General features: G+C 38.8%; 1 pseudogene; it reads left to right on the top strand.

Annotated features, from left to right (window-relative positions):
* The first annotated feature begins 46,911 nt into the window (after window positions 1-46,911).
* Window positions 46,912-59,567, top strand: LOC103959427 (annotated as a pseudogene).
* The last annotated feature ends 12,522 nt before the right edge of the window (window positions 59,568-72,089 follow it).

Genomic DNA, 72,089 nt, shown 5'->3' with positions numbered 1-72,089 from the left:
AATTTGTTTAACTATTTGATTGATAACCTATTTATGTATGTTTATTGAGAGTGCACGCTTAATTTTCATGCATGAATATGACGCTAGAATATAAGTGAGTTTCACCTAATAGTTATGAACTTATATTCACAAGTAGTGGAGGTTGCTTATAAACAATCGCGTTAAATAAATTCTTGGCATAAGTTTCATGCAATCATAGTAACGAATGCCTTGTCAATGCTTATGGTTTTCAAAGAACGTAATGATTCTTACTTGTATCTCTATTATGCAATCATGTAGGGGACTTGTGGGAAATGTTTTGGGTTGTCGTATGCAATCATCCAATTCAATAACGTTAGGAAAATCTGAGGGTTAATTAGTGCAATCACGGTTAACCTGGGGCGTTGAGAATTCATGGTTTATTGAAAAGCAATTGGAAATCGTTTTATATGCAAGTATAACATGTATGGAGATGAACCCCTTAGCTAGCTTCCCATCCATTCATTTCCGTCACATTCATCTTTACAATCTATTTTGTTTCCAAGTATCCATTTTATTTCAATTTTCGTCCAAATCCAATCCCCCTTTATTTTGTTTAAGTTTTAGTCTTAATCTTTCTTACTTTTAGTTTTGCATTCTTCGAGTTTAGTATAGTGTTTTAAACTTGTTTTTACGTTTTTGAAGTCAAATCCAAGTGGTTAACAAGCCCTCCTAATCCCCGGTCCAGAACGATCCCTACTTATACTTATACTACAATTGTCAAAAAGAGGGTTTAATTTGTGTGCGCATAATTCTCGCATCAAATTTTGGCGCCGTTGCCGGGGATTAGCAACTTTGCTAATCTCTTGGATTGTTGTATTTTCTTTTGTTTTTATTTTATTCCAGATTCTTAATCTTGTTTTGTTTCTTGTTTTAGGTACTAGTTTATGACTCGGAGTTCTCATCTGATTCGTGAACCTATCTCGGTCTTTGACGCCGATTTCGAGCGAGAATTGAGACGAAAGAGAAAGAACCCAGAACCTAGCGAATCAAGTGAAAGCTCCGAGTCCGTTTCTGAATCTGAAGAAGAGAAACCTAAGACAACAGAGGGTGAAGTAGACATGGCAGCAGACAACCGAACAATCAAAGAGCTTTCCGCTTCGGGATTGGACAATGCCGCACCCCTATGTATTCAATATCCTAGGGCGGCTCTAGGCAAGACCGATGAGTTTGAATTGAAGTCAAGCTTGCTGCATCATATTCCTAAGTACCATGGGCTGTCCATGGAAGATCCAAACAAGCATTTGAAGGAGTTTGAAGTTGTATGCTCAAGCATGACACCCATTAATGTTGATGGGAATATTTTGAAGATGAAAGCTTTTCCATTCTCTCTTGTGGAAAAGGCTAAGGATTGGCTTTATGAATTGGCACCCGGGACAGTGACTTCTTGGGAAAGCATGAAGAGAGCGTTCTTGGAGAAGTTTTTCCCTACTTCAAGAGTCATTCTCTTGAGGAAGAAAATTAGCGGAATCCAACAAAGTCAAGGAGAATCTTTTCCGGCATACTATGAGCGTTTTAAAGCCCTTGTTGCATCATGTCCTCAACATCAAATGAAGGAGGAGCTTCTCCTTCAATACTTCTATGAGGGCCTTCTTCCCATTGAAAGGCAAATGCTCGATGCTTCGGCGGGAGGTGCATTGGTGGATAAAACTCCTATGGCAGCCAAGACCCTAATTGCAAACCGTGCTCTAAATGCACAACAATATGAAGGACTTGGACAAAGAGACCCCCCACGGCAACACCAAGTCAATGAGGTAAGTGCCATAACCGAACTTCAAAATCAAATGGCTAACCTTACTACGTTGCTTTCTCAGGTGGTGGAAGGTCCAAAAGTCAAAACCGTAGCTTCTTGTGGAGTATGCTCCATGCAAGGACACCCTACGGACACGTGCCCACAATTGATCGAGAATGGAGGGTGGGAGACACTCAATGCCGTGGGATATAGCAACCAATACCAATCACGTGGTGATCCGTTTTCTAATACTTACAATCCCGGTTGGCGTGATCATCCGAATTTCAAATGGCGAGATCCCCAACAAGGTCAACAACAAAGCGGATTTAGGCAACAACCCCCGGGTTTCTATCAAAAGCCGTTGGCACCACCACAAGCCCAAGCACAACCTGCCCAAAGCAATGTAGGTAATTCAAGTGATAATGATAAGATTTTTCAATTACTTACTACTTTGACGCAGGAAGTCCAAACTCAAAACAAAGAGAGGCAAATCCAAGACAAGAGGGTGGACAACTTGGAGAAGCAAGTGGGACAAATTGCCGAGTTCATGGGGCAAATTAGAGAACAAGGCAGATTACCTAGTTCAACCGTTATGAACCCAAGGGGAGGATTTGAAACCGCTAAAGCCATCATGTTGAGAAGTGGAAAAGAGGTTGGCACCACATCTACACCACCCACAACAAGTCCTAACGAAGAAGAAACGTTGCAACATGAAGAGGAGGTTGAAGGGACACAACCTCCTTTGCCGCAAGCACGCAAGGACCCAAATTCATCCAATGCATCACATTCGGCCACCAAAGGTAAGTTGGGTTCAAATTTGATTAATTCTAACCTTGTTCCACCCAATGTTCCTTTTCCTCACAGATTTTTGCAAACAAAGAAGGAGGAGCATGAGAAGGACATTCTTGAAACGTTTAGGAAAGTTCAAGTCAATATCCCGCTCCTAGATGCCATAAAGCAAGTGCCCAAATACGCTAAGTTCTTGAAGGAATTGTGTACTACGAGGAAGAGGGCGTCACACAAAGAGGTAGTAAGGGTAAGTGAGAATGTTTCCGCTGTTTTACAAAGAAAGTTACCACCAAAGTGCAAAGATCCAGGTAGCTTTACAATCCCTTGTATTATTGGTCAAACTAAGTTCGAACATGCTATGTTAGATTTAGGAGCTTCAATTAACGTCATGCCATACTCTATTTATGCTTCAATGAACCTTGGTGAATTGAAAAATGATGGTGTGGTTATTCAGTTGGCCGATAGATCTAATGCCTATCCCAAGGGCGTATTGGAAGATGTCTTAGTGCAGGTGAATAATTTGATCTTCCCGGCGGATTTCTATGTCCTTGAAATGGAGGAAACCACCCATGCTCCATCCTTGCCGATTCTTCTTGGGAGGCCATTCATGAAGACGGCCCGAACGAAGATAGACGTGTTTAAAGGCACTTTAACAATGGAATTCGATGGGGAAGTGATTGATTTTAATATTTCTGAAACTATGAAATTTCCTAATGATGATCACTCATGTTTCTCTATTGATATTCTTGATTCTTTGGCGCAGGCACACCTTGATCAATTACATGGCGATGCACTTGAAACGGTCATTACAAATGGCATCGAAATGAAGGACCACATAACACCCCTCGGCACACAATTGAATACCCATGCCGTGGCCTTTGATGAAGATGTGATTGAGATCGTGGCAGCCCTAGAGTCATTGCCACGGCTCCAAGGTAAGTCCCCTAGTCCAAATTCAATTCCAATTTCGACTAATAAGTTGCTTCCTTCTATAGAACAACCACCTACACTTGAGCTCAAACCATTGCCAAATCACTTGAAGTATGTGTTTTTGGGCGAGCAAGACACATTGCCCGTCATTATAGCTTCATCACTCACGGCACAAGAGGAGGAGAAATTGGTGAGGGTTCTCAAAGAGCACAAAGCAGCCATTGGGTGGACTTTGGCTGATATCAAGGGTATAAGCCCTACCACGTGCATGCATCGAATTCTCATGGAAGAAGGCGCCAAACCATCAAGGGAAGCCCAACGTCGACTCAACCCACCAATGATGGAAGTAGTGAAGAAGGAAATCATCAAGATGCTAGATTGTGGCGTCATCTATCCCATCTCGGATAGTTGTTGGGTTTCACCGGTCCAAGTGGTTCCCAAGAAGTCTGGAGTCACGGTGGTGAAGAATGAAGAAGATGAACTTGTGCCTACACGCATTCAAACCGGTTGGAGGGTGTGCATTGACTATAGGAAGCTCAATGCCGCAACAAGGAAAGATCACTTCCCTTTGCCATTCATTGATCAAATGCTTGAAAGGTTAGCTGGTCATTCTTTTTATTGCTTTCTTGATGGTTATTCGGGTTATAATCAAATTGTCATAGCGCCGGATGATCAAGAAAAGACCACCTTTACTTGTCCATTTGGTACTTTCGCATATCGTCGTATGCCATTTGGTTTATGCAATGCACCGGCCACTTTCCAACGATGCATGGTAAGTATCTTCTCTGATTATGTTGAAAAGATAATTGAAGTATTTATGGACGATTTTAGTGTGTTTGGAGACTCATTTGATGCTTGTTTGCATAATCTCACTTTAATCTTGAAAAGATGCATGGAAACTAACCTTGTTTTGAATTGGGAAAAATGTCATTTTATGGTTAAACAAGGTATAGTTTTGGGTCATATCATCTCAGAAAAAGGGATTGAAGTTGATAAGTCTAAAATAGATCTTGTACGTCACTTACCCTCTCCTACTTCGGTTAGAGAGGTCCGTTCTTTTCTTGGCCATGCAGGATTCTATAGGCGATTTATCAAAGATTTCTCAAAAGTTGCACAACCTCTTTGCCGCCTCCTACAAAAAGACGTGGCATTTGAATTCACTAAGGAGTGCACGGCATCATTCAACCAACTCAAGGAGTTGTTGACCACGGCACCCATTATTGTTCCCCCGGATTGGAGCCTCCCGTTCGAGCTTATGTGTGATGCGTCCGATTATGCTTTAGGGGCTGTTTTGGGACAAAGAAAGGACAAGAGGCCGCATGTCATCTACTATGCCTCACGGACGTTGAACGATGCCCAGTTGAACTACTCCACTACGGAGAAAGAACTTCTTGCCGTTGTCTTTGCTTTAGATAAATTTCGATCATATCTAATTGGTACTAAAGTAATTGTTTTCACTGATCATGCAGCTCTAAAGTACTTGCTCACCAAAAAGGAGGCCAAGCCCCGGCTAATTCGGTGGATGTTGTTACTTCAAGAGTTCGACATCGAGATTCGTGACAAGAAAGGAAGTGAAAACGTGGTGGCTGACCACCTAAGCCGAATGGTGCATAATGAGGAGTCCCTACCCATTGCAGAGACATTCCCCGATGAACAATTGCTGTCCATAAAGGTTAGTACACCTTGGTATGCCGATATAGTCAATTTTTTGGTGTCAAAACGTATTCCAAGTGAGTTCAATAGGCACCAACGTGACAAACTTAGGCATGATGCACGGTTTTATGTATGGGATGATCCTTACTTATGGAAATTTTGCCCCGATCAGATTACACGTCGTTGTGTGCACGATTCTGAATGTCATTCAATTTTGAGTTTTTGTCACACATATGCATGTGGAGGGCACTTTGGCACACAACGCACAGCCCTCAAAGTGTTACAAAGTGGATTCTATTGGCCTAGTATTTTTAAAGATGCTAAAACTTTTTGCTTAACATGTGATAAATGCCAACGAATGGGTGGAATTAGTGCAAGGGACCAAATGCCGCAGGTTTCTATCCTAAATGTCGAAATTTTTGATGTTTGGGGTATTGATTTTATGGGTCCCTTCCCTTCATCGTATGGTTTCATGTATATTTTGCTTGCGGTTGATTATGTGTCAAAATGGGTGGAAGCCAAGGCCACCCGGACTAATGATTCTAAAGTGGTTACAGATTTTATTAGAACTAACATTTTTGCAAGGTTTGGAATGCCACGAGTAATCATTAGTGATGGAGGGTCACACTTTTGCAATCGGACCATTGAAGCGTTATTGAGGAAATACCATGTCACCCATAAGGTTTCTACACCTTACCATCCTCAAACGAATGGCCAAGCCGAGGTTTCCAACCGAGAGATCAAGCAAATACTTGAGAAGACCGTTGGGCCAACAAGGAAGGATTGGAGCTTACGGTTAGATGATGCACTTTGGGCGTATCGTACGGCGTATAAAACCCCCATTGGGATGTCCCCCTTTCGACTTGTCTATGGCAAGGCGTGCCATCTTCCCGTGGAGTTGGAGCATAAAGCTCTTTGGGCCGTCAAGAAGTTCAACATGCACTTAGATGAAGCGGGAAGCCATAGGAAATTCCAACTGAATGAGCTTGATGAAATACGGCACGAGGCGTACGAGAATGCAAGCATTTACAAGCAAAAGACCAAAGCTTTCCATGACAACATGATCCGTGGGAAATCCTTCTCCATTGGGCAGAAAGTGCTATTGTTCAATTCCCGTTTACGTTTGTTTCCCGGAAAGTTACGTTCCAAGTGGATTGGACCGTTTGTTGTTACTAATGTTTTTGTTCATGGTGCAGTCCAAATCCAAAGCTTGAAAACGGGACATGAATTTAAGGTGAACGGGCATCGTTTGAAGGCCTATTATGAGAACTTTGTGGAGCACACTGTGGATGACACCCCCTTGGGTGCCGTGGGCTCCAATCTAGAGTGATTGGGTTCTTCGTCCGGCTGTACGACGTTAAAGCAAGCGCTACTTGGGAGGCAACCCATGCATTCAACAACGGAAGACCTAGAAAGCACTCCAATTCCAGATTTGCGTTCCTAAACTCTTCTCTTTGTTGCTATTTCGTTTCTGCCATGTTAGGTTGTTTAGTTGTTGTTTTGTTTGTTTACTTGTTAATTGTGTGAGTCTATGCTTGAAACATTGAGGACAATGTTTGATTTAAGTGTGGGGGGGGTAACTAAAGTGTTTTGATGCAAATTCGTAGGGTTTTGTCCACCATAACTTCTAATGTTGTTTCTTGCTGTTTTTAAAATGTTTCTAAACTGTTTTAGCGTGTTTTGACTTAAAAATTCGAAAATCCCATAAAAAATTTGAAAAATTGTTTTGAAAAACCCAAAAAGAGTTGTTTTAAAGTTGTTTTTGTGTGTGTGTTTGTGTCTTAGGGTACCTTCCAACACAATGATAAGGATTTGGTTTGTAAGTGCATGACTATTAAAAAGAGTTATAAACATAGAGAAAAGTTTGATTTACTCTTGGTATATGCTTGGTTATGGTTATAATGTATGACTTCACATGCAATCATAAAAGAAAAATTCGTTTTTGTAACATGCTTGAAGGAAGGAACTCAAACAAACGCTACAACCCTGAGAGACTTGAGCCTATAACGTTCTTTGGAGAGTATAATCTGTGATTTCTTGTTTTCTAAAGTCGTTGCATGATCTCATTATTCTTTGCTTGGTTACTACTTAGAAGGCGTTTCATCATATAGTTCCAAATGCTAGAACTCATGTCCATTTCATTCAAAGCATATTATTGATTTGCATAACACATATTCAAGATGAAGTTGTGTAGTGACCACCATCAAAGCCAAAAAGCCATGTGCCCTTAACTCATTTTGTGTTTAAGTTTAACCCCATTGAGCCATGTTAGCCCATGTTCTTTGTTAACCCACTTTATCCTCACCTAACCTAGAATATGACCGTCCTTACCCTTGTTCTTGAAGCATAGTAAGCAATGAATTCCTTTTGATTAAGGTATTGCAGAAAATAAGTGTGGGGGAAAGAGTGTTTATGTGAGTTGATGTGCCATAGGCACGGCCAAAAAGAAAGAAAGAAAAAAGAAAAAAAAAAAAAAAAAAAAAAAAAAAAAAGAGAGTTGAAAAGTATTGTTGGTTGAAGTAAGGGCCCAAAACAATAAATTAGGCCCTAAGAGTTGTTGAATCTCCCCCTTATGTCTAAAAGTTGATTTCTGCATGCCAAGTGAATTCTAAGCCTTAATTTCATTACTTTGCTTGCTATTGTTTAAAGAACTTTTGTTTATCCCTACCTTTCCTTGTGAGCCAATATCCCAAGCCCCGTTACAACCCTTGACTTCTATCTTGAGTGTTGTGCATTTCAATTGTGGAGTTTGAATTTGGTATGAGCATATGGTGTCACTGGTTCTCGCGTCTAAGTAGTAGCATTCCATTCATGAGATCATATCTAAACATGCTTATTAACTCCAGAAATTGCGTTCTTTGTGATACATATATGTGAGTGTTCGTTTTCATGTTTACATCAATCTTCTCACATATGACTAGATTAGGGTGTGTAGTTAGAAAATCTGAGTGAAAATCGAGTGCATATCTTGTAAGGAATTGAGCAAATTCTCTAAGGCATGTTACTACATTCAAAACATGGTTTTAAATGCTTAATTGTGAAATAGTATGTGGTGACTATGATTAAGAATGTACTTAAGTGTGAAGATGACTAAAATCTGTGGGAATGATGATTTTTAACATGTCATGTGCATTGGAAATCCCTAAGACGGTTGTTGGAAGGTTTAGGTTGTGTTTGACGTGTTTAGTGTCGTTTTGTTTATTTGTTTTTATTCTGTTTTGCTCGAGGACTAGCAAAAGATAAGTGTGGGGGAGTTTGATAGGAGCATATTTAGGCGACTTACTTAGCTTGTTTTCGTGCATCTATGTTGTTAATTCATAGTTGTTTTAGTAGTTTAAGCCATTTTCGTGTGTTTTTAGGTTCATATGGCTAAGGAAGCAAAAAGATGCATTTTGGAGCATTTTGGAGCAAAATTGGGCTTGGAATGGATAGCATATGATTGGAGCCAAAGTGTTGGACGAATTTGAAGGCCTTGTATTCATTTTGGACATAAAACAAAGGGCCTAGCCCATTCTCTCTTAAACCAACCCCAAGGCCATGCATTTCCTTCCAATTCCAAAGCCCACAATCACTTCAAAAGCCATGCAAAGAACCATCCATTCCATCAAAAACAATCCATCAATTCACATGCAAAACCACCATTAACACACATGCACCCAAACAAAGCCAACCTAGCTAACCCTACATGCATTCTTTATGCAACTCTTCATCATTCCACCATTCATTCTTTATTCCACAAACAAGTCACATGCATTTCCACCTTCCTACTTCATCATTTCACCACATTCTCCTTCTTTAACTCATTTCATTATTCATTCACTTTGCATTCATTCAATTCCACCCCACATGCACCCTTTATTCTTCATCATTGCAACCATGGCACATTTACACCAACAAAACAACTCCCATGCCATGGCCTACTCATATTCCCATTTCCTTTCCAACATCTCACATGCATTTCCACCTTCCTACTTCATCATTTCACCACATTTTCCCTTTTATTTCCACATGCAATTCTTCATCATTGCAACCACAAACACCTTAAACAAATAGCCATATACATCTCCACTCCTCCTATAAATACCCTTGCATTCATTCATTCAAGAATCATTCAATTCACTCTCCATTCTCACACCTCATTTCATACACAACACACCACAAACACACCATTTCCCAATCCTTGCCGTGAGTTCTCCCCTTCCATTTCACCACTCCCCATCCTTCCAAAACATTACACAACCATTCCCCAATCCATTCCACATACAAACACATCCCAAAACCCGTGCTTAGACCTTGTGCCGCAACAAAGAGGAGGAGAAGAGTGCTTAAACGTTCATACAATTCAAGTTTGAGTTGTTGGAATTTTTAGGTGCTTTCCTTTCCTCGATTTCAATGTTTAAATTCAATTCTCTTTGTCTTGTACGTATGAGGAACTAAACCCCCCTTAGCTAGGGGGGGATTCGAAATATATGTTTATGCTTGCAATATGATTTGATTACTTCTAATTAAGTTTCATAAGTTGTGGATTCAATTTGTTTAACTATTTGATTGATAACCTATTTATGTATGTTTATTGAGAGTGCACGCTTAATTTTCATGCATGAATATGACGCTAGAATATAAGTGAGTTTCACCTAATAGTTATGAACTTATATTCACAAGTAGTGGAGGTTGCTTATAAACAATCGCGTTAAATAAATTCTTGGCATAAGTTTCATGCAATCATAGTAACGAATGCCTTGTCAATGCTTATGGTTTTCAAAGAACGTAATGATTCTTACTTGTATCTCTATTATGCAATCATGTAGGGGACTTGTGGGAAATGTTTTGGGTTGTCGTATGCAATCATCCAATTCAATAACGTTAGGAAAATCTGAGGGTTAATTAGTGCAATCACGGTTAACCTGGGGCGTTGAGAATTCATGGTTTATTGAAAAGCAATTGGAAATCGTTTTATATGCAAGTATAACATGTATGGAGATGAACCCCTTAGCTAGCTTCCCATCCATTCATTTCCGTCACATTCATCTTTACAATCTATTTTGTTTCCAAGTATCCATTTTATTTCAATTTTCGTCCAAATCCAATCCCCCTTTATTTTGTTTAAGTTTTAGTCTTAATCTTTCTTACTTTTAGTTTTGCATTCTTCGAGTTTAGTATAGTGTTTTAAACTTGTTTTTACGTTTTTGAAGTCAAATCCAAGTGGTTAACAAGCCCTCCTAATCCCCGGTCCAGAACGATCCCTACTTATACTTATACTACAATTGTCAAAAAGAGGGTTTAATTTGTGTGCGCATAATTCTCGCATCATTGTCTCCATAGTGTTGTTTATCCAAACTGAAGGTCCTCCTTGGTCGGCTGATTCTACGGCAACAATGCTGTTTATCCAAACTGAAAGTGTTCGCCAGTTGCCTCTATAGTGCTGTTTATCCAAACTGAAGGTGTGTCAGCGGAAAAAAGAAAAGGAAAAATCTTAAGGTGTTTGAGAGGTTTTGCACAGGGCAATTGTATGTTGAATTGAAGGTCCCTAATTGTTGCATGATTTCTTATATTTATAGCACCAACTCCTTGAGATCGAATTAAACCCCTATCTGGATTGGGAGTCTTTGCCCCGTTTCAGCTTTACTTCAAACAACCCTACTCCTATTAGGACTTTGAACTCACCCCCCTTCGGGGCTTTATTCATTGCTGGTCGAGAATCCTAGTTGCACCAAGACTTCCTCGACCCTCTTTGTTTATCTAGGCTACTCCTTCTTGCGATAGGACTCAACCATCCTTACTAAATGGCCCGGAATCATCAAGCAGCCCATAGTATTTTGACACAGCTTTGGGCCGAGCACAAACCTATACTCGGCCCAACAATATTATTTTGGGCCCAAACATTGCCCCCTCACTTTTGAGGTCATCAACTGCCAACCTTTGGTCGGATCTCAACCTTGAAGAAGCGAAAACATCTTTTGCTTTTTAGACTTAACTGTTCTTGATAACCATTACCATGCACATTTATGGAATATGATTGCACTATCCTCGTTACTCCCGACGTACAGCCACGTGTCGACTCTTTGCCAATCCTAACAACTCTCAATCATGGCCCTAAAAAACGTGCGCCTGTCGAAGCGTCTCTTCCTCATTAATGCATTAAAACTGCCGCCGCACGCAATCGTGTGTCCCAGATCCTTGAAAACCTCGATCCTATCCTTGAAGGTTCCCAAAATATCCGAAATGATTGGCCATTTCCCGGTTAATTCCCCCCCCCCCCCAATTTAAACTCTAGTGCTTTCAAATACTAAACGTTTGATCTTCCTTTTGAAACGCCTATAAATACCCAAATTTCTTTCATTTGCATCCCACGCCTTCAGAAACTTTGAAATCTTCCTTTTGCCATTCCTGCTTGCTCAAAGCACGAACCCTCAAGCTCATCTCTCCTAAACCCCCTTTTTAACCTACGCAAACCTTTTACTCCCTACCAATGGCCTCTTTCATCTCCAAGCTTTCCGACGAGTGCAACAAATGCAAAGATTTCATCGACTAAAGCGCCATCAAAATGCTATGCTTCGAAAACGACCTAGCCACCACTCACCAAATTCTGGGGCCACTATTCAAAGATGCAGTGCCATCATGCATCACCAACCTCCTCAAGGAACAGTGCCTGACACCCTTGCTACAGGGGTTTGACTGGTCGAAATGGTGTTTGGCATGGCCCCAAGGAGCTTGGCCCTCGACCACTGCAACCTGGGCTCCCTAAGTTGACCGAATGGGAACATTCTTCGGCAAAGAATAGAAAGCTCTCGGCATTCATGACGCCATCATGCTCTTGACCATGGAGATCACCATGGATAAAGAGCTGCTCATGGCGGCCCTGAGTTTATGGTGTTCGGCTACCAACACCATGATCCCTCCTTTTGACCTTCTTGGCCCTACCATCCTTGATATCTCAGCTATCCTTGGGACTTCCCCGTCTGGTCTCCTAATCGATGCTGCCCTTTTCGGGTGCCCATCGCATCTCGACCTAAAAGCGCTGTTCGACGAACGGGCCGTCGAGACACTCAGCCGAGGAGATCGAGAGCCTTCGAAAGAAAAGGTTCAGAAGCTACACAAGAACTTCTTCAACTACAACACTCTTATCCTCCACTTCGCCGACCGAGACGAGGAAAGTCTTAGGAAGAAAGAGCATGAAGCCTTCCTATTCTACTGGTACAACAAATTCATCTGTTATACCAGGTCGAACAAGTGTTTGGTCGAGAACATGCCGGTGGCTCGAGCCCTGGCTAGCGGTCACTCCTTGGTGCTCAGTCCGGCAATCCTTGCCAATCTCTTTCGTTGTTTGGCCAAAACGACCATTAACAAAATCGACCCGCACCAGAACGGACCCCTTTGGGTATTCCAACTCTGGCTGCAGGTTTATTTCTCCACACTTCGGCCCGAGGTCCCCATTTTCCAACCTACCGCAGGGCTTGGTCCTCAACTAGCCTCTCAACTGGCGCCTCCTCACCGGGCCAACGAAGTCCTTAAACACTTCTTTGGCCTAGACGTCATTTCTGACGATGAGTTCTTAGTGTGTTGACGTCAGGAATACCCTGCCTCGATCAGGCTTCCGAAGACAGCATGGGATGAGACCGAAGATGCTGATCTTCGTCAACATTGGGGGTCGTTCGTATTGACCCGCGACCTCCCTCTTAGTTGCGACGCTCGTCGAGCTAGTTGAGAGGTCTATCATCCTCATTTCGTCGCCCGATAGCTCAACTACCTCCAAGGTTGCCTAGTACCCCTGCTCGCTTCTTGCTCCCTCTTAAGTCGATGACGCATTTCTGGTTTCTCCGAGAGGGAGTGTAAGACAACGGAACAAGAGTTTCAGGATAAGTGTAAAAAATTTCGGCTCCAACCGACCGTTCCTGAATCTCTGGGTACTGACACTTTTGGGGACTGGTACGAAGAGTACACCCGTGACTTCTTCGGCGTCTCGGCCGAAGATGTGGTGAGTAAAATCTTCGGCGACCACCCCAGACAAGCTCTTGCAGCCCAATCCAAAGAAACGACCCAAGGTACATTATCCTTTCGCCCTTTGTACTTCAATTACTTGCCCCCTGTTACTAACTTTACTTCACTATCTCAGGTGGTCGTGTGTTGAGACGGGCGGATGTGGTTGCTGCGATGGTGGCCAAGAAAAAATTGGTCCCTTGAAGAAGACCATTATTACTGGGCAAACACCGCCGACCAAGCGCCCCCATCAGGCGCCGAGACGAGAGATGACACTCCTCGTCCTTCAAAACGTGTCAAGAAGTTGGTGAAGATAGGGGAATGAGAGATTCACGTTATCTCCAACGAGACCACGGGAGCAACCGTTCCTGTCGTCTCTTCTTCTGTCCCGGCTACCCAGGCTTCGGCGGACCAATTTTCTCCGGCCGTACTGACGACTAGGGTTATGGACGATCCGGCCACTGCACCAGTTGTAGCTTTAGAGCCGGCAATTACGTTTGCCATAGAGGAAACGGCTGCACCCGTTGAGGCATCCCCCATCCAGTGACCGACGGTCATTTTGGAAGAGGTATGATTCCACTGCTAACCTTTGTTTATTCAATTTTCCATTCGTAACAAAATTTTCCTCAAGACGATGAAAGTAGTGAGAGTGCTGAGATCCCGCTGGAGCGTCGCCCTCGATCAACCAACTTTTCTCCCGTTAATCCTCCTCCTATGGTCGAGGCAGCCGTCCAACCAGATCCTCCTACGGTCAATCGTGGGAAGAGACCCTTGGCCGAGCCTGAGGTGACGGCCGAAACGCCGCTCCATCCGCAGGCTGAAGACCTCACCATTCCTCCACAAGAAGTTTCCTCAGCCTTTGTAAGTCTCACTTCTCTTTTTGTTGATTTTATCATGACGCACCTGTACTTAAAAGAAATATTAAATGTCAGGTGCCCGAACGTTCATTTCACCAATAATTTTATGCGCCAACAGGCATTGTCTATATTTCCTGGCCACCGTCGTGGCCATCAAATATAGATAACCTCCATCGGCCGCTTGAATTAAGAAGTAGTTTTAGGCATTGGGCTTGGCCATTAAGTTCTCTAGGTTCGAGCAATGAACCAAAGAGCATGGTCGAAGTCTCCTCCCAACAGGTCTAGAAACACATTCCCTTTGTCATGCACTCCATCTAGAAACACATTCCCTTTGTTATGCATTTCACATCTTTCCTTCTACTGACGTTTTCCTTTCCTGTGCAGCCTTCATGGAAGGTTGAGCTCGACGCCTTGATTGCGACTACTTCGGGGGCAGCTGGCTCTTCCGCGCCCGCAACAAAAACTTCTGCGTCCATGGCTGAACCAAATGCCCTCAACAAGTTGCAGGAATTGTTGTCTCTTTCGACGTCGCAAATCCTTGAGCACCAAGGCCTCAACTTCGTAGGAGCATATCTAAACGATCTTGTGGTTGATGGTCAGTTAAGCACTGAAGCCATCACTCGAGCTTCTTCCACTCTGGAACACACTCGGGAGTATTTCAGTATTTTCGAGAGAGCTTTCCGGGTCGAAGATGACCTGAAAGCTGCGATGGTCACTCAAGAAGCTTTGCGTCCACGGGTCGATATGCTAAAGGCGAAAAAAGATGCGCTGGCTGACCTTGGCCGTCGAATTGCGGAACTCAGAAACAAGTGTCGGTAGTTACTTCTAAGCTAGCAAGAGACTTCGAGTCGAGCGGCAAATCCTGCCTGACTGAATATGTGGCTAGTGTGCGGCACGTCGAGCAGCTGAAGATGGATAAGAGGAATTGGAAGGCCGAGGCTACTATGGGTGAAGTGAGGTGGTTAGAATTGAAGGCTGTTCTCGAAACTTTCCTTCCCTCCTCACCTTAAGGGTGTTTTAGCCGTAAATAGGTCGATCATATGTACTTGTATGCTCGTTTTTACGAGCTTGTTAATGGAACAGACTATTCTTGCATTTCCCATGTGACCGGATAGTACTTTTTTAAAAATTTTCCATTAATTGGCAATTTGTGAATTAAACCGGTCTGATCTCTGAGATGATACGCCCCATTGCCGAGAACTTTGTGAACAATGAATGGTCCTTCCCAATTCGGCGACCATTTGCCAAACCTGGGGTCTTTAATCCCAATATGCAACACCGTTTGCCAAACCAATTCTCCTTCGCCAAACGTTTTTTGTCTGACGCGTTGATTATAAGCTTGCTCGGCGATTTTCTTCTGTGCTATTAATAAATTACCCGCGTCGATCCAATTTTCTTCTAAGTATTCTAATTCTTGTCGCATGGCTTGACTATATTCGGCACTAAACAAACTACTCTACTCGATCACTCGTAATGAGTTTATACTTAGCTCGACTGGTAACATAGCGTCATGTCCGTAAGTTAACGCATAAGGAGTTATTCCGGTGGCCGACCGGGGTGAAGTTTGGTATGCCCGTAATGCTTCGTTTAACTTTAAATGCCACATCCCAGGCCTCTCTCTTATCGTTTTTTCGAGAATGCCGATTAATACTTTATTGCTTGCTTCAGCCTGCCCGTTTGCCTGCGGGTAATACGGCGTAGACTGCTCAAGTCGGATATTCAGACTTGCCGTGTATTCCCTAAACCTATCGACCATGAAGATTATGCCATTGTCGGTTATGATCGTTTCTGGCACGCCAAATCTGGTCACAATGTTTTCCTCTACAAAACTGCAGACTTCTTTGGCTGTTAATTCGGCGTATGATTTTTCCTCGACCCACTTAGTGAAGTAATCGGTAGCTACTATTATCCACGTGTGTTTTGCTGCTCCCGACGATGGTGTGATTTTGCCGATTACAACCATTGCCCATCCCCTGAACGGCCATGGTTTAGTAATTGAGTAGAGTAATTCGGTCGGGGCTCTCTGCACTGGTCCATGAATCTGACACAGTATGCATCCTTGTGCGTATTCGATGCAATCCTTTAATATACTTGGCCAGAAGTAACCGTGTCGTCGGAGCAACCAACGCATTTTGCGTCCTGATTGGTGAGCTCCATAAATTCCTTCATGTACCTCAGCTATCGCTTGGACAGCCTTCTGTGAGCTGAGGCACAATAATAGTAACCCAACCTCACCCTTTCGGTATAATTCATTTTGGTATGACACGTAATTCGTGGCGTGGACCCTCGTTCTCCGGTCGTGTTTCCCATCAGGGTTATCGAGATATCGTAAAATCATCTTTCCCTAATCGTCTGGTAGTGTCTCGATGGCACATACTTCTATAGGGTCTCCCCGTTCCAATAACGATGGTAACGACATCACCCTCGTGCGTATCATGTGATTGCGCTGGAGAATTTGCTAATTGACCAAGGCTGGGTACGATCGCAAGATTGTGGGTGTTACCCGGCTTAGCTTGCCCCTCATGTAACGAATCACATCTGCTTGGACAATGACCAGCGTAACAGATGGGAGCATGTAGTGTCGAAGTTTTGATGTGGCGAAAAACAAAGCTAAGCAAAGTTTTTCGAAGGGTGAATAGTTGAGCTCCGGTGAATTTAGATTACGGCTGAGATAAAAGATAGTTTGTTCACGCCCAACATCGTTATCTTGCGCGAGAAGACAACCAATGGATTCAGCAGCTGCCGAAATGTACAGTTTGAGAGGTTTACCGCGACAAGGTAGAACTAGTACGGGTGGTGTGGAAAGGGACACCTTGAGTTGCGTAAATGCAGTTTGATGTTCTTCGCCCCATTCAAACTTGTCGGAATCCTTAAGTTTGAGGAGCGTAGAGAATGCTTTCATTTTGCCTATCAAATTAGCGATGAAGCGGCGGAGAAAATTTATCTTCTCGCGCAATGACTGGAGCTGCTTCTTGGTTGTCGGGGGTGGAGCGCTAATGATTGCGTGAGCTTTATTTTTGTCGACTTCAATGCCGCGATGGTGCAACAAAAAATCCTAAAAAATTACCAGCCGATACACTGAAGGCGCACTTGCCCGGGTTCATTTTTAGATTATGCTTGCACATGCGAAGGAACGCTTGCCGAAGATCATCTAGGTACGTTTGGCAACTTTTTGATTTCACCACCACATCATCGATATAAACTTCTACGATCGTACCGATCAAGTCGTGGAATATCATATTCATGGCTCGTTGGTATGTGGCGTCGACTTTCTTGAAGCCGAATGGCATGACAACCCATTCGTAGGTACCGAGTGCCCTTGGGCAGCGGAAGGCGGTCTTGTGGATGTCGGCTTCAGCGATAAAGATCTTGTTGTAACTGGCATGGCCGCCCATGAAGGACAGCAGTTCATGATTGGCTGCAGCATCAATTAGCAAGTCCGAGATTGGCATTGTGTATTCATCCTTGGGAGTGGCCAGATTTAAATTACGAAAATTGATGCAAATACGGAGGGTTCCACTTTTCTTTAACACCGGGACGATATTGGCCAACCATTTGACGTACCGAGCGGTCCAAATAAACCCGACTTTTAGAAGCCGAACTATTTCGTCCTTTATGCCAAGTTGTACTTCGATCGAGAACCGACGTGGGGGTTGTCGAAAAGGCTCACACCCGTCCTTGATGTGTAACTCATGTTCGACGAGGTTTCGGTCAAGGCCTGGCATCGCATGATAATTCCACGCAAAACAATCTTTAAACTCATGAAGCAATTTACAAAGCTCGACCTTCATAGAAGGTGGTAGTAACGTGCTGATAAATAATGGTCGAAGATCATTAGCTGTGCCAACATTGATTTCTTCCAATGGGTCCTTAACCTAGGGTCGATTATCTTCGAGTTCGGCTGGTGCGGTCTGAACTTTGTCAAAAGATAGAACGGGGCCGTTATCTGCTTCGGCCAAAAATTCGATTAAGTTTATGCCGGAATGTGGTTGCTTGGCAATGGCGTACCAATGGGCCAGCAGACGTTCCATGGTCAACGAAACCGCGGCCTGACGCCTGTCTTGTTTGGCGGCATCAATCATTGGCATCGGTAGTTAAATCTGCCAAGCCGAGTCTCGCCGAATCCTGTTGGACAGTCTCGGCGCCTACCTCGATAGCTTTCTGTACCGAAATTCTGGTCGGCCGTCCATCCTCGTTAAAACCCTGGAGGGTGATATAGCCGATGTGATCGTCGTAATAGCGAGCCTGAACCATGTTGGTTTCAAATGGCTGATTATCGGCTGGGTGCACTACAACCAATTTGTCATCCCAAAAGATGAGAACTTGGTATAATGATGAAGAAATACAACTGGTTTGGTGGATCCAATCGCGGCCGAACAATGCATTATAGTCAGTCTTGGAGTCAATTATAAAGAATGTCGTCATGTGGTGATGACCGGCAACATTGACTTCCAACGGGAGCACTCTTTTGGTCTGAGACTTGTCGCCGATGAAGCTGCTCATCGTTATCCCTGACGGGAAAAACTCGTCATCAAAACGGCGTAGTGCTTTTATGATGGACATCGGCATGATGTTGACTGTGGCTCCACAGTTGACAAACACCTTAGAAATGGGAAATCCTTCAATATGAGTCATGACGTATAACAGCTTTTATGTTGCAGATTAACCGAGGGGGAACGGGGAAATAGTTCAGCCAGGGCTGCCTTAAGATTGTCGCCTTTTCAGACTTCCCCATTGTCATTGTTACGACGAAATCCACTTGTGTCGCTTCTTCGGCAACTACGTCACATCCAAGAAATTTGACTGATAGGTGCTTGGTTGGAACTCAGCCGGTAGGACATGGACCATACTGATCTTCATATGTTCGAGGACCGAGGGACCTATCGGGGCGTGGTCTTCGTCTTCCAGAGAAGGCAACATAGTATCAGTCGTTGGAGCGTCTTCAATTGGACTTTTTAGTGCCTCAACATGAACCTGCTCCTGAGGCGTATAGACCGAATCTATCTTATTCTGGTTATCTTCCTCGAATATGTTTACTGCCGAAGACTTATTTCGTTCTTGTAGTACTTTACGAGCTCGTTCTTCATAGGCGATGCGGGTGTTCCTTGTGTCCAGATATGCGTCTAAACGCACCACCCGGTTTTCCTCATCGGCCGTAAGGCCGAAAAGAGATACAGCCGAGAAAACTTCGAAATGATATCGCAAATGCTAAAGATCTTCAAGTGAAAAAGGTAATCTGGCGGTGTCGATATCTGTGTAGGGATCGACCTCAAAGCCGAGGACTCGAGCCTCCCGTATATGCTGGAACCTAGCTTTCATTGCTGGGTCGAAAGTTTTTTGGATAATTTGCTTGGCATCAGGGCAAGTTAATGCTAGGTCGAGGGCTTCCTGACATGCCTTGGGTAGTCCGTACAAGTCATTGGCGGAATATTTCTTATAAAACTCCCGCATGTACTCCAAGAATTCACCGAGGAATGGAGGGTGCAGATTGCGCCGTACCTTGACTAACGGTTCTGGCGGTGGTAGCGGAGAAAGTTTCCTTTAGGCCTCTTGTCTAAAATGCTCGAGACGAGCTCTTGTCTCCCCAAGCCGTAGAAGGAGCTTGATGTGTTTCTTGGACTCTTCGATGGTGGTCTCAAAGTCACGAGCAGCTGCCTTTTTCCCTTCGAGTAATTCAGTCATGATAGTCGGGGTCGGGCGATCGTCAACGCTTTCTACGGCCTCTTTGGGCTGCTACCGGGTAGCAAAGTTGGCCTACGCTTCTTGTCGTCGAGCCGTGCAATCTATCTGCTGGCGACAAAGTTTTTGAGATTTAGACAACTGCCGTATATAGGCCGGTTGGAGAATTGTAACTGTACCAACGTTGGTCTCGTGGCCTGGGCAGGTTTGCAAGTTTTTTGATCGACTGACGAGCCCGAACTGCTGGCATTGCATGAGTAATAATCTTCATTATAGAATGGTGCATCAAAGTCAAGACGCCGCCTGATCGGGGCCTGGTCTTTTGTTTGTACCTGTGGGCCGAGTCTCTCAAACACTTGGCGTTGTGGACCGTTGCTAAGTTCCTTTGGCAATTTTGTAAAGGTCGTGGATGGTGAGCCTGAAGTTAGTGCCGAAGATGTCCTATTTTTAGGTTCAACTGGTGTTTTACAATGGTCGCATAAAACCATTGATTCATAAGTTTCTTCGGAACTTGAACCTGACTTAGGTTCATCGATGACCGGCCCTAAGGGCTCCGTAAGTGGTGTATTTGAAAATAAATCAATCTTCAGTCTTGGTTGACCATTCTGCTTACGGACATGCTGCATCAGGACATATTCGGCCTTCCATTTTCCTTTGTTTTTAGGGAGATGAGCATCCACCATACCAATTGTTGTTAAGGGGAAGGGATTGACGTCGACCGCCATCTGTTTCTCCGGGAATTTTAGCTTTCCCTTCTCGATCCAATTTTGAATCGTGTCTCGGAATACAACGCAATTATTGGTGGCATGTTTGTTGGAATTATGATACTTGCAATATGTTTTGCCCTTGAATTTTTCGGCCTTAGGGATGTTGTGTCCTAGCCGAAGTTTGATGATTTTTGCTACCAACAATTGGTCAAAAATTGCATCGGCTTTGGTGATATCGAAAGTGTAAACTTTCGATGTTTTACTCATCTCTTCGGCGGCCGAGTGGCTCTTAGCGTCTTTGGGACTAACTTGAGCTAATGCCTTGCAAACGTAAGGTTTATCTATCACTATCTCGGCCGCATCCACACTGGCATACTGGGTGTCCTTGCTTTCGGCCAATGCATAGCTAACCGTGGGATTCTTATATAATGTTCCCTGGGATGGTGACTTCGATATCCTTCTCTTCTCGAAGCAAATAATCATACTGCTCAACGTGTTGAGCAAGTTCATACATATCTCGAATATTTGCCCCTAGAAACTTCTTTTTGTATCCACGTCCAAGCCGTTTAGGGCAATTCTGACGAATTCAACTTCAGGGAAAGGTACTCGACACCAATTCCTGGCTGACTTGAACCTTGTTAAGTATTCTATTAAGGATTCGTCGGACGCTTGAGCCATCCTAGCCAATGATGAGACGGACATTTCCATCCCTGGTCGATAGAATTCTTCATCGAATTTCTCGACCAATTCCTCCCAACTCTAGATGGAGTTTGGTGGGAGATTAATGTACCAAACGAAAGCTGACTCTGTCAGTGAAAAGTTGAACAGCCGTAGTTTATGGAAGTCACTATTGACGTCTCCACATTGCGCCGTGAATCGAACCACATGTTCTAACGAGGATAAGGACGATTCTCCAGCGAACAGACTGAAATCGGGGATCTTGAAGCCTCGCGAGTATTCAAACCTTTCTACATAAGCTGGGTATGGGTGGATGAATTTTGGGAATTTTGGCCCCTTTTTCAGGGTTGAGTCGATCATTCTTTGGACCTCGGTCACATTGATGGATGCTGCTTCTTTTCCCTGGCTTGGTTCGTCAAATCTATTGCCTGATCCGCCTTTTTTCTCTAAGTCAATTGGCAGTATCCGAGCAGACCCTTTCTCGGCTTGTACTGGAACATTTGTAAAAGAAGGCTGCCGAGGTTGACCGACCTGGCCATCTTCAAAGGCTTTACTAACCGACAGTTCAAGCATCTTGGTCTGTGTGTCGCTGTTGCTTCGTGTTGTGTCTAGTAAATCATTCATTTTTTGGCCAATCGACTGCTTGACCTGTCGATATTGTTCATCGAGTCGTCTCCGAAGTAACGACTTAGTTGGCGGATCAGAACCCTCCCCACCATCTTCGTCACAATCTTCTATTATTCCTTCAACGAAAATGCCTGCTGTTTGGTTAGGAACTTATGGGTTGCGGGCTTATCCGCCAAGACAGATTTCATTATCTCGACGTGTCGCACTTGTAGCCTCGGGCGACGCAACAATGATCGGATTTTTCACCTGATGCAAATCCTGCCCAAGGCCTCGCACTGGTAAGTCAGTTGTTGACTTTGCCATGATTGTTTTCTTTTTTACAGACCGTGTCTCAATGGCTATGAACTCGAAGGTCTAGCAGAAGGTCCCACCGGGCGTGCCAAAATGTTGACTCTAAAAATTACAAAACCTACGTGGCGCGCAGGCTGAGTAACTAATAAGCTAACTACGTCATTCGGTTGAATGCAGGGCGTGCCAACTCGTCGGCCCAGCTCGGTCGAGGAGTAAAATTCGTTGATGTCACGTTGAGCGCATTGCTGACTTTTTTATCTTGAGATTGCGACCGAGGAAGGAACGCTCTCGGTCTTTGGGTTCTAGAACTTGAAGACAAGGCTGCTGGTTCTGCGAAGTTCACAAATCGTCGGCGCCCGATTCGGTCACCGTGATTATATTCGTAAGAGTATAAGCACGTTGAATCAATACCAGACTATACGGACACAAATATTCAAAGGTGATGTATGCCTTGATGGTGAACGTGGTTCGGCCGTCAGAATGCCAAACTCTAAAACTCACTTATGAATATCCAATCATAAAATCACTCGGTGTCCGGTACGCTGAATGTCGTAACTCGTAACACCTTACTTCACCAAGAAGGCTGATAAGATGACCCCTGCCAATAAGGATTCGAAAACCCTTCTCGGCCGAGACTTGGATAGGTAACCAGTCGGCCTCGACGCAGTGCTGTTTATCCAAACTGAAGGTGCTCCTTGGTCGGCTGATTCTATGGCAACAGTGCTGTTTATCCAAACTGAAGGTGTTCGCCGATTGCCTCCATAGTGCTGTTTATCCAAACTGAATGTGTGTCGGCGGAAAAAAGAAAAGGAAAAATCTCAAGGTGTTTGAGAGGTTTTGCGCAGGGCAATTGTATGTTGAATTGAAGGTCCCTAATTGTTGCATGATTTCTTGTATTTATAGCACCAACTCCTTGAGATCGAATTAAACCCCTATCTGGATTGGGAGTCCTTGTCCCGTTCTAGCTTTGCTTCAAGCAACCCTACTCCCATTAGGACTTTGAACTCACCCCCCTTCGGGGTTTTATTCATTGCTGGTCGAGAATCCTAGTTGCACCAGGACTTCCTCGACCCTCTTTGTTTATCTGGACTATTCCTTCTTGCGATAGGCCTCGACCATCCCTGCTAAATGGTTCGGAATCATCAAGCAGCCCATAGTATTTTGGCACAGCTTTGGGCCAAGCACAAACTTACACTCGGCTCAACAATATTATTTTGGGCCCAAACAAAGTTTTACAAAGAAATCTCCAAACCCTCTTCAACAACGTAATCTTGAATTCTTGGTACAATTTTTTTTTCGTAATTATACCGTCAACATATGGATCATGCATATGTAAATTTGTTCAAACTGAAATATATTTGACCGAACAAAAGGAAAAAAGAACTTAGGGATATATGGCCTGAGTACTTATTATCACAAAGCAGAAGCAATATCTTAATGCATGTTAGATAGGTTTTTTTAATTTTTTTTAAACTGCTGATCTTAAAGTATCGATTCGTATTTGATTAGAATCATTTTATTATTTGAAACTAATAAACTACGTTTATGACGTGTCTTTTGTATCCATAATCTATAAATACATAGATACAGTTGCTTGCTAGTTCATAAGTGACGTGATGATCTAATTAGGGTATGTATTTTGCTTGGTTCACAAGAAACAATTAAGTATCTTACAGTTGAAAAAAAAATGTGGATTTTTTTAAAGGAAAACTAACAAAAAAATCCTTAAAAACTTTAGTTTTAATGAAAAATGATAAATAAATGTGTAAGTGAATAGTACCAGAAAAGGTAAAAATGTCATTTTGGTTAAAAGTGAACAGTACCGGGAGTGTTTAGTTGAAACTCCATTTTTTTAATGGGTCCCATTCATAACAAGGAGACAATAGATTTTTTAGTGTGTCCAGAACATGGAACGGGATACCACATGCATTTATACAATTGGAGGGATACTAAAAAAAAAACACTTTCTTCTAATTGTATAATAATATGTGAAGTTCTATCACGTGTTTAGCTAACACGTTGAAAAATCTCTCCAATGAGACATTAAAGTAAAATGACACAAAAAAGCATTGTTCTAAAAATCCTCGCCTAGTGTCGCTTAGGCACTAGGTGGCTGGCCACTGTCCCAATTAATGTCTAGACGTTTGAAAATTAAGAAAGGGCACCTAGACCTGCTGAGGCACCCTCCTAGACCGCCTAGGCACCCGTCTAGCCTGCTCAGACCCGCTTAGGTTGTGACACAGTTAGACAAAAAATAGATAACTTTCATTTTGCATTTTATTTTTTTAATAAATTGTAGTACACATTATATGTTTGTTCCCCATGTTTTCATTATGTTCCAATGCTTCACAATACATATGTCATTCTATTTTGTAGTTTATGATGAAATTATATATATTTTAAGTATAAACATACACTTATTTACATTAAATATAATGGATTTAGTTAAATCCGCCTAGTCCGCCTAGGCGCCCATCTAGACCCTGCCTAGCCGCCTAGGCGTTAGGCCCCAACTTGCTGCCCGACTAGTGCCTAACGTCTTTTAGAACCTTGCAAAAAAGTGATCTAAAGTCTATATTGGGTTTTTACTCAGTTAACGACAACTACCCTTATTACTTGCACGCATATGTTCTAATCACAACTTACCCATAAAAGATTGGAAATAAATGTTAAGGAGACTCTCTCAAGTGTACTCTTTATGAATTTTCTATCACCTCACAATTTAACATGAATTCTCATGTCAATATTATACATATTGTGTTGAAAACATGAAGTGACAGAGAGTTCATAAAAACTCTCACTTTTTAGAGAGTCCTTAATATTTCTCAAGATTGGAATGTAGATGTCGAGTCGACCAAAACTGGCTACGTATTTTACAGTTTTACCTATTCATCACAATTGGATGTATTACTAAGTTGAAATGGTAAAAAAGATATGAACAAGTTCGAAAAGATCGAATGGAATAAAAAAGCATAAAAAGGAAAAAGAATTAAAGTTAGCGGGTAAGCGGGAACACAAACTTGAATGTTGTTGGACCCAAGAAAATGGGCGAAAGTTTATATTTTCCTTTTCACACCAAATAAAAGGTTTAATGGAAGCTTAAGTTAGAATTTTGGAGCTGTACGTAAGTGGTAGATTGTTTTTATAATTTTTAAAATTTAACTTTTCAATTAATGCACTGTGTTTTGAGCTCAATTTCTCCTTCGTAGTGTCGATAAATGTAAACCATCGCTTATATTAATTACCTTTTGGGGGCAGGATAATGTTGCCATGCAACAAGCAATGGTGGTTCCCATCATGGCAAACTTGGCACGCCCTTCCATTTTACTGGAGAGGGTTTATGCTGTTACTCTCAGCATGCAGTGCAAAAAGGTGGACATGCATAGAAACAGCATCATCAACATATGGACCAATCTTGCTACCTCATGGGTTCGTTGATTATGACTTATGAGCTTTGACTTTTTGAGTTTACAAGCTTAACTCTATCATTAGCCTGTAAAATAAAAAACTCACAAAGGTCAAGCTAAAATGCTATTTGTGCGCATATATATATATATATATATATATATATATATATATATATTGCATGTCACACATATCACAAGATGTCTCAACTTAATTTTATGTTTGAATTTACAGCTGCATCATCATTTGATCATCAAGTAAGATTCATGTTTTTTATTTTTAACTTGACCAGAACGGAACATATTTCATGTCGCGCACACACACATATATATATAAAAAAAAGAAAAATGTGCTGCATTTTTGTTGTTCTTAGTTTCCAAACCCTTTTAATTTCTTGCATAGCCCTCAAACATTTGTAATATACTAACTATTGCATCTAATCAGATGGTCCATGTTGGTTGGGAATTATTTTGAAAGTCTCTTAAGGTTCGTTTGGAAGTACTTTTAAAATGACTGAAGATGGTTTTATAATAAATGTTTTTTGGTTACAAAAGTACTTGAAGTGTCAGGATTTTTGCTAGGATTAGTTTTAAAAGCATTTTTATGAAAAGCTCTTTTAGTAACTTTTAAAACAATTTCAAATGAGCCATTAATGTTTAGTTAATCATAATGGTTATTTTTTTTTTAAACAAACTATATTATCTATATTAAGAGGGAGGGAGTAGATTTAGCTTCACAATGGATTAGCAATAATGCGGTTCAAACTCGCATTTGGCAATAGTCAAATCTAAAACCTCTTACTTACAAATGAAGAAAAATACTACTAGATCGTAATACTAAGTGACTAATCATAATGTGGTTATTAATTTCTCTCCTTTTCTTTTAACATTAACCACTGTTGATCAATTTGGTTCCTTGACGAGTGAGATTATTGACGGAGGCCCACAAATCCATCAAGCATAAACAATCTTTCATACTTGGCATACACGCAACAGAGAGAGAGGGTTTAATTAGTTGGGTTGCTTTTGACACTTCTAATTTTCACTCAATTGCACCTTTTACATAATGGAAAGTAAAAGAGAGATTCCGTAGGCCAATGTTTGCTACCAAAAAAATCTGGCGAGTCTAACTTCATTAGCTTTGTGCTTTTTCCTACTTTACCCAAAGCGAGCGAGTTGCAGCCAGGACTTGCACAGTCTCGACCAACCCTTGATTTGTGCTACACAATCTTCTCTAATGGATAGACCATTTTTAGTCGCCGAGTAATTCGGCAATTTAAACCAATTAAATTAGCAAGTTAGGTATTCTTCTTTTTTTTATATTCAAATTAGAATCTCTTTAATCTAAGTGATGGATACCGTGTTGATTAGGGTTTTCCTTTTTAACTCATAGCGTTCTGGTTTCACACTTTTTTCCTTTCTTTTAGTGTAGAATATCACTTGTATTAGAATCTCTGTACATATTCTTATGTTAAATAAGAAAACTAAAAAGTCATCAAAGGTCATAAGTTTTTATCTTTGTTTGAAAGGAACACTAACCTCGGGAGTTAGAACACACTAAAGATGGCTGTGCATCTTCAAGAGACAAGTAAAATATATTTGAGGAAAATATGTCCTTTTGATGGCCTATTTATCACTTACCTTCTAAAACATCACTTTATTAATTATTTGCATGCATTCAGTTTGATCGCAACTCAAGTTCTTGCTAGTTAGTTTTTCTCTCGAAGTGATCTTCTTCTAGTTGCGGGACGAGATTCAACATCTCAATTGGGTTTCTATGACTGAGCAGTATGTTCAACTTCTTCACATGTTGACGAGTGTGATTTCTTTCCTTTTTCCTTTTTTTTTTTTTTTTTTTTTTTGGCCCGTACAGAGTTATTTCACCCCTTTTTACTTGTCATGTTAGATTAGCTAAACAAAAAAATAGAAAAGAAATTCAATATCTAAATGAGATGTCAAATTTTAGGTGGAGATATGACTACAAATTTGACATAAAAAATCCTTTCAACTGAAGTGTTATTTGCTGGCTGGATTTGAAGCCTTTGTGTTTAGGAGTCAAATTTGACATCAACGTAAAATTTTTTTTTTTATTAATTTAATGGTAGGTCCCTTATTTCATTAACATTTGAACCAATAAAATTCTGTTTCAACAAATTAATGTTAGAGTATGAGTATGATTCTTGCATGTCTTGGGATAATTAACATTATCATAAAGAAGTCATAGTCATGTCGGCTAGAGTAAATCTGATTGTGATTGGGAATTGAGAACTCTTGTATTTGCACAAGTATAGAACTCATTCTGGTACAAGGAATAGTATCTTATACATTCCTTATTAGATTGTAATAGGGCAATCTGTGGATTAGTATATAAACATAAGCCACTGTTCTCACAAACAATGCTCTCACTTTCAAAGCAATAACCTATTCTTGGGAGAGCATTGAGGTTTGCAGAGAAGAGAAGGTTGTGTGCAAGGAGAGTCATGGCTTCTACATCAATGAATATGTATGCAGGTTAGTTCTCTGTCATATGTGGTTTATCCTTTGTTCTTCATATGCAAATCAATACTGTAATTTAATTGCTTGATCTTTTGGTTCTTGGGTTGAGACTTATATTGTTTTAGTTGTCTCGATTTCACTCTAATATGTGGTATCAGAGCCTACCAAATCTTGTGATTAAGTTCAATTGATAAAACATTTTAGTTATGAAGTTTTTTTCGAACTGGAATGGAAGAACAAATATGTGATAAAACAATCATTAAATAAACGACATCGTTTTTTTCGACCTTTTTTAAGAAATTTTTGACCGTTGGGATATAAAGGGTCAAAACTAGGGTTTTCTTAAAAACATTTAAAATTTCGATCGTGACTGGTCTAAGGGAAAGGTGAACCTTTCCAGAATGTTGCTTCTGTGTTTTTTTATCGGGTTCTAAGTTAAGTTTCACGCAAATACTTTAGGAAACACATTATTCATAGATTCATGTTTCAATAATTAAAATTCCGTTGCGTGCCCTCAAAGATAATGATCCTTGAGGTAATTCTTGTTAATTTCGTTTTCTTTATTCATGATGGAATGATGTTCTTTGATTCAATTGTTAGAATCCACAAAAAAAAAAAAAAAAACAAAACAAAACAAAAAAATTCGATTTAGTATGAACATCCTGATACTTCTGCAAAAGTTAACTATTTTGTTTATTGTTGCTCCGATCTGCTTCAAAACGAAAACCATGAGTTATCTCTGGAGTTTCTATGCCTGCAAGTCCCCTTAAAACCCTCAATCTGGCAACTATTCTGATTCTCACTGGTGGAAGCAATTATAAGAGATGGAAGCATGAAATTGGTCTGTTGCTAACTCTAAATGAGTTTGATATTGCATTAGACACGCCCAGGCCATCACCATTGACAGATAAAAGTACCAAATCAGAAAAAGCTGATTTTGAAAGGTGGGCAAGGGCCAACAAAATTGCTTTATCCATTCTTGAAAGTGGGATGACAGACATGGTGAGAGGAGGAATTAAGAAACATGATCTCATGGTTGATTATCTCAAGGCCATTGAAAGCAAGTTCAAGGAATCTGAGAAGGTTGAAATTAGTCAGTATATGTCTATGTTGACAACTTACAAGATTGAAGGGAATGCATCAATAAGAGATCATATAATGAAGATGATGGATGCTACAAAAAAAACTCAATTCCATGGAAGTGAATATTGGTGAGAAGCAATTGGTCCTTATGATACTTTAAGCTCTTCTAGCCAAATATAGTCAACTGAAAGTGTCATACAACACTCAAGACAAGACTTGGACTGTGGATGAATTAATTGCTCAATGTGTGCAAGAGGAAACTCGGCAAAGGCAAGAGAAGGGTAAGGAGTCCAGAATCTGTGAACTTCATGCAAACTGGCCATAAAGAGACCATTGCGACTTTTGGTAAGGCATCTAAACCTTCGAATTATGTTGATAAGTCTAGTAAGTCTGCTACATATTCCAAACCCTCTAAATCTAACAATTTTAGTGTCAAAATAAAAGATGTGACTAAAATTAGATGTCATCATTGTAAGCTTAAAGGTCACTATAGAAAGGATTGTGAGCAATTCAAGGATTGGCTGAAGAGTAAAGGTAGAACTAATGTCTATGTTTGTGTGGATTCAAACTTGGTTGAAATTCCTGCTAATTCATTGTAGTTTGATTCTGGATGTTCAGTGCATATAACAAACACATTGCATGGTTTTGAAAGACAAAAACAAGCTGATAAGTTTTCTTATAATGTTTACGTTGGAGAAGGGCCAAAAGTAGCAGTTGAAGCCATTGGAATTGTAAAATTGAAAATGCAAACTGGTTTTGTTCTTGAATTGAAAGATGTTTTATGCATCCCAGCCATGAGAAGAAACTTGATTTCTTCATCCAAATTAGTGAAACAAGGTTTTGGTTTTCTTTGTGATGATGACATCATTAAGTTTTTTTAAAAGAAGTAAACGTGATTCACTTTTATGGACAACTACTCTATATGATGAACTGTGGAAATTGGATCATGTCATTGAAAACAAATCATCTCACGTTTTGAATATCAACACCAAATGAAAGCATGAACAAGAAAATTCTTTTGATTTATGGCATAAGAGGCTTAGGACACATTTCAAAAGAAAAAGTTAAGCAACTAGCTAAATAGAATTTGATACCTGCAATTGATTTCAAAAATGCAAAAGAATGTGTTGATTGTATGAAAGACAAATTGACTAATATCATGAATTTTGATGCAAAAAGAAGTCAAAATCTTTTAGAAATTGTGCATTCTGACATTTGTGGTCCTTTCCCTGTCAAAACCATTTGTGGAAATAGCTATTTTGTGAATTTCATTGATGACTTCTCTAGATATTGTTATACCTTTCTCATTAGTGAAAAATCAGCAGTACTTGAATGCTTCAATATCTTTAAGATTGAGGACAAGAAACAATTAAATAAAGAGATTAAAATTGTTAGATCAGATAGGGGGGAGTATTTTGGTAGGTATACTGAGGCTGGACAACAGAAGGGTCCCTTTGCACTCTATCTTCAACAACAAGAATTGTGGCACAGTATACAACTGTTGGCACACCACAACAAAATGGTGTATCAGAAAGAAGAATATAGGAAACTGATTGGGATGGTCAGAAGCATGATCTCGAGGTCTAAATTGCCTTGTTTCTTGTGGGGGGAAGTACTTAAGACTGCAACCTATATTTTGAACAAAGTTGCAACCAAATTTGTTAATGGGACATCATTTGAAGTTTGGACAGGTAGAAAACCAAGTTTTGGGCATTTCCATGTTTGGGGATGCAAATGTGAGGCTCGATTCTACAATCCCAGTGAAAGAAAGTTAGATGCTAGAACCACTACATGCTATTTTGTTGGATACTCTGAGAAATCCAAAGGTTTCAAGTTCTATTGCCCATAAGCTTATTCAAGAAATCAAGAGACTCACAATGCAGTATTCTTAGAAGAACAAGATATTGCAAATTTAGTAGATGAAGACTTTATTTTTGAAGAAATCAATCCTGCAGAAGTTGATCTTGCAGAGAATCAGTATGTGCAAATTCCCATTTTCTCACATGTGTCATCTGTAATTGACAATGAAGATTTAGAAATGGCTGAGACTAGTGCACAACCATATGTTGATGAGCATTTAGCAATAGTTAATGAAAATATTCAACATCAGGATCATTAAATGGTGCAACAACCTCTGAGGCAATCAACTAGAGTGAAGAAACCTACAATCCTCAAATGACTATGTGTACCTACAAGAAACTGAATTTGATTTGGGAGATGTAGATGACCCTCTGTCATACTCTCAAGCAATGTCAAGTGCTCAAGCAAGTCTATGGAAGAAAGCAATGGAAGAAGAACTTCAGTCCATGTTAAAAAACAATGTTTGGACTTTGGTGAATTCTGAAGGTGGATCAAAACCTATAGGCTGCAAATGGGTTTATAAAACCAAACGAGATGCTCAAGGAAGGATTGAAAGGTACAAAGCTCGATTGGTGGTAAAGGGTTATACACAGAGAGAGGGTATAGACTTCAATGATATTTTTTCTCTAGTTTCTTCAAAAGACTCCATGAGGGTAATCATGGCTTTAACAGCCTATTATGACTTAGAGTTGCACTAGATGGATGTAAAAACTGCTTTCCTTAATGGAGACTTGGAGGAAGACATTTGCATGGTTCAACCACCTGGATTTAATGAAAGGGGGAAGGAAAATATGGTTTGTAAGTTGAATAAATCAATCTATGGACTTAAACAATCTTCCAGACAATGGTATATTAAATTCGACAAAGAGGTTGTAGCACATGGTTTTTCTTAAAACAAACTGGATGATTGCATATATTCCAAGTTTATTTTCTTGGTACTGTATGTAGATGATTTTCTGATAGCAGGTTCAAACTTGCAATTATTGCAAGAAACCAAGGCTATGTCCGCAGGTTAGATCTCTATCATATGTGGTCTATCCTTTGTTCTTCATATGCAAATCAATACTATAATTTAATTGCTTGCTCTTTTGGTTCTTGGGTTGAGGCTTATATTGTTTTAGTTGTCTCGATTTCACTCTAACAATTAATAAATATAGCCATTTAAAGCTCTACATTAATAATATATATATATTTGACAACTCGGTTGGAGAAACTCAAAATTTAGCATAAGACTTCAAATTGTCACATCAACCATCAATTGAAATTCGACTCTAATAATTTGACATGTCCATTGGAGATGATCTAATGTGTTACTTTGTAGCTCATAATAGAGATTAGTGGATAAAAAATAAGTGAACAACATTAATATATCTCAATCCTTAAATAAACTACTGTCATTAGCAAGATAAACAATATTATAAAAAATAATTGTGTTGAATACTGTCGGTTAGATATATAATGATCGCAACTCCTTAATTTTTGTGGAACGATTGCTTAGTTTTTGTACGTAGAAAGATAAACATGCAGTGATAAGCTAAGGCGTCATAAGTGGTACCCTACCCATGCATGGTGTTCCACCATGCACATGGCAACTCATATGCAATGTGATGTATCTTGTAGCTCGATGGTCACCTCCCAACCAATTTACAGGTACCCTTCCCTCTTCTCTTGCGATGGGGTTGGAACGATGGCTAAAGTTAAATTAATTAGGCCATGGAAATTGGAATACGCACACACATTATCCGAACTAATGGAAATTTTTTGTTTGAACAAAAGAATATTATCTACACTAAAACAGAGGGAGTATAAGCTTATTCTCATAATAGGCTAGTAATAATATAACTCAAATGCGTTTTGGGGATAATCAAGTCTAAGATCTTTCATTTACAAATAAAGAGGAATACTACTGAATCGTAGTACTAAATGGTAAATGGCCAAATAAAAGGGATTATTTGCGAGACAATATTAAAGTTTTGCAGCTATCAACGCATGAATATAGCAGCATTATGAGTGGTTGTGCACGAATGATGATAGAGATCATTACATGATATAATGTTTCCCATGTGCTGATGTGCACCATTTTCTGTATTTGCTGGGGTCATCAAATATGTGGTCAACTTATCAGATGCGTTAACCCTAACACTAATCTGGTTTTTATTAAAAAAAAAAAAAAAAAAAAAAACAGTTGATCAGGATTTTTTTTTTTTTCTCACTATTTTCTCTCCTCTGGGGCTCTGATACCATGTAAGAATACAAATAAATTTTTGTTCATCATATGTGTTCTTGATAGAGAGAGATTTGAGAGAATAGCAGTTTTACAGAGAGAAAGGAATTATATCTTGTATGTATTGAATGAATAATCTGAGTTACAATAGCTGCACATATATACAGACAAGGCTATCTTAGTCACCAAGTAAGCTAGTTACTACTAACAAACTTAACTACTTAGCAACCTAATCTACATACACTTGTCAATATCTGAAACATCTAATACATCTTTACACTCTAGGGGAGGATAGGTGTCTCGCACGTGGCCATTGCTAAAGAGCTAATTTAATCTAATCTTTCTCTAATTGGAAAGTAAATAGAGAATTTAATTTCTAAAGTCAACTTGTTATGTGAAAGGTAAGCCGGAATGTATGTCATTCAACTTATTATTAAATCCTTTACTTTTTGTTTTTTGGTAAATTATTAAATCCTTTACCGGACATGCATTAGAGGGGATTGTTCCATTTGTTCCAGGCTGTAAGAAAATAAGTTTAATGGAGAGTGATTGATATTCTTCTATGATTAATCCTTTGATTAAGGCGTGGGATCAGAAGGTTAGAACTATTCTGTTCGAACTTTATATATCGATGATGAGTATTCACGACGTATTTCGCCAGGTTCTCGCAGGAATGTATGTGAAACTCATTTTACATGCATGATAGGTCATCTCACAAGAAAGATAACGTGCAAGACTCAATCGACGCTTTAGCGCTACACCGTTCAGCCGTAGTTATACTTCAATGTTAAGTGTTTGAAATCCCTAAATTTTTTAATATTTTTTTTTAACAAAATGTGAAACTTCCATTGATTAATTATGTTTCTCAAAGCTAAAATCAGTAGCACTTTAGGACGAGGTGGTACACCACGTGATTGGAACACGGAGTGATATACCACATGTCATTATATAAATGGTGAGATATGTGTTAAAAAGTTGATAACTTAAAATATAAAATTTCTCACCACATACATAAAAACAAGTGGTGTAGCACCCGTGTTCCCGTCACAATGAAAATTTTCTCTTTTAGGACAAACCCAAAACGAAGCAAGCATGTATAGGGATGTTTAGGTATTTGAATGTCTGGTGTGTTTTCGTATAATCCCCATCCTTATCTATGAAGTTAGTTTGCTTCCCTACATGCTTCAATGCAGTGTAATATCATTACGTGCCTAATCCAACAACATGTCATTCTCGTTGGACGTGAAATTGGCTTTCGTTTTCCTTGTAACCATTTTGTGGGTTCGATGGGGCACAGCCACATATGCATGCAACTAGAGCACATGTGATCTAAGGACCCACAAATTTTCCAAATTGATCTGGCTATAGTACTTCAGAGCTGGTGAGATAATTAAAAAGGGCTCAAGAAGTAAGGAATTAATATATATCTTCTGCTCTAACCGATTTACAACACCTAATTATTGCTTGTGGAGTTAGTAATATTAAATGGTACCGATTTACAACAACTAATTGCATTTTTGAAAAAAAAAAAGGAAAAAAAAAAGAAGAAGCGATAGAGCTCTCTCAAACCAGCACACTCGCTAGCAAACCGGTCATGTTCCTTCATTCACCATTTACTAATAACTTTTTGTGAAATGATGATAAACTTTTAGACTGAACATGTTCCACTACCGTCACTGATATTGTTCCTAATTTAATTATTTATTACTATGTATGTGATTTTATCAAAAATTGTTTCGGCAATATTGGCAATTAACCTCTCACATATAAACTATAAGAGGAGACTCCTCAAACCATTGCTCAACATGAAAACATGAGATCTAATATAGTGTAAACTTGTTCAGACAGGTGAAAAGATTAGAAAAGGGGTTGAAGTGATGATTGAGAGTCATTTTTAACCTAAGTGAAGTCTAGGCTGACAATTTCAGACATGACACAAATATGAATAGTATGAGTTCTTGTATTATTATTTTTAGGATAATGTATGAGTTCTTGTATTATTATTATTTTATATCGACTTGCATATTAATTAATTAATTAATTTGTAAGTTGAGGTGAACACAATACCAATTTAAATAGATAACCCGAACACAATCCATTGCCACCACTGTCTGAGTCTGCAGGTGGTGGCAACAAGATGCTGATTGTTTTCTCTTCTGTCACCTTTCATATATGTTGCACTCTGTTTTTATTGTAAAAGAGCAAGTTTCTTCATGTTGCAACTTGCAACAAAAATAGTTTTGCATTAAAATGGAAACGAATGGCCCCAAATTGTTCCTAGCAAACTAGTATCTAGCCTTCTTTTTGTTCCCCTTTGCTTCTTTAACATAGAATTGTATCTAGCCAACGAATGGTCATCTCACGTATATACTGGCAACTTGAAGAACACAGAAATATATGAGCACCTATGGAAGTAATAAATCCTAAACGAATGCTCAATCATTTATTAGAAGAATGTCTATAGTACTGGTGCACTGCATCAAACTTTAACAAATAAAATGTTGATCGTTAATTATAAATGATCAATTTTTACGTGTTAAAGTACAATATTATATGACATACGTACTTTAAAAATAAAAATATTTCTTCTCACTACTCTTTAAAGATGGTGATGATTTCATTATCAATTGATTGTTGTTATATGAGTTTAAATTTTAAGATTTCTATAATCTCATTTATCGAATGACAACCAATGTGGTGATGTTTTATGGTCACCATTATTCTAGGACGGTGAAGAAAGATGAACTCTTAAAAATAAAGATGTGAGATAAATAAGGCTGAGCCTTAATTATATCTCATACCAATTTATTTTTATTTTCATTTCTTCTCATGGACGTAAGTACAATGATATCATCTCGTGCAAACATAGGCTAGCTCTTAGATGATAACGTACATAAACTTCAGTGAAAGTCAGTGAACACTTCACTTCATTTTTAAATAAATGAACGCGAAGTGTCAAATCCTATAAATGCTCATTTTCTTACTAATTTGGCATAATAAGTAATCTAATACAAGTATTTAGATACTTGAAATAAAAAAATTTCAACTACTTATATTATGATACTTCATATGTTAAACTGTATTTTCTGCATATTGAAAAATTTCTTGATTAACTCCGACCTGGGGAGATTGAATGTTTGATCTGAATCCGAATGGGACCCATCCATGAACCACCACCTCCCTCTCAACCCTTTTCAGTGGGTCCGTAAATGTGATCGGAGTGGGACCAACGATGGGAGCCACCCACGAACCAACCGACTACAGCGGCACATGCAATGCACACTCACATGGCCACCACCCTACGTCCCTACCACACCCCACCTGGCCAGCAACGCTCATTAAGGAACCTTCTCAATTCTCAACCTTTTTCATTTTTCTTCTTTTTTTAATTGTCATTCTAATTTTTTTAATTATTTAATTGAATATTGGAAAATTGTTTTGCTTGGGAAGTGATTGGCGGGACAGGAAAGAGATCTTCTCCGAATCTTTTCCTCAAAATCTAAGGATCAAGTGATCCGGACTTTTGAAATTTGATCAAACGATTAAAAAAAGAGAAGTTTGTAAAAACTTTTAAAAGTTGTAATAATTTTAAGCCGTTGAGTTAAATTTCAAAGGCCTATATCACTTGATCTTTAGGTTTTGGAGGGAGATCAGGAGAGAATCTCTTTCCAGCTGGAGAGACTTCCTTTGTGACACGTCAGCAGAAAGTCCACGTGGATTGTACGTACGGTCAAAAGGCAGCAGGTTGGTGGTGCAAATGCAAAAATTATGCAATGCAACAATCCTAACAGAAAGAATCTCGTCTTTCAAAAGCTTCTTATCCACAGAGAGAGAGAGAGAGAGACATTGACAAACAGAAAAAAAGAGGGTTTTGAAATTCTTAATTTAATTTGGCTAGCTGCATTTGCCAAGGGCTTTTTTTTTTATTTTTTTATTTTATTTTTTATATATATATATTTTAATGGTTGACAGAGAATAACAATGATATGTTATGGTATCTTTTTGAAGAAAATCATTCATCAAAACAACATTTTATTTTTATATTGTTCATTGTTTGGTTTTCATGATATGAAAAGTTAGCCCTTGTTTTCTTGATAAAGAAATAATTCATGGGAATGAGAGATCATATTATAAAGTAATGGAGGATTCTATGGAATCTCAAACATCGTAATCGTGTTATAACATGATGTAATTATCCAACATTTAACGAAAGGTTACAGTATCACTGTTCAAATTTACAGTCCAATATTACATAATTATCGTAATGTTATAACTGATAAGCCACGAGTTTTCAAATATCTTAAACAACATTTCTCGTTCAAGTCTGTTGTAACAACTATGTTGAATATACTCCTGGAAAAGTTGGGATTCACAATCACTTGTATTATCTCATGTATATTTTCAGTTTTGTAAACTTGTAATCGGAGATAAGACTCCTTGTAGTTGACTCATGTAAATCATCTAGTTAAAACCTCACTCAGAATTAATTGAGTTAAGCATCAACAACTCTTTAGCCTTCAAACTTTATATGTGAATACTTCTCTTTTATGGTATCAAAACAGGTTGCTCCACGTGTGAAGCTCAACGGTCACACCCAATTCGTGTTGTCCACGTGTTTGACTTGAAAATTCATCACACGTGAGGGGACATGTGCGGATGTGAAGGTAAAAGAGTCCCACATTGGTGAAAGGAGAAACCTTGCAAAGGCTTATAAGAGGTTGGACTACTCTTCATATTGCTAATTGGTTTTATGGTGGAACCTCTCTAGTTTCTGACTCCGACTTAGTAGCCATTATCCTCAATAACATGTCTTGTGTACGAAGGTACAATAGCTTCTGCTTAAGCTAGGGTGGAAGCCATTTCGTATGGCGCTCTAGAGGCACTACTCCTCAGTGCAGAATGCTGTCAAAAGACCCACAATGTCTTTACTGTTGATGGAGCTCCCACTACCCTTGCAGCTGGATGTGGAGGACATGGCTTTTAGGTTGGCGGTGCACGTGGTGGCCGTGGGCCTTTTCCTAGTGGTCGCGACACTTTCAAGCAAGTAAGACCTCGTGCTCCAAATGATGGTGTTGTTGGTGTTGTTCCTCAACATGGTGGTAATGGTTTTCACCCTCTTGTAAGAGTTCAATGCGAATTTGCACACGACATGGTCATTCTGCTACCAACTGTTACAATCGTCTGAACATGGCATATGAAGGTCACGTCCCAGCCCCCAAACTCCAGCCTTTGCTACTGCTACTTAATCTAATGAAGCTCAACCCACGGTAACACCCCAAGTTCAAAATTGGTTATTCGATTCCGGCGCCATATCATACATGACTTGGCTTAGATGGCAAATCCCAGAGAATGCAACGACAATGACCACGTGAATAGTGTGGTTGGAGGTACATGTTTGCACATTTCTAAAATTGGTCGATCCCATATTCAAACTTCAAATCAAACCTTTAGTCTTTCCAAAACTTAATATTGTCCCAGTGCCTCCACCAATATAATTTCAATTAATCGTTTTACCTAGGATAACAATTGCTCACTAACCTTATATCCTCATTCTTATTGTGTTTAGGACTTAACAATAGGGAGGACCCTTTTGCAAGGCCGGAGTAAAAACGGCTTCTATCATTTTTCAAGTTTTTTATCCAAAAACAATAATGGCGTCTTTGCATACTTTGGTGGTCACATGTCGGATGCAGTGTGGCATTCTAGATTAGGACATCCCTCTATTTCAATTTTAAAGTTTTTAGTTGGAAGAAATAACTTGCCAATTCATGGCCATGTGACTTCTTCTTTATGTCATTCATGCCCTCTAGGCAAGAGTCACAAACTTCCATTTCAGCTTTCTAGTTCAATTTCAAAGTTGCCATTAGACTTAATTCATTCAGATGTATGGACTTCTCCATCTTATTCGATTGATGGTTTTAAATATTATGTGGTTTTTATTGATGATTATTCACGATATTCTTGGATTTATCATTTAAAACTCAAATTAGAAGTGTTTAATATATATTGTTGTTTCATTCAAGAAACTGGTTGAAAACATGTTTAGCAGGATCATTAAATCATTTCAAACTGATAGAGAAGGAGAATATAAAAGCCATAATTTTTGAAAGTTTTTAACACTCAATAGGATTCATCATCGCTTTACTCGTCCCCATCATCCCTAACAAAATGGCCTAGCTGAATGTAAGCATCGTCGTTTGGTAGAAACTAGACTTACACTACTTGCTCATGCATCAATACCTGTCACGTTTAGGGTTGAGGCCTTTCATATAGCAAACTGTTTAATCAATCACCCACCCACCAAAGTTTTGAATAATGAATCCCCTTTTCAAAAATTATTCTCCACTCCTCCCCAATATGAATTTATAAGTATTTGGATGTGCCTGCTTCCTGTATCTTTGTCCATATAATCATCATAAGCTACTTCAAAAATTATTCTCCACTCCTCCCCAATATGAATTTATAAGTATTTGGATGTGCCTGCTTCCTGTATCTTTGTCCATATAATCATCATAAGCTACAATTTCGATAAAAATGTGTATTTTTCTTGGTTATTCTTTAAACTAGCAAGGGTATCGTTGTTTGGACCCCTCTACTCGAAAAGTTTTTATGTCTCGCCAAGTTATTTTTGATGAAAATGTTTTCTTATAAAGATTTCGTTGTTACTTTGACCATGCAAACTCCATTTTATCACTTGATAACAATTGATTGCTCATGCCCTTATCCTAAACCATTGCAACCTAGTATTGCACCACAAACCCAACAATCACCATCTCCTCCCAACTTAACCCTAATAGCACCTAGTAGCCTTCCTAACCATCCCTCACCTTCACTACCAATGATCTAACCCCTGGACCAAACTCCACCTATCCTACCATCCAAATCCCACTTTCCCCAAATAATGATTCCGTTGACCCTGACCCTCCAAATCATAGTTCTCCAAACCCTAGCACAACTCGGCATCCACTAAGAACCTCTTCGAATATTGGGATCCCAAGTACAGTGTCTTTATCCTCTTCGATAACATTACCTTCACACTCCATGTTCACACAGGCTAAAGACGAAATCTGCAAACCCAATCAACGATATGCTTATGTTGCTGCCACTAAGAACAATCTTGTTGAAAACTCTTATTTTACTAAGGCAAATAAACTCCTGGAATGGATACAAACCATGGCCGAGGAATTTACAGCGCTCTAACAGACTGGCACTTTGGGTCATTGTTCCATTTTTAACCTCATCTCAACATCATTTCAAATAATCGGGTTTATAGGATTAAAAAGAAGTTTGACGGTTCCATTGAAAGATTTAAAGCGCCCTTGGTTGCTAATAGGTTCCATTAGGAAAAAGTCATCGACTATGAGGAGACGTTCAGTCTTATGGTAACTCATGTCATTCGTCTCATTCTTTTAGTTTCATTACACTACAACTAGTCATTCCGTCAATTGGATGTACAAAACACGTTCTTGCATGGTTCATTATCTTAAGAAGTGTATATATGACAACCGCAGGGGTTCATCGACCCTTCAGTTTCCTAATCACGTTTGCAAACTTCAGTTATCTCTCTACGGCCTCAAACAAGCACCTCGTGCATGGTTCCAGTGTTTCTCTCAACATCTTGAGGACCTAGGGTTGTTGCTTCTCAATCAGGCTTTTCTTTCTTCACTTATTTTGATGGATCCACCATTCTTTATTTGATCATTTATCTTGATGACATTCTGGTTATCGGAAACAATGTATCTCAAATTGAAAAATTCATCACACAACTTGGTTTAATGTTTTCCATGAAGGATCTTAGGCCACTGTATTATTTTTTAAGAATGGAAATGTGTTGGACACTATCAGGTTTTCATCTTTCCGAAACCAAATACATAACCAATCTTCTCAAAAAAAAAAAAAAAAAAAAAAAAAAAAAAAAAGATTGTAAACCTCTTCAAACACTAGCATACACTTGATTGCGATTGTTTCTCCACTAACGCATCCTCCTGATGCCACAAAATTTCGAAGTATCATTGGCACCCTTCTATATATTCTCTTCAAGAGCCCTAATATTGCTTTCACCGTCAACCAAGTTTGTCAGTTTATGCACTCTCCAATGACTATCCATTGGGCTATAGTGAAGAGAATCTTGCGATATCTCAAAGGAACTCATGACCATGGTTTGCTATATAGCCCTAGGTCTCTCAATCATGGCTTATGCCAATGCTAACTATGCAGGTGATCCAAATGACTGTCATCCCACAAGGGGGATATTGAATTTTCCTGGGTTCAAAGAAACAAAAAAGGATCTCCCGTTTAAGCACCGAGGTGGAGTATCTCTAGTTAGCGTATACTGCAACTACCTTGTCTTGGTTTCGAAACCTGTTTCACGATCTTCATCTTTATTTTCCTTAACCTAAGTTATGGTGTGACAATATTAGCGGCCTTGTCATCGCTTCTAATCCGGTTTATCAAGCTCGTATGCGTCATGTTGAGGTTGACTATCACTACATCCGTGAAAAAGTTACACGCAAGGAAATACTTGTCAATTATGTGGCTTCTACATATCAGGTGGCTAATTTTCTCACCAAAAGATTGTCTTCCACTCATTTAGCTTATTGTCCAAGCTTCTCGTACTCAGCCGTTCGCTCAACTTGCGAAGGCGTGATAAGCCATGAGTTTTCAAATATCTCAAGCAGCTTTTCCCGCTCAAGTCTGTTGCAACAACTCTGTCGAACATACTCCTGGAAGAGTTCGGGTTTATCTTTAACTCTTCAACTAATAATTATTTTCATTATCTCATGTATATTTCAATTTTGTATTTTTGTAATCAAAGATAAGACTCCTTGTAACTAACTAATGCAAATCATTATCTATAAATAAATGGTTAAAACCTCAGTCATAATTAACTGAGTTGAGCATCAACAAACTTTTAGCCTTCAAACTTTATACGTGAATCTTATCTTTTAGTAACTAATTACAAAAGAACCCTCAAACCCTAGCCACTTGAGCATGAAGTATTTAGGAAGGGGATGTTAACTATTTACAAAAGAACCCTCAATACAATATCAGTACGGTCAACGCTGCTGGGTATGTGATGTTTGAAGACAAAGAGATTTAAGTGGTCCCCTCCAACAAAAATAAATAAATAAATGAGATCCATCCGTTGAGAATCTATGCTATATATTTGTTTGGTTACATAATATATCAAGAATAATTTCACAACACAATATGGTAAACCTTTTTAGAACCTAACCTCTTCTTTAGGTTCCTCTTCTTCTTTATATAGGCCCATCTCTCTACCCACAAAATATGGGCCTTGATTCTCAGGCCACCTCAATTGGCAAGTGGGCTACAATTGGGGTCCAACCGCAGGCTATCCTCCCTATTGGTGATCCCACGTGGCACATAGTTGATGTTTAAGAAGACCTATGCCTTGGGGCAATGCATCGGAAAGTTGTTAGATCCATCGCTTGGCTCAAGCGGTCAAAGGGTGATCATGCCGAGCGCTTTCCTTAGTTGCTCGCTCGGTCCCATCGCAGGTTGTCTTTTATGTTGGTGATCGACACGTGGCACGAAGTTGATATCTAAATAGACATGCATGTCCCTTACGATTTTGTGTTCGGAAGTGTTTAAATTGAGCGCTCATCTTCTTATTTGCTGCCTAACTTGATTAAAATGTAACCAAACCGGTTTATACAAGACGATGCATTATATCATATATTAATCAACTCCACATCCACAGGCTGAATTCTTGCTTTGTACAATAATCATCTTTGCTCGACCAACCAACCAGAAGACAAAATAAAGTTGTTGATTTGCAGCTGTAATGAGACTTGCAAGACAAAAGGGTTGAATAAAAAAATAGTCAAAACTTTATAAAGTCACCTTTCAATTAAAGATGCTTTCTCACTAGCCACAAGTGACAAGTCAATATATCATCACTTTGTTCAAGGTAGATCGATATATGATTCCAGCTATTTAATTACGCGGCTAGAGCTTCATATGTTTGGAAATCGTTGCTTAGATTTTCCTTCTTTGTTTTTATGCTTTGGTCGACTGTTGAAGTTCAGTAGCAATTATTGCATGCTCTTCCCCAAAGGAACGACTTGTCTAAGCCATGCCCTTTTAGGTTTTTGTTTTTTGGTCAATCATGCCCTTTAGTTATATGTCTCAATATAAGAGATGTTTGAAGTTCGAATTTTTCTCTTTCAAAATTTCATAAAATAATAAAACAACATTTCAATCTAGAATCTTTCATTGATCTAAAGTTTATGGATCCAGTATCATAACTTAGATTGAATGCGTGGTGTCCTTAGGGGCCGGGTGATCAAACTTGCAATTTTTGTTCTCCCTTCCTAAAAAAGATTAAGAACAATCTCTCTTTTGTGGTGTAAGGTACAATACTTCATGGACCCAAATTTATTTAGCTAGAAAATTATTTCATGAAGTTAGGTGTGCATGCTTTGATATAGTATCAGAGCGTTTTATCGTCTACGCATGCTTTGATATAGTATAAACGGATTATTTTTTTCTAAGATGCATAATCTGCAGTGGTTTCAATTACGTTAATGAATCGATCTAATCGAAATCCCTTGGCCTTCTTCTCATCCATGGTATACTCTGCAAGTTTCTCAAGACTTTCAAGCCAAGGAATTGAGTGCAAGTTTTGCATGTAAGGCGGCGTGCACGCATGTGGGCAATGAGGGGCTCACAAAGACCAAGGGTCCAAGCCACATGGTTTCACGTCCACTCTCTCCACTCCACTAAATAAAAGATACCCCCAATTCCATTTTCCTTTAATTGTTTCGGTTGACACTTGGCACATGTAATGCCATAAAAGTGGGATTGGGATCCCATCCGGATCTTCCTGTGAGAATTATAAGGAATCTCATATCTTATCCATTTATCTTACATCATGCGATTATAAATTATTATGAATTTTTTTATTTAAAATTAAATACAAACAGTACTTAACAAAAACTGGTCGTACGATATACGATGAACAAATACGATATGAGTATCCCTAGGATCCTTACAAAGAGAATCGAAAGAGGATTCTCCTCCATAAAAGTGCCCTCACTCCCTCCCTCCCTCTGCAAACTTCCACTTTACTCCCTTAAATTTTCCGAAACTTGTGACCGTACTTGTTCCCATGGAGTAAGGGCATGCACTACAACTTCCAGTTCAAGCTCTCAACATATATAATCATTTAGATTCCTGCCTAGCTCACTTATTCGCGCACTTCGTATTTGTGACCAAACATTTCCTGATCTTCAACATATTCCTTTCCCCAATGTTTTGTTCAGTTTCATAAAGAAAGAGAAGCTTGTTCATTAATTAGGAGAAACATTTTTAAACTGTAATTCAAAAGTTAAATCCTTCCAAATTCCAATATATTTACATTTTCTACTACTATGAATACTTATTAGAATTCGTAATATTTAAAAGATTTCAATACAATTGACGCTTCTATTCGTGATACATGGTGAATCTAAGTTTCTAATTTCGGGGCTATATATAATTTTTTAAGCACAACATTATATATAAATTAAGAGAAAAAAGATTTGGATTAAGCCACACAATGGGCATGCCAATAATAATTTGGTATCGAATTTCTCATCCACAAGATTTGATGTCACACCCTTTGCCTGGGGTTGGTGGAAAACCCAAATCCAAAATGCGAGTAAATAAACTAAAGACTTAATTTTAGCTACACTTTCTGGAACTTGATTTCGACCTCACGTTGCCCCCTAAAACTCAAAAAGTCACCAATTTGGCTTGTTTCTATGTATTCCATTAAATAACTGTTAAGTTTATCTATGTGGCATAATTAGAACCTACTTATGGTTGAAGTGAGTGAAGTGTGAAAATACGAAATTAAAAAATTCAAGGGATCATATTAGATTCAATTTGTACTGGATTTGAAATGAATCCTATCTATTTCTATCCTAAAACCCCTCAACGATGTATGACATTCATTTCTTCTTCCTTCATCTCAAGCAACCTTATCATTAATTCCATTGATTTTTGTCATTCCTTATGTTCTTAATGGAGGAGGCTAGTCCGTAGACCTTGTAAATTTAATTAGAGTGAACTTAAAAAGCTCAGTAGGGACCTTATACCTTCACTTGTATAATTGACAACTATCAATTATCAAAGATGTAATTAAATACACATTGCCACTTAGTACTACAGTCTGGTGGTATTCCTTTTCACTTGGAAGTGAAAGGTCTTAGGTTCGAATCTCAAGGATGGCGAATTCGATACCAAATTAGGCTGCACATTGTGAGGCTTTGCCGAACTCTTCCTCCCCTTAGTGTAAAAATGTCAATGTACTAAAAAAAAATACACATATGAAACGATATGCGTGAATGCAATGCAACATACCTTCTCTATTTCATTAATCAGTTTAATTAAACAACTAAGCCTGAATGCCCATACCATGCATTTTCCCACTATTTGGTGATTTGGAATGCACAATCTAACCCACTTTGAAAACCCCTCTCTTGTTAGTCGTTTTGTCCAACTCTTTGTCGCTAATTCTGAATTACTCGATAAAAACCATGTGCACTTTAGATTGACCTGTACCTACCATGAGTCGGACTCAACTACATACAAGATCCTAGCCACTACCATAAATTCCAGATTCCCCTTCACAATATCCATCACAAGAGTAGTTCAAAAATATTTCGTTTCATTTCCTCACATAACAAGCACAATTAATTAATCATCCAGAAAACATCACTAGGATCCAATTCGCATTCAAAATCGGCAATCATATCCAAATAGTATATCAAACAATACTTAGATGTAATATTAAACGAATAGTGATAAAAAAATAATAAGGTTTCCCAAGACTCCCTACCACGTATTCGATTAGGTTTGTTAAGAAGTGAAAGGTTTTAGGTTCAAATCTTATAGATGACGAATTCGATACTAAATTAGATTGCTTATTTTATGGTTTAGCCGAATTCCTCCTCCTCCTCCTCTTAGTGTAAAAATATATCAATGTACTTGGAAAAAAAAAAAAAAAAAGACAAGTCCTCCCTAACACAACACCCGAATCCATATCAATTTACAAAAGCATGAAAAAATAGTAACAAACACGCGTAACGCATTTAATAAAAAATGAAGTGAGTAATTACAAATAATTATTATGTGTAGCGCAGACATTATTCAGTACAACTTATATTTCAAATAACAACACTAATATGGAAGAAAAGTAATTTAAAATAAAAAAATTGGGAGAAGAATTGAGTATTGTAGAAACAGCACTCTTTCTTCTCCAGAACAGTGCAGAAAAACTGCTTTAATCAACCAAGACTAGGATAACTTATTATTTATATCTTTAAGGCCATATTAAGTGAACCTGATAGCCCAATTATTTCATATTCATTTGGGCCCAATTTATTTGTCATTAGTGCATCTACGAGTTCTAGAACAGAGTAATATATAATTTATTTGTTACGTAGATACCTTTTTATATATATTTTTTTTAATTTGCCGTTTCTGGAGTGTATTCTACTAAATATTTCAAAGGTGACTGACAGCAAACGACAGAGAAACTATATTTGTAAATAAAATTTACAAATTAAATTATGTGTTATTAATAAAAATGAGTACATTACTAATGCGTAAGTAATAATCCAATCATCAACTAAAATATTATTTAATTTACAAAACTTAATCTTCCTAACATTGCTTATTAAAAAAACACATGCAAAAGCTCATCGTGCGTTTGTTTTGCATGATAATTACCAAAAACAACGAAAGAAACAGCTATTCACATCAGAATATGCTAAATCACTCCTCAACTCCCTCAACAAACAAATTAAAACCAATACGATAATGATGAAAACTGACTTCTTCTCTTCGTCCCCAGCTAGAATTTTGAACCTCTAGCAACCACCATTATTTTATTGCCATGCTCAACTGCATGCCATGGAAATGGATCACTCTCGTCATTTTCTTCACCGTAACAGAAATGATGGTGGCTCTGACTCAGTCTCGCATTCCCACCACTCTAGAAGGTCCGTTTGTGCCTGCAACGCGGCGGTTCGATCCATCGCTTCGCACAGGTAGCGAGGACTTGCCAATGGACCATCCCAGGCTCAAGCAGAACGTGACATCAAATTTCCCAGAACAGATTGCCCTCGCTATTTCTTCACCTACTGCAATGTGGGTTTCTTGGGTTACTGGTACAAAATTCAAATTCTCAATCTTTGTGTTGTTTTGGTGATTTTTTTTTTTTTTGTTGGGTTTAAAGTTGAATGGAACTGATAAAACTGGGTTGGTTTTGGTTTGGTCAGGGGATGCCCACATTGGTAAAAATGTGAGACCACTTGATCCTTCAACAGTTGGGAGTGAGGTGTGGTATGGGGAAGAAAGTGACAAGTATGAGACTATGGAGAAGGGGGTTTCAGTTGTTTATAGTCAATTGTACCCTTTTGCTGGTCTCTTGAATTACACGTCTGCCATCATTCATCACGTCAGGATTGATGGTATGGAAACCTTTTTTGTTCCTATAGTCACTTGTATTGCTTTTGTTGTTTTGCTTTCTCCTTCACCTGTTAGATTAAGATCGAACAATAGATGACCACAATTTTCTTGGACCCTAGAGTCTAGGAGAACAGGGCTGTATTGTTTGTTATTATTATGCACATAATATTTCACAACAGAAAATGGAAATCCGTCAGCGGAATTGCTAATGTTATTCTGAATTTAATCAAATTGTTTGCTTGGAGGACAAGTTCTGAACTTAGCTTAATTGTTTGTACAAGTTCCATCCTTCTGTGCTAAAATAGTATTACGAATAGTATACCCCTTCGGTTCGAGCTTGGACCTGAAAGAAAAATAGAACCCTTGATTGAGTAACTTTGATATCAATTGTTGAGCATAGAAAAATTCTGATATTGGGGTGAATCAAAATTTACTGTCAATTGATATGGTGTTGACGGTTGCTCGATGTACTGTGTAATTAACTAATACAGATATGGCCATTATTGAATCGAAAAATCCTATTTTCCATTTTCCAATTTGAGGAAGCTCTCATCCCTTGGGGGGTGGCATATGTCGTATAAGAACAATAACAAGACAAACTGCTATATTTCAAGAGGCTGGCTTGTAAACCTTCTGTCAATTTTCATCCCAAAAGAATTCTGATATATTTGATTAAACTTTTGGACTTGTAGTAAATTAGAAAAAAAACTATCACATTAAAGGCTAAGTTTAAATGGTGAACTTTGATGTCAGTGCCAGAGGATGGTCATTTGCTAACATACTCGAACACCTAGAAAACGATAAGTAAAGAAACTAGGTATATCTGTTCGGCTAAGATCAACAGCTCTTCTTTGTTGTAGGTCTTAAACCGGGTACCAAATATTATTACAAGTGTGGGGATTGTGGAGCCAAAAATAATCACAAGCAACACGTGGATTTTTGGATAGAAGAAGACAAAAATACCCTTAAGGCATACCGGGATTCCTACGCACGAGCAGCGGACAATCATTTCTCAACCAAGTCAAAAGTGCCCAAAATAGGTAACAATTCAAAATCCATCTCATCAACACATTTTTGGAATGAATATTTTGGAGTTAATTGGCCAATTAACACATTTTTGGAATGATAGCTAATTAATGGATCCGTTAATTAGCCAATTAACACATTTTTGGAATGAATATTTTGGAGGTTATGTAATTTATGTGGAATATTTTGTAAGTTATGGAATGATAGCTAATTGATTAGCTAAAAGAGGGAAAAAGAGGTAAAAATATATGGAATGAAATAGGTTTTGGGAGTTACCTTGTAGAAGGGATTTGATGAGATGGATTTTGAATTGTTACCTATTTTGGGCACTTTTGACTTGGTTGAGGGATGATTGTCCGCTGCTCGCGCGTAGGAATCCCGGTATGCCTCAAGGGTATTTTTGTCCTCTTCTATCCAAAAATACACGTGTCGCCTTGTGATTATTTTTGGCTCCACAAATGCCCCCACACCTGTTGGGCTGCTCGCAGAAAATGGCAACAGGTGTAGAGATTTTCTTGCTTTAGGAAACTTTGGACTGCTTCCTATTTTGATGTAGATTCTCTCTTTAATAGGAAATTAGATCCTTCTAGGAAAGGGAAATAAATTTATCTCAAAGCCTATTTAAGTCCACCTTAAGTGGGTTACTAAATCAACTTTGAAGAGCGATTTATTCTACCCTACAAGAGAAAGAGAGCTTAGAGGATATTTGTTCCCCTTCCTCTAGCAATCTTCTACATCTTGCTTGTGCAAAAGATCATCTTTTGTTACTTTCTTCATTTTCTCCGTGCCGCATTGATGCAAGAAAAATTTAATTTTCTTGTCTTCTTTGTGGATAGTGTTGTCGTGGGGCAACCGTCAGGGTGGTGCGACACGTTGGCTGGCAGGGGCCAGGAGTCGGCTTGGTATGGGCCAAGTAGGTGGTTTGGCAGGGGCCATTGCTTGTGCTACTCGGCTTGATTGAAGCCAAGGATTAGCTCGGCATAGGCCAAGTAAATGGCATGGCATGGGCAACAGTTTGGGCTACCATGTCTGGGCTGCTTACCCAAAATGAGGAAACTGCTGGAGTTTGATTTCTCAGTTGCCGTAGATGGAGCAGTTAAGGATGAAGCTGCCAAGATCGGAGTTGCTGAAGATGAAGTGTCGAATGAGCAAACAGTTAAGTGTAAAAGTGGCTGCTGCCCCCTAACCATTTGTTGCCTAGTTGATCTTCAAGCCTTCAATCTTTTGAGCTATGTGGCCTTCTCACACTAGAGGGCTTACCCAGATGGGTGTCGGGGATTTAGTTTATCCTCTCGCACTGGAGAGCAAACCCATATAGGTGTCGGGGAATTGGTTTACCCTTTCTCAGTGTAGAGCAATTAGTTTATCCTCTCGCACTGGAAAGCAGACCCATATGGGTGTCGGGGAATTGGTTTACCCTCTCGCACTGGAGAGCAATTAGTTTATCCTCTCGCATTGGAGAGCAAACCCATATGGGTGTCGAGGAATTGGTTTACCCTATCGTACTAGAGAGCAATTAGTTTATCCTCTCGCACTGGAGACCAAACCCATATGGGTGTCGGGGAATTGGTTTACCCTATCGTACTAGAGAGCAATTAGTTTATCCTCTCGCACTAGAGAGCAGACCCGTATGGGTGTCGGGGAATTGATTTACCCTTTCGCATTGGAAAGCAATTAGTTTATTTAGTTTATCCTCTCGTACTGAAGAGTAAACCCATATAGGTATCGGGGAATTGGTTTACCCTCTCGCACTGGAGAGCAATTAGTTTATCATCTTGCACTAGAGAGCAGACCCATATAGGTGTCGCGGAATTGGTTTACCCTCTCGCACTAGAGAGCAATTAGTTTATCATCTCGCACTGGAGAGCAGACCCAGAAAGAGTTTTGAGTAGTTGTTGTGGACAGCAGTTGAGCCAGGCTTATGAGTAACTTCTTGAATCTTCATTGAGAATAAAGAAATAAATCAACTATGTAGAAACTGTATAACAAACTGGATAGTCTTCGGCTTGCGAGGCCTTATTCGTCGAGCTACTTGAGACTTCAAACTCATTTAGAAAAGCCTAAATGGGGTTTAGGGGGTGATAGAGACTTCCCCTGCTTGTGTTGGACGTTTCATTGACCTATCAAGATACTCGTCGCATCGGCCCTCATTTGTCAGCTTCTCAAGGTATTGCTTCCACTTCAGGCAGCCGTTGGTAGTGTGGCCTAATCCTTGATGGAATGCGCAATAGTTTGTATGATCTAGCCTGGTAAGATCGCCTTTCATGGGTGGCGGCAGTTTGAACCAAGGTTTATTCTTGAGCTTGCGGAGAATTTGGCTGATTGGAACTGTGAACTTGGTGAATGTTTGAGGCGCTGAGTCTTCTTTGGTCAAGGAACATTCCAAGTGCTTCTTTTCTGACTCGTTTGTGTTAGATTGCTTGGCCTCGTCTGATAGTGCATGTTTTTCTGCCAAAGCATATGAAGCTGCTAGGGTCAGTTCTTTTCCCATAATAAGTTTTTCGAATAAAGGATGTTCGGTGGGAAGCCCATTTCTAAATACTGTTGTTGCTATGTCCTTGTTGCAGCCAACAATCTTGGCCTTCTCCACTTTGAACCTCTTGACATAGTCACAAATTGTCTCCCAAGGGTCTTTTACGATGCTGAAGAGATGGTCGGATGTCCTTTTGATTGAGCGGTTAGATGAGTACTCTTTAGTGAAAACAAAGGAAAGTTCGTTGAAACTCCGGATTGACTGCGGCGGTAGAGTGTGAAACCAGTCTTGCGCCTTGCCTTGTAGAGTTGTGGCAAAAATTTTGCACATAAACGCATCGTTATTCCTGTAGAGGATCATGGTACTGCGGTAATGCTTGAAATGTCGATATGGATCTTTATTTCCTTTGTACGGAGTGAAGTGAGGCATGGTGAACCTGCAAGGTGGATCTGTCCGCTCGATCTCATTCATGAATGGTGACATGCTTATGTTGGTCATGTCTCGTCGAAGTGCATCGTCAGCAGGCTTGTTACGTTGGAAATTACGCAATCGTTCAGTTAGGAGCCTTTCAACTTCTTCTTGAATTTGCCTCTGCTGGGGTAGTGGAACTTTCGACTGCCCCCGGTCGTGACCTACGGGTTTGGGCCGCTCTTCCCTATGCTCGACTCGTCTGTATCGCGGTTACGGTGTATGTGGCATGTTCCTGGCAGGTGAACAGGCTGTTCGCAGGCTGCCGGTTGAACTTGAGTCGAATTAAGTTACTGTTTCTCTCCGTCTATCGTGTTGCCTACTCTAATGTAAGGTAGATAATACTCCTTGTGAGCCTAGTTGTGAATGAACATTTCGCCTGGAAAGTTGTCCATGTTGATAATCGGAATGTGACTTCAACCGTGAACGTATATTCGTCCATGGGCTTGATCTGGAATGCACGCTCCTCCGTGCGCTAAGGCGAGAGTATACGCTATCCCAAAGACCCAAGCGGGAGCGTAAATTGCCAAATAACTCACACATTAAATCACAAAAAGCATCCCAAAGGCCGGCCACCTTTTCTCCAAAGGGGACAGGCCATGCCCTATAAATACTACCCATTTTCCTCTAAAAACCTAGTTCCACACTCTTGCCAAACTCCCAAAAAACTCTCCAAACACTTTCTCTCTAAATTCTAACTTTGGCATCGGAGGTTCTTCGCCCATTCATCGTGGGCGCGTGAGGCTCTTGGCCTTGACCTAAGGTGTTAATTGTTTTGTAGGTGCAATTTTGTCCAAGAAGAAGAAAACGGAAATTTGCATCCACAGGGATAGTTTTTTCCCTACTATGAGTGAAGAGCATGTTTTCAAAACTTTACCAGTGCCTAGCCAAAGCACATATCCTCGTCGAATAACTGTTGTTGGAGATTTGGGTCTCACAAGCAATACCAGTACAACAATTGATCATTTAATCCAGAATGATCCTTCAATGATTCTAATTGTTGGGGACTTAACTTATGCAAATCAGTACCTTACAACTGGCGGGAAGAGAGCTTCATGCTATTCACGTGCATTCCTAGATGCACCAATCAGAGAAACATATCAACCCCGTTGGGACGGGTGGGGAAGGTAACCTTTATTTATTTGAATGCCTCTCCTATCTCACCGTATTTGTTTGCATTTATTTCAGTTTGTATTAGAGATTTGTCACAGACATTAAAATGTGTCATTATCAATCTATACTGTTAGTTAGTTAAGCTATTGGAGTTAGGTAGAAACAGTATGCAAGAAACTTGATATTTGAATTCTGACCAATTTGTGATGTTGCATGCTCTTGAATTAGTTGGTTTCGTGTTAACACCGTTGAAGTGGAAACCCAAGTTCATGGAGCCCTTAACCTCGAGAGTTCCTATGATGGCTATTGAAGGCAACCATGAGATTGAGCCTCAAGTTTCTCGAATCACTTTCCAGTCCTATTTGACAAGATTCGCAATGCCATCAGAGGAATCCGGCTCTAAAAGTAACTTCTACTACTCTTTCGATGTTGGAGGAGTACATTTTATCATACTAATTAGATCAGTACTAATAATACCAATAAAAGTAACTTCTACTACTCTTTCGATGTTGGGAGCATATGTTAACTACAATGCTACTGGTAATTGTTTCCATCACATTTCTTACTGATTAGAGCACTACTAATAATACCAAACGATGAATTTAAAACATTCTGGTTTGGTGTTGCGTTGCTGAATTATGAAAGCGTAAGCACTTTCACAACCGGTGTACTCTTTTGGAATCTATTGTTTTTAATTGTTTGTTATGTCCTATTAATGTTCATTCAGGTGCTCAATATGCTTGGCTTAAGGATGATCTGCATCGACTAGAACGCACAGTGACCTCCTGGCTCGTAGCTGCATGGCACTCTCCTTGGTATAACAGCTATTATTCACACCATCAGGAATTTGAATGCATGAGACAAGAAATGGAATCACTTCTTTATCAATATGGTGTTGATATGGTTTTTTTTTCTGGTCATGTAAGTTCAGGCCGATTCTGTATAAAAGTCTTGTTAATATTTATATGCATACTTATTTGGAAAAGTTGCCAATTTGTCAGCTCTACAGGTGCATGCCTATGAATGGATGAATAGACGTTGGATCCATGCAGACTAGTTTACATAACAGTTGGAGATGGTGGAAATATTGAGAAAGTTGATGTTGAGTTTGCCGATGACCCAGGTATTGAAATTTGAAGGTGTATTTTCTATTATTATGAAGAAACAAAGTACAAAGATAGCTCATATATATGAGCGTGGGAAGAAGAGAAAAACAAGGAACAAAAAACAATCTTCCTTCCTTGATTTACGCCTAATCACCTAACAACTAAAGCAATGGCAGCAACTAGACTAACAACTAAAGCAAGGTCAGCAATCCCTTGAATTAGTGAGAATGAAAGCCATACTCAAGTTGTTAGACAACACCCCATGCATACACCCATGCTACCTACCAGCTAGGGTAAATGGCAGATAACTAGACTAGATCTTCTTTTAATACTCCCCCTCAAGATGGATTAAACGGGTCGATTGATCCAAGCTTGAACAAGAGGTGATGGAAAGTAGCAAACGGTAATCCTTTTGTAAAGATATTTGCAAGTTGATCATGACTACAAATGATGTGTGTATCAATCACCTTGGACTGCACTTGATTTCGAACATAGTGACAGTCAACTTCAATGTGTTTAGTTCGCTCATGGAAAACAGGATTTGATGCTATGTGCATCGCAGCTTGATTATCACAGTAGAGAGACATAGGTTGCTGATGAGGAAACCCCAAGTCCAATAACAGATTTTTAAGCCAAATAAGTTCACAAGCAGTCGAAGCCATAGCACGGTATTTTGCTTCTCAACTAGAGCATGCAACCACGCTTTGTTTCTTACTCTTCCAGGTGACTAGGTTACCTCTTACGAAGGTGCAGAAACCAGTGATAGACTTGCGATCGAAAGCGTTCCCCGCCCAGTCTGTATATCCTGAGATAAGAGTGTGATTATTGTTACACATGAGAATCCCTCTACCAATGGAGCCCTTCAGATATCGAAGCACATGATGAACAATCTTCATGTGATCCATTCTTGGAGCATGCATAAACTGGCTAACAAAACTCACGGCATATGCTATATTAGGACGAGTGATAATTAGATAAATGAGTTTGCCGACCAATCTTTGATAGTACTCTATATTGGAATGAGATCACCGCGAGATTGCAGCTTCAAGTTACTATTCAAAGGTGTGCGAGTAGGTTTACAATCTGTCATCTTGGCCTCACAAAGAAGATCAATAACATACTTGTGCTGATTTAGAAAACAACCCTTATGAGAGTGTGTTATCTTGATCCCTAGAAAATATTTAAGAATGCCAAGATCTTTGATAGCAAACTTGTGATTGAGATATTGTTTAAGAGCACTAATCTTTGACATATTATCACCTGTCATAATGAGATCATCAACGTAAATAAGCACCACAAGTTTACCCGATGTGCTTGAACGCACAAATAAGGAATAATCAGCATTGCTCCGACAGAAACCAACTCTTTCTAGAACATGACTGAGCTTGGCATACTATGCACGTGGACTTTGCTTGAGACCATAAATGGATTTATGAAGTTTGCACACCATTTCTGGATTGTTTGATTGAGGATAACCTGGAGGCAGTTTCATGAAAACTTCTTCTTCAAGCTCACTATGCAGAAAAGCATTTTTAACATCCATTTGGAAAAGAGGCCATGCATTGTGAATGGCAACAGATAACAGCACCCTCACAGTGTTCATCTTTGCCACGAGAGCAAATGTCTCCTTGTAATCCACTCTATAAGTTTAAGTAAATCCTCGAGCAACCAAACAGGCCTTGTTCTTTTCAATCGTGCCATCTGAATGGAAGTTGGTCTTGTATACCTAACGACTTCCCACAACCTTCTTTCCTTTGGGAAGTTTCACTATAGTCCAGGTGTTGTTTTCATGAAGAGCTTGAAGCTCTTCTTCCATAGCAGCTCTCCACTCACTGTGTAGATTAGCTTCTTGAAAGCTTTGTGGTTCATAGGTTTCAATAATTGCACTAAGGAATGCAGCAAAGGAGGATGAAACTTTGCTGTAATTAATAGCAAAAGTCAAGGGATACCTAGCATTGTAAGTTACATAATCATGTAACTTGGATGGAAGTTTCCTCTCACGGGGAAGATTTCAACGAACTATGGGAGATTGAGTTGCTGGCAATTGAGCAGTTTCTTGGTTGGAAGAACTACTTAAGGGTTCTGATGAGATAGGTTCTTCAAGGACCACAGGTGGAGAATTCTGCAGGTTGCGAAAATCAACCTCATTCAATACCTGGTCTCTTGAAATATCTGTTGTATCCTTTTCACTTGGATATGGTATTGGGAACAAATCAAGCAAATTCTTCCCCTCTCTAGAATAGTCCAGAGGTTGAGTGAAGTAAGGCATGGTTTCTTCAAATTTCACATCTTTTGAAACAACTATTTTCCTAGTTGTTGGATTGTAGCATTTGTAACCCTTTTGAGTGGATGAATAGCCTAGGAAAACACATTTGGCAGCCCTTAGATCTAGTTTGTCACAATTTGGTGCTTGAATGTGAACAAAGCATGTACATCCAAAAACTCTCAAATAGGATAGATTGATCTGTCTATCTTTCAAGACCTTATAAGGTGGTTTAAAGTTCAATATCTTACTAGGCAATCTATTGATGAGATATGCAGCAGTAAGAACACCTTGGGACCAAAATTTTTTAGGCACATTCGAGTGAAACTTTAGAGCTCTAGTTTTTTCAAGTAGATCTCTATTCTTCCTTTCTGCTACCCCGTTTTGTTGAGGTGTTCCAACACAACTAGTTTGATGTAATATACCATGTGTGCTTAGATAGTGAGACATGTTATGGGACATATATTCAGAGCCATTATCTGATTGAAAGACATGAATGTTTAAAGCAAATTGTGTGTTTACAGGTCTATGAAAATCTTGAAAAAATTCCAGCACTTCGCTTTTAAATTTCAAAAGATACAACCAAGTGATCATTGTGAAATCATCCACGTTACAAAATATTTGTATCCGTCAAAGGACTCTAGTACAGGTCCCCAAACATCGAAATGCATGATTTCAAAAGGATTACTAGTCTTAGACAAGGAGGAAGTGAAAGGTAATCTAGTGGACTTAGAGAAATGACAAACATCACAGGAACTTGTAACTTTGCACAGGTTTGGAAACAAAAAAGACAGAACTTTATAAGAAGGATGTGCAAGTCGTCGGTGCCAAAATTGTTGTTCTTGAACCAGGCTTGAAGTGACTTGGAAAACCTTGGGAATTTGGACATGCTTGGAAAGGTAGTAGAGGCCATTTAAGAAAAAACCTTCACCAATCGTCTTCTTGTTGGTGATATCCTTAAAAACCACAGTTTTTGGGGAGAAAATAGCAAGACAGTTCAATGAGTTTGTGATTTTTCCAACAAATAAGAGCTGAAAAGGGAATGAGGGAACATAAAGAGCCTCAGACTCGACATCACTAGAAATTAAATGTGTTTTCCCTCTCCCTACAACCATAGCACCTTTGCCATTAGCAACTGACACTTGAGATGGACATGAGAGTTTTTCAAAATTATGCGGATTTGTAGACTTGTTAGTCATATGATCAGTAGCTCCTGAATCTATAATCCAATAATCATGCACATTACCTACTTTAAGAGCCATTGAGAAGGATTGTAAGATACCTAGAATATCTTGTTGTGTCACACCTTCATTTTCAGCCAAAAAACCAGCAAACTACCCGAGTAGAGTAGCTTGTTTGTTGTCACCTTGACTAGTTGATCCTTCATTGTCTCCATGACCTTGTTTCTTGTGGAGGAAGGCAGCAAATTCATTGATCAGGGTGGCTGGATTGAAGGTGAACTTCTATGCTCCCTCGGAATGAGTGGTGGTGGTATGATTTGCCTTGTTGGATGAGTTGTGTGAACCCTTAGGGAAACCTTTGTTGTTGTCCCTAGAAAACTTGGGCCTTAATTCAGGGTGAAGAATCCAGCAATGATCTCGTGTATGTCCACCAGTATCACAGTAGCTACATTTCATAATAGGTTTATTTCCTTTGTAGATCATCTCTTCACTAGTTCTGTGGTTAGAGAGATATACCTTAGCTTCTGGTATATTTGCCTTTAATTCCACAGTCATGATTTTTCTGCGAGTTTATTTTCTTTGAATCGTGGCACACATACTTGAGAAGGAGGAAAGATCAGGATTCATGAGGACATGACTCCTGAGATCTTCGTATTCATGACTTAAACTCGCAAGAAGTTGAAATATTTTGTCTTCCTCAGCTCTTTTGGTCAGCACGGCAGCGTCAATGGTGTATGACCAATAGACATTCAACTCGTTCCATATGGTGGTTAACTTCCCAAGGTGCTGCACAAATGAGTTTCCTTCCTGTTGTAAACCAGCAATATCCTTTTTTAACTGGAACACTCGAGCTACATTATTTTGATTCCCATACATTTCTTTGAGATTTTTCCAAAGGATGCAGGAGGATTCAGCATAGCTGAAAATTTCTGCAATCTTTCAATCCATAGAATTGAGTAGCCATGACATGACCAACTGGTCTTTGCACAACCAATCATTGTAATCTGATGAGGACACATCAGGCGCTGGAATAACACCATTAACATAACCAAATTTCGATTGTTCTTCCAAGGCAAGAGTGACTGCTCTCTCCCAAGGAAGATAATTGAACTCATTTAGTAGGACAGAACTGAGACGTTGATTTGGGTTGACATCAACATCTAAATGAAGTGAAAATGGCACAGCATGTGAGCTAACTTCTTCGCCATGCACTGAACTCTCTTCAGCCATGATAGAGAATCAGGAAAAGCTCACAGATCTTTCAAGAAAATACTTAGAAGCAGGTCGATTAGGATCACTGCTCTGATACCATATTGAAATTTGAAGGTGTATTTTCTATTATTATGAAGAAACAAAGTACAAAGATAGCTCATATATATGAGCATGGGAAGAAGAGAAAAACAAGGAACAAAAAACAATCTTCCTTCCTTGATTTACGCCTAATCACCTAACAACTAAAGTAAGGGCAGCAACTAGACTAACAACTAAAGCAAGGTCAGCAATCCCTTGAATTAGTGAGAATGATAGCCATACTCAAGTTGTTAGACAGCACCCCATGCATACACCCATGCTACCTACCAACTAGGGTAAATGACAGATAACTAGACTAGATTTTCTTCTAATACCAGGAAAGTGTCCTTCGGCTGGAGACAACCCACTGGAGTTTGGAGGGGTATGCCATTTGAACTTTTCTTCAAGACCTGCTAAACGGAATTTTTGTTGGAGCAGACAGATGAGGTGGAATGCATTTAGGGAAAGCAGCTTTGGGCATGGAATTCTTGAGGTACAATGTTTGATTAAGAAGTTTAAATTATTAGTTTAGTCATAATTAGCGATTGCAAAATTATGTGTGCTTGAAACTTGCTTTTGAGGTGCAAATCGTGAATGCAGAAAGAGCTAAGTGCAGTCTTTCGTGAAGTAAAAACAAAAAACCAAATAGAAACACAACCTACCTAAAGATACTTTGTGAAGTTTATTCTATAGTTACCAACAAGAAATTTAGATACAAGAATTTAGGCCCAATCTGATCATAGAGCAGCGGAAACACCTTTGAACTGCAAATTTGAAAGAGTGAGCTTAACAAGGATTTCAAAGAGAGAAAAAACACACATGCACGGCCGGAGCGCGAAAAAGACTACAAGGAAGAGGAGAAGAGAGAAAGCATTCCTATGAGTGGCAAGAATAGAGATAGCACCAGAGAATGCAATGCAGTAGAGAGTAAGGGCACGGAAGGAGTAGCTGTGGGCTGGCAGTTGGACAACGATAATAAAAGTGAGTGAGAGAGTTGAAGTAAGAAAATCTATTTTTTGTAGCGCAAATTATTGAATTAAGAAATCACCTTGGCAGACGATGAGCAAAGTTCAGACTGTCGCACAATGTATATTTGATCGCCGTGGTTATCCTCCTTATGCATATCTTGATTCCAGTGCCAAGTCCATAGAGCATATGTAAAATATCGTTTGTTTAAAAAAAAAAGTTAATTAAGAATTGTTTTTAAGAACAAGTTATTCATACTAGTCCCTATGGAGATCGACCTTGCTTGAGATATTTTATACGACAATAATATTGTTCTCTTTTCTATGTGATTTAACCAAAAACCTATCACTTACAAGTGAAGAGAAATACCACTAGACTATAGTACTAAGTGCCTTAATTAATTATTTGATACAAGATTTAGAAAGTTGAAATTTTGAATTTAAAGTAACAAGTGCAAATAAGTAAAACATTAGAATCAACAAAGGCAATAAGATTAAAGTTAGCAATCGGTGTAAAAAGCACTAGAGTTTAATAGTTACCATTAACAATCATATGTAGTATTGCCAATTACTTATGTTTTTCTTATGCATATTGTAAGATCCCACATCGCCCAGAGGTGAGGATCCTCTAAGCTTTATATGTATATTCCCATCTCTACCTAGCACGAGGCCTTTCGGGAGCTCACTGGCTTCAGAGTTCCTATAAACTCCGAAGTTAAGCGAGATTGGGCTAGGTCAATCCCAGGATGGATGACCTACTGGGAAGTTGCTCGTGAGTTCCCATAAACAAAACCGTGAAGACGTGGTTGAGACCTAAAGCGAACAATATCATGTTACAGTGGAGTCGAGCCCAAGATGTGGTGTGGGCCTGCACCGGGATGTGACAATTTGGTATCAGAGCCAATCCCTGGCCGGATGTGTGCCGACGAGGACGTCGGGCCCTTAAGGGGGTGGATTGTAAGATCCCACATCGCCCAGGGGTGAGGATCCTGTAAGCTTTATATGTATATTCCCATCTCTACCTAGCACGAGGCCTTTCGGGAGCTCACTGGCTTCAGAGTTCCTATGAACTCCGAAGTTAAGCGAGATTAGGCTGGAGCAATCCTAGGATGGATGACCCACTGGGAATTGCTCGTGCTTCCTAGAAATAAAACCGTGAGGACGTGGTTGGGACCCAAAGTGGACAATATCGTGCTACGATGGAGTCGAGCCCGTGATGTGGTGGGGACCCGAGCCGGGATGTGACACATATTCTACTTGTGATATTCAAGCTAAAACTTATATCTAACATACAATCTGTTTGTGGCATTCAGATTAAATATAAGCATCAAGATTCATTAAGTTTTGTGAAAACCTTTTGAAAAACTAAACCACCTTAAGAGCGTGATATTCACTTTAAGTGAACTTACAATTATCAATCACAAAAACATTAACCAATTTCATGGTGACATTCTAACATAAATTACATCCAAACTTGTCTAAACATATGTAAATTGAATAGAAACTATATATTCATGTTAATGCTCGTAACCTCGCCCTAGCAAATAGAGAATTAGTTACGCGTGATCATGATTGAATCTCAAAATATTATTAAAAAGAAAATATAAGAAAACACCCTTGTAATATAAAGTTGTGAATTGCTAAAGCTCCTGAGTCAAATTTTTTTAAAGAAAAATTCATTCTGGCCCTTTAGACCAACTTCAATCATTGGAGAAAGTTCTAAAATTTCCCTGCTATTCCCCCCCCTCCCCCCCCCCCCCCCCCCCCCAATTTCATTCCAGCCCCTTTTCTAAAATTGGGTTAAGTGCTAGAATATCTTGATCCACTGCGCACGTAGACACGCTGTGAAAAAAGAGAAAGCGCGCTAGTTAATGCTCTAAAAGCATGGCACCGCGCCAAAAAGCAAGGAAAAGGGGACACTTTGAGGGGAAGTGGGGCCCAACCTGATGCGATTGTCAGCCACCCATATGCAATCCCATCTCCTTTATTTCTATCAGACGGCACAGATTTCCATCTCCTTTAAATCTAACGGGTGAGATTTATTATTTAATAATATGGGGCTAAAATTTTAGGCCAGAATGGTTGGAGTAAAAAAGCTGTTTCTAGGTTAAAAATTTTGAGTTTTACTCCAAAGGTTGAAGATGGTTAGGGCTCCAAACTCATCATATAAATAGAGGAAATAATCTATATCCTGCCTAAAATAGGTCTCCCAAAAAAACTGGTCAACCAGAAAGTCAACCCGTTGGCTGACCAAAACAACACCGAATCAGGCATTTAAGGTAGCGTTGGAAAGATAAAAATGCCCCCTTCAATTTTGCAGAAGGAAAGTTCCTAAAAAAACGTCATCTTCAATTACTAATAGCCTAAATAAGCCCAAAATATGAGTTTTCTAGTACTGTTGAATATGCCTTCATTTAACACATATGAATGACTAAATGATTTTCAAATTGAATGATTCTTTGCATATATAATTTTTACATGATGATAAAAAAAAAATTCAACGATTCCAATTATCTTTGGACGATGGTCTCGTCCTCGTTGGTTTTGTTTCTTATTTTGATTAGTAACGGGGTTTTGAAGGGGAATGGGGTTCTTTCATTTTTTATTTTTTTTTTTAATATTGTTTCTGGATTTGTTTGCAGATGAAAGGCTTTGCCAACAACCTAGTTTTCTATTTAGACAGTTGGGTAAAAATTTAGTATTTGAATTTGTCTGCTTGTATAAATAATTGTGGTGGAAGGTTGGGAACTTAATTTGTATGTGGGGTTTTATGAATGATTATGGTTTATGGAGGGTTGGGGTTATTCGGGAGATCTGGGCAAAGCTCTTTTTTTCCTTCCCTTCCATTGACTTGGTTTGGTTGTTTCTCTTGGATGTGAAAATATTCGTGATGAGCACAGAAGGAACTCATATATATATCTATAGGCCCCTTCTCAAGAGGGATTTCCATTTTTTTTTTTAAATGGAGATACCCTCTTGATCTTTAGATTTGGTTTTAATAAAATTATGTGGTTGAAATTAAATCACAGGTCACAGAATCTTAGCCACAAAATTTTATTAAAGCCAGATTTAACGGTCAAGAGGAATCCCCATTTTTCAAAAAAAATGGGAATCCCTCTTGAGAAGGGATTCCTATATATCTATATATATATATATATGGGATCCACACTACATTGAACTTTAACGATCTGAATCATCTATTTTTCAAGTTGCACCTCATAGATCATCCTTGCAAAATATTAGCCAAATAGGAAATATTTAAGACATATAATTGGGTTCAAAGAAATTAACGAATATTTTGCTATATAAGAAACAATGAATTTTTATCTTGATAATTAAATAGGCAAATGATTTCGGATTGAATTGAATTTTTGTAAAGATGATCTATGAATTGAGACTTACAAAATAGATGGTTTGGATCGTTGAAGTTCGATATGGAGTGGGCCCCGCACCTCCCCATTTTTTGAACTTCAATGAACCATCTATTTTGTAAGTCTCGATTCATACATCATCCTTACAAAAATTTAATTCAATCCAAAACTATTTGCCTATTTAATTATCAAGATAAAATTTCATTATTTCTTATATAACAAAATATTCGTTAATTTCTTTGAACTCAATTAGATGTCTTAAACATTTTCGATTTGGCTAATACTTTGCAAGGATGATCTATGAGGTGCAACTTGAAAAATAGACGGTTCGGATCGTTAAAGTTTGATGTGGTGTGGACTCCACAACTAATCCCCTTTTATAATAAAATGAGGATCTCTTCCCTTAAAGGTTTCCTATATAAAGGGTTTTTATTACAAATAGTCCCTGAAATTGACCTATCCCATCAAGATGGTTCCTAAAATTGAAATTTGATCAATTTAGTCCCTAAAAATGGGTGTTGAAGATCAATGTGGTCCTTCCGTCACAATTTTGTCAAAAATTCTGTTATGTGCTGATGGGGCAGATAACTGAGCCCCACACTCTAATTAAATATTGTCCATGTGGATTTAAATATTTAAAAAAAAAAAATATTTTGTAAAATTAAAAACTTGGGGAAAAAAAAAAGAGAGAAGATGATTGGAACTCATTGATCTGGCTATTGATGTGGGCGAAGGCGATGGGGCTGTTGTTGTTGGTGCAGCTGCTCTCGGCTCGGCTTAGGGTGGCTAATGGGTGGCACTTGGCGAAGCTATGTAGGGAGGAGTACCCAACGTGGGTGAGGATGGTGTTGTGGGTGATGGCGAAGCTGGCGTTGATTGGGGCTGATTTACATGAGGTGATTGGGAGTGCAATTGCTATCAAGTTTTTGAGTAATGGGGCTTTGCCGCTATAGTCTAGAGTCATCATAACACCTTTGGCTTTTGGAATTTACCCTTTGTGTTTTTGGATCGTTTTGATCTTTGAATTGAAATTTTTGGTTGTACACTGGTGTTGAAATCACGACGACAGTGTCGATGAAGGTGGTGGCAGGAAACTCGCCGTTGAGAAAAATGAAGATGGACGGATTGCAAAGCGGTTGGTGTGTTTGGCTGCGGGTGGGAGGGGAAGAACTCCAAAGAAGTTGAACATATGAAGTACATAGTTTTTAATTACTTTTTCTTTTTTAAGTTTTTAATTGTATAGAAATAACAACTATTTTTTTTAATTCCATGAAAAGAAAATTAATTTAATATTTAAATCCACATGGACAATATTTAATTAGATTGGGGGATCCAGTTATGTGCCACATCATCACATAACAAAATTTTTGATAGAATGACTACATTGATTTGCAGTATCCATTTTCAAGGATTATATTGATCGATTTTCAAATTGAGGAACCATGTTGATGGTGTAGATCAATTTCAAAGACTATTTGTTATGAAAACCCTATATTTATATAAGGACCACACTAAAATGGTGAAGTTTTTAAGGCCGCAAGCAAACATGAAAAGTAGAGTCAATTACTAAGATGAAGTAAGTGTTTTCACAACTAATTTTAAATATTTAATTATAGTACATTTAATTTCATAAATTAATTTCCTTTAATTTTTGCAATTATATTTTCTAGGGACGCCAAGCGGAGGAATTGTATATGGAGGACAACTCCAAACCCTTTAGTCATCACAGTTGTTGGAAAATTTGTAAAGGGTGGGTGTTATTTGAAGATCCACCTCAACAAAGAGTTGGTCCTAAGCCGGTGTTTGGAAATGCATCTTCAAATGCAGATGGGGATGAAGATGGATCTTTTACCATTCAAGAAACAAGGGTAGAAAATCCGTCTCTGGGTGAAGGTTCCATACCTAGGGCTATGGGACAAAACAAGGCCCAAAGATTGAAGGAAAAAGGCAAGGCAAAGGATGATTACGCCTTTCAACAGGAAATGACATCCTCATTGCGATTAATGGTGAAGCAAAATGTCTTTGCCATGTAAGCAAGGAACCGTAGGCACGAAGAACGAGCAAAACAAATTCAAGAAGAGATTGATGATAGGAACATGCAAAGGAACATTTCGGATTACACTCCAATGAGTAAGGCATATTTTGAAACGAAAACGAGGGAAATATCGCCCGACGGGAGTTGTTTACATCCAACTATAATCCTACAATGGTGGATGATGATGATAATGATTATAGACTTTAAATTTAAGTTGTTGTAGTTTTTAAATTTCAGTTGTAGCAGTCTTTAAATTGAAATAATAAATTATATTTGGCCTATAACCCTTTGGCCCCTAGGTTGGAGATAGGTTTTTTGTCACAGGGCTATGTTTGGCCTATGACCCTTTGGCCCCTCAGTTGGAAATGGTAAGAAACATGGCTTGGCATTGTTCATTAAAATATTAATTTCTTGGAAGGCTATAGGGCTAAAGGGAGCCATCTGATCCTCATTCGATGGAGATGGCCTAATATCTCTAAAATTGCCCTCTACCGAAAGAACAAAGACAAATAATCAGTTATAAACAGTGAGGGTAAAATTGTGAAAGTGAAAACATGCAAAAGAGAATGAAAGCAATTAAACTTTTCCTAATGTTCTGCTATTTGTATTTTTTTTTCCCACTTGCAAGTTTGTAGTAACCTACATATGCTAATTGGTTTTTATCACAAGCAGTTTTTAAAATTGACCCATACCATCAAGATGGTCTCTCAAAATGAAAATCAATTAATGTAATCTCTGAATATGAGTGTCACAGATCAATGTAGTTATTCCGTTAGAATTCTGTTAAAATTTTGATTAGTATGCTTATGTGGCACATATGTGGACCCACAAGTCTATTGAATATTTGCTACATAGACAAATCATTAAAACCTATACAAAAAAATTAAAGTTGTTCATCAAGAAGACACACTCTCGGTTTCAAAGACTAATTATAATAAAAACCCTATATTTATATAAGGACCACACTAAAATGGTGAAGTTTTTAATATCTCTAAAATTGCCCTCTGCCAAAAGAACAAAGACAAATAATCGGTTATAAACAGTGAGAGTATAATTGTGAAAGCAAAAACATGCAAAAAAGAATGAAAGCAATTAAACTTTTCCTAATTTTCTGCTATTTGTATTTTTTTTCCCACTTGCAAGTTTGCAGTAACCAACATATGCTAATTGGTTTTTATCATAAGTAGTTTTTAAAATTGATCCATACAATCAAGAATGTCCCTGAGAATGAAAATCAATTAATGTAATCTCTGAATGTGGGTCTCACAAATCAATGTAGTCATTCCGTTAGAATTCCATTTAAATTTCGGTTAGTATGCTTATATGGCACATATGTGGACCCACAAGTCTATTGAATATTTACCACATAGATAAATCATTAAAACCTATACAAAAAAAATTAAAGTTGTTCAACAAAAAGAAGACACACTCTCGGTTTTAGAGATTATTTGTGATAAAAACCCTATATTTAATAAGGACCACACTAAAATGGTGAAGTTTTTAATATCTCTAAAATTGCCCTCTGCCGAAAGAACAAAGACAAATAATCGGTTATAAATAATGAGGGTAAAATTGTGAAAGCAAAAACATGCAAAAGAGAATGAAAGCAATTAAACTTTTCCTAATGTTCTGCTTTTTGTATTTTTTTTTCCCACTTGCAAGTTTGCAGTAACCTACATATACTAATTGGTTTTTATCACAAGTAGTTTTTAAAATTGACCTATACCATCAAGATGGTCCCTGAAAATGAAAATCAATTAATGTAATCTCCGAATGTTGGTGTCACAGATCAATGTAGTCATTTCGTTAGAATTCCGTTAAAATTTCGATTAGTGTGATGTGGCACATATGTGGACCCACAAGTCTATTGAATATTTGCGACATAGATAAATCATTAAAACTTATACAAAAAGATTAAAGTTGTTCAACATAAAGAAGACACACTCTCGGTTTCACAAACTATTTGTGATAAAAAAAATATTATATTTATATAAGGACCACACTAAAATGGTGAAGTTTTTAATATCTCTAAAATTTTCCTCTGCTGAAAGAACAAAGACAAATTATCGGTTGTAAACAGTGAGGGTAAAATTGTGAAAGTGAAAACATGCAAAAGAGAATGAAAGCAATTACACTTTTCCTAATTTTCTGCTATTTGTTTTTTTTTTTTTTTCCGCACTTGCAAGTTTGTAGTAACCTACATATGCTAATTGGTTTTTATCACAAGTAATTTTTAAAATTGACCTTTACCATTAAGATGGTCCCTGAAAACGAAAACCAATTAATGTAATATTTGAATATGGATGTCACAGATCAATATAGTCATTCCGTTACAATTCCGTTAAAATTTGGGTTAGTATGCTTATGTTGCACATATGTGGACCCACAAGTCTATTGAATATTTGTCACATAGATAAATCATTGAAACCTATACAAAAAAATTAAATTTGTTCAACCAAAAGAAGACACACTCTCGGTTTCAGAGAATATTTGTGTTAAAAACCCTATATTTATATAAGGACCACACTAAAATGGTGAAGTTTTTAATATCTCTTAAATTTCCCTTTGCCAAAAGAATAAAGACAAATAATCGGTTATAAATAGTGAGGCTAAAATTGTGAAAGTGAAAACATGCAAAAGAGAATGAAGGCAATTAAACTTTTCCTAGTTTTCTGCTATTTGTATTTTTTTTCCCACTTGCAAGTTTGCAGTAACCTACATATACTAATTGGTTTTTATCACAAGTACCCATATCATTAAGATGAACCCCGAAAATAAAATCAATTAATGTAATCTCTGAATATGGGTGTCACAAATCAATGTCACATCCCGGCCCGGGGCGGATCACTTCCCGAGCCCGCTCCACCACCGTAGCACGATATTGTCCGCTTTGGGCTTACCATTCACTCACGGTTTTGTTTTTGGGAACTCACGATCAACTTCCTAGTGGGTCACCCATCATGGGATTGCTCTAGCCCCCTTCTCGCTTAACTTCGGAGTTCCGATGAACTCCGAAGCCAGTGAGCTCCCAAAAGGCCTCGTGCTAGGTAAGAATGAGAATATACATATAAGGATCACTCCCCTGGGCGATGTGGGATGTCACAATCCACCCCCCTTAGGGGCCCAACGTCCTCGTCAGCACACACGCGACCAGGGTTAGGCTCTGATACCAATTTGTCACATCCCCGCCCAGGGCGGATCACTTCCCGGGCCCGCTCCACCACCGTAGCACGATATTGTCCGCTTTGGGCTTACCATTCCCTCACGGTTTTGTTTTTGGGAACTCACGAGCAACTTCCCAGTGGGTCACCCATCATGGGATTGCTCCAGCCCCTTTCTCGCTTAACTTCGGAGTTCCGATGAACTCCGAAGCCAGTGAGCTCCCAAAAGGCCTCGTGCTAGGTAAGGATGAGAATATACATATAAGGATCACTCCCTTGGGCGATGTGGGATGTCACATCAATATGGTTATTCTGTTAGAATTTTGTTAAAATTTCGGTTAGTATGCTTATGTGGTACATATGTGGACCCACAAGTCTATTGAATATTTGCCACATAGAGAAATCATTAAAACCTATACAAAAAAAAGTTAAAGTTGTTCAACAGAATGAAGACAAATTCTTAGTTTCAGAGAATATTTGTGATAAAAACCCTATATTTATACAAGGACCACGCTAAAATGGTGAAGTTTTAAATATCTCTAAAATTGCCCTTTGCCAAAAGAACAAAGACAAAGAATCGGTTATAAACAATGAGGGTAAAATTGTGAAAGTGAAAACATGCAAAAGAGAATGAAAACTTTTCCTAACTTTCTACTATTTGTATTTGTTTCCCATTTGCAAGTTTGCAGTAAACTACCTATGCTAATTGGTTTTTATCACAAGTAGTTTTTAAAATTGACCCATACCATCAAGTTGGTCCCTGAAAATGAAAATCAATTAATGTAATTTATGAATATGGGTGTCACTAATCAACGTAGTCATTCCATTAGAATTCTGTTAAAATTTTGGTTAGTATGCTTATGTGGCACATATGTGGACCCACAAGTCTATTGAATATTTGCCACATAGATAAATCATTAAAACCTATACAAAAGAGTAATGATATTCATACCATATCTTTGTACCACATTTTCATACCATCTTAGGTGACATTTGATGTGGACAACCACATCATTTGAATTATTCATATTTTAAATTTAGTTCGTTATTTAATAAACTAAGAATTAAGAAAAACTAATTAATTAAACGACGATTGTGGTATACGAGGAGTCTTTTTCCATCATTTCCTTGGGCTTTGCAATTTTTTCAAATGATGTGGTTGTCCACATCAAATGCCACCTAAGATGGTATAGAAATGTGGTACAAAAATATGGTATGAATAACATTACTCTATACAAAAAAATTAAAGTTGTTCAACAAAAAGAAGACACATTCTCGGCTTCTTCTTCTTCGAACCAAGCCGCCAAACAACAATTCTCATCTTCTTCTTCAAACACCGCGACTACCCTTTTTAGCTCGCACCACCATCCCAAAGCAACTCCGTTGCCAATTGCACAAGGTATGTGATACCAACAACCAAAACTCCACTTATTAGCCAATAAAAGCATCGAAGCCAAAATAAGAAGAAGCAATGTTAGGGGCTCCGCGGCTCTGCGGCTCGAGAAGCCGAAGCTGGATGATAGTTGCAGCAACAGATGCATCTGGTACACGTGAAATGTGTATTAAGACAATGATGATAATCAGGACCTGAGCGTCTTAGGCCTGGTTTGGTAATGAGGTGATTCTAAAAAATACTGGTATCAAAAAAGTTGGGAGCTATTTTTGTGTTTGGCAAACATTCAGCTTCAGCTTTTTTTCACAATTTTGGGTGAAAAAAAGCCAAAAACAAGAAGCTGCAAAACCTATCTTTGAAAAATCGGTTTTTTTTTCACATCTATTTTACATAAAAGTTTATCAAACACTATAATACTGCTTTTTTTTTTTCTTCAAAAGCACTTTTACAAAAAAGTTTACCAAACACTCTGCTGCTTTATTTTACCGCTGCTTATTTTTACAGCACACCAAAAACAGCTTTTTTTCAAAGCACAGCAACACCAAACCAACCCTTAATTTGTTAATTCTCTTGCCATCCCTCCCACCCCAGCCACCTTCTTCCCACCTGCACCCCACCCCTGACATCATTGTTCTCGGGACATGGGCTTATTTTGTTGAACAGCTTTTGATTTTTCTATTTAATCATTTTGAATTTAGTTTTAAATTATTTTAGATTAGACTTTGATAAAGTTTTCAATAATTTATTTATGTGGCTATATTCAATAGACTCGTAGGTTCACCTATGTGTCAAATAAGCATCGTAACAAAAATTTAACGGAATTCTAATGGAATAATTATATTGATTTGCGACACTCAGAGACTATATTGATTGATTTTCATTTTCAAGAACCATCTTGATGGTATAGGTCAATTTCAAGGACTACTTGTGATAAAAATCCTTCTGCATAGCATCACTGTTTGTCTTTCTTTTCATAGGTGTTGTGTTATTTCTTTGTCCCCATTCTTTTTTTTTAGAAAGCTTAATATACTGTAGCATTATGCCCGATATTGGCTTTTGTATTCTTAATCAATCTTTTCTGTCTCAATATCCTCTGTATGGGGAACATCAATTTGTGATGGGATTTCCTGTGGTTACAAATATATAGTGGTTCTAGATGTTTATCCCTGGAGTTTAATGCTTCTCTAATGTTCTAGCTTCTCATTTGGAGTCTGTTGCGATTATAATTAGAAAAAATTATCGTGATAGTTTATTTACCATTTCTCATATTGTTTAAAATTGATGCTTGCTTTTGATCATGAAGAATTGAGACTTACTATGCTTTTGCATGTTAAGTCATCATAGTAATCGGAATTTCAAGCAATGCCATAAACCTTTTTCCTTTTTCTTTGGTATATAACTCATTATAATTTCTGTTTCACAGAGTTGCCAAGAAAAAAGTAGTTTGCGATCATTTTCTTTTCTTCTTTTGTATTGTAGCGATGTGTGGTTAACACAATTTTGATTTTTCTTCTGTTTAATTTCTCATCCGAAATGCAATACGAAATTATTGAGTCCAATAAACATTCACAATAAAAATCAACAAATGCAATGACATGCTTATAATTCCATCCCCCTTAATTATTGTCTTAGCTACAATCAAAGTATTTGAATGACTTGCTTTTGATCGTGTTGTTTCTATTACAGATCTACAAATGACAATGAAAGATGCAACTCCTTACTTTTGTCAGGCGCAGAATTCAAAAAAGGGCCTTTATGCACTTACAAATCTGACAATTAAAATAGAACCTTCAACATCGCGTGTTGTGCAAATACGTGCAAAAAAGCTAGTATACTAAAAGCGAGAAGCCCTTTTGTAACTGACACTAATTTAATTTTTTAAAACTCCCAAAATGCCCCTGCTTAATAGAAACTTACTCTCTCACCCATATTATTTTTAATTAAAGAATTAATCTCTCTTTAAATCTAAAATTATTACCTAAACTACCTTCCATACCCAATTCAAAATGTTACTTTCTCTTTACACCAATTTATAGAAGGAAAAAAAAAATTCAAACTAAGTAGTTTTGTTTTCAAAGAAATTCGAAAGCCAAAAAATTTCAGTAGCTGAGGCGAGAAAGAGGAGGAAAAATTTCACGAAGCCATAGAGCATTAATGGCAAGCAATGTCGGATAAAGTGTTGAACTTTAATTCGTGTTGGCTATAAATTCTCTCCTAGTTTTCGTGCAGGACCTTTTATTTTAAGGGGACTCCTTGGAGATTTGAGTCCTGGGCACATCACCTGACCATGATTATAGAAGGTGGTTGAGCCAATAAAAGATGTGGCCTGTAACTTAGGTACATCTTCAAGGCTTTTCCTTGTACTTTATAGGTTGTTTCGAATGGTTTTTGGGTGAGATGTGGTTCATCCAACTCCTCCATCCTTGTTGGAATTAGGGTTTTAGCCATCAATAGAAAAAAAAAAAAAACTTATTTTTCTCTATAAGAGTTATCAGGATTTAGTCGAAATGAACATAAAGAAGGGGTGATAGCAACGTTTAATTATAATCACTATTCTAAAAAACGGTCTAGGTGGCTGTCTAAGCGTTAGGCGGTGATGCTCCGCCACGATTAGCTCAAAATCACTTATAAAATCGGCAAAGATATTAGGCGGCGTAAGGCGGCTGCCCAAATGGCCTAGGTGGCTTTGGCGGACGCTGGGCGGTCTGGGAAAAAACATTCTCGCAACTCACAACCCTTTTGTCTCCCCGACCCTTGC

This window comes from the organism of the source record quoted next, unplaced genomic scaffold (assembly GCF_019419815.1).
Source record: "Pyrus x bretschneideri cultivar Hongxiangsu unplaced genomic scaffold, Pyrus_bretschneideri_v1 Contig36, whole genome shotgun sequence".
Taxonomy (NCBI): Eukaryota; Viridiplantae; Streptophyta; class Magnoliopsida; order Rosales; family Rosaceae; genus Pyrus; species Pyrus x bretschneideri.
The sequence above is the reverse complement of the archived record's forward strand: the minus strand, read 5'-3'. Positions and strand labels throughout refer to the sequence as shown.